A 68,886-nucleotide genomic window follows, 5' to 3' on the forward strand; every position below is an offset into this window, starting at 1 on the left:
CAAATCAAAACCACATTGAGATACCACCTTACACCAGTCAGAATGGCAAAAATTGACAAGGCAAGAAACAACAAATGTTGGAGAGGTTGTGGAGAAAGGGGAACCTTCTTACACTGTTGGTGGGAATGCAAGTTGGTACAGCCACTTTGGAAAACAATGTGGAGATGCCTCAAAAAATTAAAAATAGAGCTACCCTGTGACCCAGCAATTGCAGTCCTGGGTATTTACCCCAAAGACACAGATGTAGTGAAGAGAAGGGCCATATGCACCCCAATATTCATTGCAGCAATGTCCACAATAGCCAAACTGTGGAAAGAGCTGAGATGCCCTTCAACAGATGAATGGATAAAGAAGATGTGGTCCATATATACAATGGAATATTACTCAGCCATCAGAAAGGATGAATACCCAACTTTTACATCAACATGGATGGGACTGGAGGAGATTATGCTAAGTGAAATAAGTCAAGCAGAGAAAGCCAATTATCATGTGGTTTCACTTATTTGTGGAACATAAGGACTAGCATGGAGGACATTAGGAGAAGTAAGGGAAAAATGAAGGGGGAGGAAATCGGAGGGGAAATGAACCATGGGAGACTATGGACTCTGAGATACAAACTGAAGGTTTTAGGGAGGAGGGGGCTGGAGGGATGGGTTATCCCAGTGATGGGTATTAAGGAGGGCATGTACTGCGTGGAGCACTGGGTGTTATACAAAAACAATGAATCATGGATCACTACATCAAAAACTAATGTGTATGGTGACTAACATAACATAATAAAGTAAAATAAAATAAAATTTAATTCCAGTATAGTTAATATACAGTGTTATATCCATTTGAGGTATACAATATAGTGATTAAATGTGTCTATACATTACTCAGTACTTATCAAGTTAAGTGTACTCTAAATATAAGCAAGCCATTTTATGCCAGTCTGAATTGCCCTGCAGTTTTTTACATGCCTGAGATAGTCATTCCCAGGCACTCACTGACAGTTTCTGTGAGGTATGGAGAAGACATATTGTGTGTGTGTGTATGTGTGTGTCAGTGATTTCTGCATCTGCATCTGCAGTAGCTGGAATACCATGTGTTACACACACACACAAACACACACAAGTATATGTGAGAGACAGTCACAGAGAAAGAATAATCAAGGACAGGTGTTTTGAATAGTGGGGAAATATTCTCCAGGAAGTTATTTTTCTAAAAATTTGGATGGTTTATTAAACCATTTGTACAACTGCTGAGATAGCCAAAGGCATTGCATTCTAGGATGTGAAGTGGGTTGTATCCATGCAGTAACTGTGATATATATATGAAAGTTTTCTTTTAACAATTAGGGACAAAAGTAAGAACAGAAAAAATGATAGGAGGAATCCTAGAAAAGTGATGGATCACCCCGTGCAGTTAAGGGAAATGTTTTCCTGACTTAATTTTTTAATGGTTATGAGCAGAGAGATTATGAGATCTTAAGAGTGGTCATATCAGCAATGATTAGTATCAGCAGTAAAGGGTGGGCCATCACCATTTCTCATCCCATAGAAACAGTGATTGTGGTGACAGAGTGGTGTAGCACTAGGAAACTAGAAAAAAAAAAAAAAGACCCAGAAGCAAGCCAGGATGGAGACATTATAGCCATTCTGACCAGACTTCACCAATGTCATCTGTTCACATAGGGTCTAGAATAGGCCAGAAATTACAGGTGACTGCAGAAGATCAAGAGGGCTAGAATTTGGAATAAGCACCTACTCCCCTTTCTTACCTGTTCCCTTTATATGTAGTGATATTACAGACAGATGGATAGACTAGAGTGTATTCTGGAGGGGAAACTTCTGCAGGTGTCAGAGGGAGGTTCAGATTAAGTATTCAGAGATCATTCATTGATTCAACAAGGATTTGTTACCAGCTGACTACTCCCCAGGCACCACATTTGTCCCAGGCCTATCAGTGAAGTCATGCTCCCTGTCCTCAAGGAGTTCATAATCTAACGAAGAAAGTAGACATGTAAACAATGTGACATGTGTTATAATAAAGATATTTATAAATTACTATAGAAAGAGAGGTGAGGAAGCAACTCATTCTCTTCTATTTTTAAATTTTCGCCTCAACTTTATTGAGGAATAATTGACAAATATAGTTGATGGTTGTATATATTTAAGTTGTATACTGTGATGATTTGATAAAAATGGAGCGATTACCCACATCAAGATAATTAACACATTCATCACCTCACATATTTTCTTTTGTTTATATGTGGTGAGAATAATTACAATCTATTCTCAGCAACTTTTAAGTATATGATGCTATATTATTAACTATAGTCACCATGCTGTACAGTAGATACTCAGAACTTACTCTTCTTATAACTGAAAGTTTTTACCCTTTGACCTACATCTCCCCATTCCCTGCCACCCCCCCCCCAGCTCCTGGCAACTGCCATTCTGTACTGTGTTTCTATGAAATTGACTTTTTTTCGATTCCACATATAAGTGATACTATACAGTATTTGTCTTTGTCTTCCTTATGTCACTTAGCATAATGTTCTCCAGGTTCATCTATGTTGTTGCAAATGGCAGGAGTTTGGGGCACCTGGGTGGCTCAGTTCGTTGGGCATCTGCCTTCAGCTCAGGTCACGGTCCTGGGGTCCTGGGATCGGGCCCCACATAGGGCTTCCTGCTCGGTGGGGAGCCTGCTTCTCCCTTTCCCTCTCCTGCTCCCCCTGCTTGTGCTCTCTCTCTCTCTCTCTCTCCCTGTGTCAAATAAATAAATAAAATCTTTAAAAAAAATGGCAGGAATAAACCGTGATCCGCGGCACAGTTGGGCCACTGCTCCTCCAGCAGGGACCCAACAAGTGGCAGATCCGGGGAGACTCACCTTCCTCCCCCGGGAGGAGCCGCGTGGGAGTGCACCGCAGGGATCTGCTGGGTTTGGAGACTCCACGCGGGGTCCGGTGCCAGAGATAGAAACGTGCGGTCACAGGCCGGGTGAGCATGGAGTGCGGCCGGAGACCCGGGAGACGGGAGTGACTGACAGCTTTTCTCTGGGGGCTCACTGAGAAGCGGGGCCCCGAGTTCTCGGCTCCTCCGGGGCGGAGATTGGGAGGCCGCCAATTTCACTCTCGTCCTCCAAAGCTGTAGGGAAAGCTCGCAGGGAACAAAAGCCCTGGAGAGCAAACCCGATTAGATTACTTAGCCGGGAGGGGGCGAGGGCGGGGCAATTCCGCCTCCGGCAGAGACATTTGGAAACCACGGCAAAAGGCCCCTCCCCAGAAGATCAGCGAGAACAGCCAGCCAAGACCAAGTTTACTGATCAATGAGAGCGGCAGAACTCCAGCGCTAGGGGACTACTGCACATAGAATCCGTGGCTTTTTTACCATGATTCTTTAGTCTTTCAAAGTTAATTTTTTTTTAACTGTCTTTTTTTCTTTTTTTTCTTTTTGAATTTTTCTTTTTCCCCTTTTCAACCAACATCTTATCAATCCCTTTTTTTAAAAAAAACATTTTTATTTTTCATTTTTAGAGTCATATTCTATCCCTTCATAGTAGTTACCCGTATTTTTGGCTTATATATATAAGTTGTTCTCTCTTTAAAATTTTGAGATAGTTTCTTCTAACAGATTAAAATATACCCTAAATCTCTAGTATATGGTGTTTTCTATTCCCCTGCCTGATCACATCCTCTCCCTTTTTTTTCTTTTTTTAAATCCTCTTCTTTCTTTTTTCAAACAACTTCTTATCAATTCCTTTTATAAAATTTTTTATAATTTCCATCTTTACAGTCATATTCCATCCCTTCTTCATATCAACCCTTATTTTTGTACATATGTAAGTTTTTCTTTCTTTAAAATTTTGGGAAGCACTTTCTTCTAAAAGACCAAAATACACCCCAAATCTAGTGTGTGGCACTGATCTATATACCAGCCTGATCATATTTGATCACATTCTGTTTTTGTTGTTGTTGTTGTTGTTTTGTTTGTTTTTGTTTTTATCTTTATCTTTTTCTTTTTCTTTTTTCTCTTTCCCTTTCTTTTCCCACTGCTTCAGGTCTTTTCTGATTTGTTTAGAGTATATTTTCTGGGGACGTTGTTACTCTGCTAGCATTTGGTTCTCTCATTAATCTATTCTCCTCTGCACAAAATGACAAGACGGAAAAAATCACCACAACAAAAAGAACAAGAGGTAGTACCGACTGCCAGGGACCTACTCAATACGGACATTAGTACAATGTCAGATCTAGAGTTCAGAATCATCACTTTAAAGATACTAGCTGGGCTTGAAAAAAATATGGAAGTTATTAGAGAAACCCTTTCTGGAGAAGTAAAAGAACTAAAATCCAACCAAGTAGAAATCAAAAAGGCTATTAATGAAGTGCAATAAAAAATGGGGGCGCTAACTGCTAGAATAAATGAGGCAGAAGAGAGAATCAGTAATATAGAAGATGAAATGATGGAAAATAAAGAAGCTGAGAAAAAGAGAGATAAACAACTACTGGATCACGAGGGCAGAATTCGAGAGATAAGCGATACCATAAGATGAAACAACATTAGAATAATTGGGATCCCAGAAGAAAAAGAAAGAGAGAGAGGGGCAGAAGGTATAATGGAGCAAATTATAGCAGAGAACTTCCCTAATTTGGGGAAGGAAACAGGCATGAAAATCCAGGAAGCACAGAGAACCCCTCTCAAAATCAATAAAAATAGGTCAACACCCCAACATCGAATAGTAAAACTTACGAGTCTCAGGGACAAAGAGAAAATCCTGAAAGCAGCTCGGGAGAAGAGATCTGTAACCTACAATGGTAGAAACATTAGATTGGCAACAGACCTATCCACAGAGACCTGGCAGGCCAGAAAGGACTGGCAGGATATATTCAGAGCACTAAAGGAGAAAAATATGCAGCCAAGAATACTCTATCCAGCTAGGCTGTCATTGAAAATTGAAGGAGAGATAAAAAGCTTCCAGGACAAACAAAAACTAAAGGAATTTGCAAACACAAAACCAGCCCTACAGGAAATCTTGAAAGGGGTCTTCTAAGCAAAGAGAGAGCCTAAAAGCAACATACACCAGAAAGGAACACAGACAATATACGGTAACAGTCACCTTACACGCAATACAATCGCACTAAATTCCTATCTTTCAATAGTTATCCTGAATGTAAATGGGCTAAATGCCCCAATCAAAAGACACAGGCTATCAGACTGGATTAAAAAACAAGACCCATCGATATGCTGTCTGCAAGAGACTCATTTTAGACCCAAAGACACCCCCAGATTGAAAGTGAGGGTGTGGAAAACCATTTACCATGCTAATGGACACCAAAAGAAAGCTGGGGTGGCAATCCTTATATCAGACAAATGAGATTTTAAACCAAAGTCTGTAATAAGAGATGAGGAAGGACATTATATCCTACTTAAAGGATCTATCCAACAAGAAGATCTAACAATTGTAAATATCTATGCCCCTAACATGGGAGCAGCCAATTATATAAGGCAATTAATAACAAAAGCAAAGAAACACATTGACAACAATACAATAATAGTGGGGGATATTAACACCCCCTCACTGAAATGGACAGATCGTCTAAGCAAAAGATCAACAAGGAAATAAAGACTTTAAATGACACACTGGACCAAATGGACTTCACAGACATATTCAGAACATTCCACCCCAAAGCAACGGAATACACATTCTTCTCTAGTGCCCATGGAACATTCTCCAGAATAGATCACATCCTAGGTCATAAATCAGGTCTCAACCGGTACCAAAAGATTGGGATCATTCCCTGCCTATTTTCAGACCACAATGCTTTGAAACTAGAACTCAATCACGAGAGGAAAGTCGGAAAGAACTCAAATCCATGGAGGCTAAAGAGCATCCTACTGAAGAATGAATGGGTCAACCAGGAAATTAAAGAAGAATTAAAAAAATACATGGAAACCAATGAAAATGAAAACACAACTATTCAGAATCTTTGGGTTGCAGCAAAGGCAGTCCTGAGAGGAAAGTATATAGCAATACAAGCCTTTCTCAAGAATCAAGAAAGGTCTCAAGTATACAACCTAACCCTACACCTAAAGGAGCTGGAGAAAGAACAGCAAACAAAGCCTAAACCCATCAGGAGAAGAGAAATAATAAAGATCAGAGCAGAAATCAATGAAATAGAAACTAAAAGAAGAGTAGAACAGATCAACGAAACGAGGAGCTGGTTCTTTGAAAGAATTAACAAGATTGATAAACCCCTGGCCAGACTTATCAAAAAGAGAAGAGAAATGACCCAAATCAACAAAATTATGAATGAAAGAGGAGAGATCACAACCAACACCAAAGAAATACAAACAATTATAAGAACATATTATGAGCAACTCTATGCCAGCAAATTAGATAACCTGGAAGAAATGGAGGCATTCCTAGAGATGTATCAACTACCAAAACTGAACCAGGATGAAATAGAAAACCTGAACAGACCTATAACCACTAAGGAAATTGAAGCAGTCATCAAAAATCTCCCAAAAAACAAAAGCCCAGGGCCAGATGGCTTCCCAGGGGAATTCTACCAAACATTTCAAGAAGAATTAATACCTATTCTTCTGAAACTGTTCCAAAAGATAGAAATGGAAGGAAAACTTCCAAACTCATTTTATGAGGCCAGCATTACCTTGATCCCAAAACCAGACAAAGACCCCATCAAAAAGGAGAATTACAGACCAATATCCTTGATGAACATGGATGCAAAAATTCTCACCAAAATACTAGCCAATAGGATCCAACAGTACATTAAAAGGATTATTCACCACGACCAAGTGGGATTTATCCCTGGGCTGCAAGGTTGGTTCAACATCCGCAAATCAATCAATGTGATACAATACATTAACAAAAGAAAGAACAAGAATCATATGATCCTCTCAATAGATGCAGAAAAAGCTTTTGACAAAGTACAGCATCCTTTCTTGATTAAAACTCTTCAGAGTATACGGATCGAGGGTACATACCTCAATATCATAAAAGCCATCTATGAAAAACCTACAGCGAATATCATTCTCAATGGGGAAAAACTGAGAGCTTTCCCCCTAAGGTCAGGAACGCGGCAGGGATGTCCACTATCACCACTGCTATTCAACATAGTATTAGAAGTCCTAGCCACAGCAATCAGACAACAAAAAGAAATCAAAGGCATCCAAATTGGCAAAGAAGAAGTCAAACTCTCACTCTTTGCAGATGATATGATACTTTATGTGGAAAACCCAAAAGACTCCACCCCAAAACTTCTAGAACTCATACAGGAATTCAGTCAAGTGGCAGGATATAAAATGAATGCACAGAAGTCAGTGGCATTCCTATACACCAACAACAAGAGAGAAGAAAGAGAAATTAAGGAGTCAATCCCATTTACAATTGCACCCAAAACCATAAGATACCTAGGAATAAATCTAACCAAAGAGACAAAGGATCTGTATTCAGAAAACTCTAAAATACTCAGGAAAGAAATTGAGGAAGACACAAAGAAATGGAAAAATGTTCCATGCTCATGGATTGGAAGAACAAATATTGTGAAGATGTCAATGCTACCTAGAGCAATCTACACATTCAATGCAATCCCTATCAAAATACCATCCACTTTTTTCAAGGAAATGGAACAAATCATCCTAAAATTTGTATGGAACCAGAAAAGACCCCGCATAGCCAGAGGAATGTTGAAAAAGAAAAGCAAAGCCAGCGGCATCACAATTCCGGACTTCCAGCTCTATTACAATGCTGTCATCATCAAGACAACATGGTACTGGCACAAAAACAGACACATAGATCAATGGAACAGAATAGAGAGCCCATAAATGGACCCTCAACTCTATGGTCAACTCATCTTTGAGAAAGCAGGAAAGAATGTCCAATGGAACAAAGACAGTCTCTTCAACAAATGGTGTTGGGAAAATTGGATAGCCATATGCAGAAGAATGAAACTGGACCATTTCCTTACACCACACACAAAAATAGACTCCAAATGGTTGACAGACCTCAGTGTGAGACAGGAGTCCATCCAAATCCTAAAGGAGAACACAGGCAGCAACCTCTTTGACCTCAGCCGAAGCAACTTCTTCCTAGAAACATCGCCAAAGGCAAGGGAAGCAAGGGCAAAAATGAACTATTGGGACTTCATCAAGATAAAAAGCTTTTGCAAAGCAAAGGAAACAGTCAACAAAACCAAAAGACAACCGACAGAATGGGGAAGATATTTGCAAATGACATATCAGATAAAGGGCTAGTATCCAAAATCTATAAAGAACTTACCAAACTCAACACCCAAAGAACAAATAATCCAATCAAGAAAGGGGCAGAAGACATGAACAGACATTTTTCCAAAGAAGACGTCCAAATGGCCAACAGACACATGAAAAAGTGCTCAATATCGCTCGGCATCAGGGAAATCCAAATCAAAACCTCGATGAGATACCACCTCACACCAGTCAGAATGGCTAAAATTAACAAGTCAGGAAATGACAGATGTTGGCAGGGATGGGGAGAAAGGGGAACCCTCCTACACTGTTGGTGGGAATGCAAGCTGGTGCAGCCACTCTGGAAAACTGTATGGAGGTTCCTCAAAAAGTTGAAAATAGAGCTACCATATGATCCAGCAATTGCACTACTGAGTATTTACCCCAAAGATACAAAAGTAGGGATCCGAAAGGGTACGTGCACCCCGATGTTTATAGCAGCAATGTCCACAATAGTCAAACTGTGGAAAGAGCCAAGATGTCCATCGACAGATGAATGGATAAAGCAGAAGTGGTATATATATATACAATGGAATATTATGCAGCCATCAAAAGGAATGAGATCTTGCCATTTGCAACGACGTGGATGGAACTGGATGGTATTATGTTGAGTGAAATAAGTCAAACAGAGAAAGACATGTATCATATGACCTCACTGATATGAGGAATTCTTAATCGCAGGAAACAAACTGAGGGTTCTAGAGGGGAGGGGGGTGGGAGGATGGGTTAGCCTGGTGGTGGGTATTGAGGAGGGCACATTCTGCATGGAGCACTGGGTGTTATGCACAAACAATGAATCATGGAACACTTTATCTAAAACTAATGATGTAATGTATGGGGATTAACATAAGAATAAAAAAATGGCAAGAGTTCCTTCTTTTTTTAATGGCTGAATAATATTCCATCATATGTTTATATCACATTTTTGTATCCATTCATCTGCTGAAGGACTTTTAGGTTGTTTCCATATCTTGGATATTACAAATAATACTTCAGTGAACATGGGAGTGCAGATATTTCTTGGGGATACTGATTTCATTTCCAAGGAATTGGGTGGGATCCTTGATCATATTTAATTTTTTGAGGGCCTGCCATGTTGTTTTCCATAGTGGCTGTACCAATGTACATTTCATACCAACAGTATATGAAGGTTCACTTTTTTCCACATCCTCACTAACATTTGTTATCTCTTGCCTTTTGGTAATAACTATTCTAAAAGGTTCGTGAGGTGATAGCTTGTGGTTTTGATTTGCGTTTCTCTGATAGTGATACTGAACATCTTTTATGTACCTGTTGACCATTTGTATGTCTTTTTTTGGAAAAATGTCTCTTCAGACACTTTGCCCATTTTTAAATTGGATTATTAGCTTTTTTTTTTTTGCTTTTAACTTGTATGAACTCTTTATATAGTTTTGATATTAACCCCTTATTAGATAGAGGTTGCCATTCTATAGGTTGCCTTTCAGTCTATTTCAGTCTATTGCTTGTTTCTTTTTTTTTAATTTAATTTAATTTTATTATGTTATATTAGTCACCATACAGTACATCATTAGTTTTTGATGTAGTGTTCCATGATTCATTGTTTTCATATAACACCCAGTGCTCCATGCATTATGTGCCCTCCTTAATACCCATCACCGGGATAACCCATCCCCCCAGCCCCCTCCCCTCTAAAACCTGTTTCTTGGAGTCCATAGTCTCTCATGGTTCGTCTCCCCCTATGGTTTCCCCCCCTTCATTTTTCCCTTCCTTCTCCTAATGTCCTCCATGCTAGTCCTTATGTTCCACAAATAAGTGAAACCATATGATAATTGGCTTTCTCTGCTTGACTTATTTCACTTAGCATAATCTCCTCCAGTCCCATCTATGCTGATGTAAAAGTTGGGTATTCATCCTTTCTGATGGCTGAGTAATATTCCATGGACCACATCTTCTTTATCCATTCATCTGTTGAAGGGCATCTCGGCTCTTTCCACAGTTTGGCTATTGCAGACATTGCTGCAATGAACATTGGGGTGCATATGGCCCTTCTTTTCACTACATCTGTGTCTTTGGGGTAAATACCCAGGAGTGCAATTGCTGGTCATCAGGTAGCTCTATTTTTAATTTTTTGAGGCACCTCCACATTGTTTTCCAAAGTGGCTGTTGCATTCCCACCAACAGTGTAAGAGGGTTCCCCTTTCTCCACAACCTCTCCAACATTTGTTGTTTCTTGCCTTGTTAATTTTGGCCATTCTGACTGGTGTAAGGTGGTATCTCAATGTGGTTTTGATTTGAATTTCCCTGATGGCTAATGATGATGAACACTTTTTCATGTGTGTGTTAGCCATTTGTATGTCTTCTTTTGAAAAGTGTCTGTTCATGTCTTCTGTGCATTTGTTGACTTGATTTTTTTTTGGGGGGGGTGTTGAGTTTGAGAAGTTTTTTGTAGACCTTGGAAATCAGTGTTTTTCAATAAGTGGTGCTGGGAAAATTGGACAGCTATATACAGAAGAATGAAACTCGACCATTCTCCTATACCACACACAAAGTTAAACTCAAAATGGATGAAAGACCTCAATGTGAGACAGGAATCCATCAAAATCCTAGAGGAGAACATAGGCAGTAACATCTTTGACATCAGCCACAGCAACTTCTTTCAAGATACATCTCCAAAGGCTAATGAAGCAAAAGCAAAAATGAACTTTTGGGACTTCATCAAGATAAAAAGCTTCTGCACAGCAAGGGAAACAGTCAACAAAATAAAGAGGCAACCCACAGAATGGGAGAAGATATTTGCAAATGACACTACAGACAATGAGCTGATCTTTAAAGATTGAACTTTTGGATTGTATGGGAGAAAATAGAGGGAGGTGGAAGTGGAAGACTATATGGAACATCCTCAAAAGCCATGCTAAATGATGTGAATGTTATCTTATTTACATTGGATAGCAACCAAAGAGTTTTTAAGTAGAAAAGTGACAGGACCAGATTTTTATTTAGTAAAACCTCTACTAAGAATATGAATGGTGAATAGAGTTTGATACTGCCAAGGATTTGGCAACCTGAAAAAAGGAGGGGAGATAACGAGGTTTCAGACCAAGGTATTGGCGGTGGTATTGAAGGGAAGAGATATTCAGAAGTAGAGCTTGATGATGTGTTGGACATGGAGACTAAGGGAGGGCAAAGAAAAAGGAGCAATAGGCCAGAGTCTTGGGAAGCAGCTAGTGGAGACAGACAGGTTCAGAAGAGGTAATCTCAATAGAGTAGGGTTTGACAGGTGGACAGAACTCAATGATGAAGAAGCCAGGAATAGGAGATTTAGATGGGCAGGTGATGGGAAGTTGGTACCAACAATAGAACCCTATGATACAACTTTCAGGCCAGGATTTTAATTTTGGAAGTAGAGAAGACAGAAAAATAAAGAAGAGTTTCTAACATAAGACACTCAAGGACAAAGAACCAAGCAGAGACTTTGTTATCATAACTGAGAGGCATCAAAGACAAATTATCAGCTCAGGTGATCTGATGCTTATTCCTGAGCTCTGGGAAACTTCCATCCTTAAATTCCTTCTGCTGAAGGTCAGTACTTGAATGGATGATGGGGAATCTGAACTTCTAGTACCTGAAGACCCCTCCATCTGCTCTGCACCCAGTTTTTGTCAACTTGGACTTTAGTCCCCCCTCCCCCTTGCAAGTCTCTTGGTTATTCATCCATCATAATTTCCTACCTACACTCTGTAGATTATGCAGATGTTTGATTGATAATCCCCACAAATATTGGTGTAGCTAGCATATTATTTACAATTTCTGCTTATAGAAAAAGTTAAAAAGAACTCTAAAGTACCTTATGTCCCTAAGAGTCACTGAGACCCAAGCCTCCAGAGTCTTTAAAGTATGACTATGAGACTAATGATACTCTTCTTGTTAACTTCCTAGATTTTCACATCAATGGTGATCTTGTTGAAGTAGAGGTGGACTCTTGCCCCGCCAACATTTCTCCTTTTTTATTAGCATTGCCTGAATATGACCAGATTTTCTGTTTCTTAGATTATTAATTTCAGGGGATTTATCTTTTTTTTTAGGATATCCAAATAACTTGGGACAAAGTCCCCTGGGCTAGATCAGACAACTTTTTGTGGCATCCTATATTGTTTATTATTAAATCAGTGTGTCAGTCTGGAGCCCATATATTTTGTCTGCAGTTTTTTTCAGGATGACTTCCCTGCTCTTCTGCGGAAGTCCTTGAGAAATTGAGGAAGTTTTTGTCCTCGATTTTTGTTTAATAATTTAAATCCATATTTCCTTGATTTTACCTCTTATTTATTTATTTATTAAATTTTTATTTAAATTCTAGTTGGTTAACATATAGTGTCATATTGGTTTCAGGAGTAGAATTTAGTGATTCATCAGTTAAACATGACATCCAGTGCTCATCACAAGTGCCCTCCTTAATACTCATTATCCATCTAGCCCATTCCCCACCCACTTCCCTCTATCAACCTTCAGTTTGTTCTCTATCATTAAGAGTTTCTTTGGTTTATTTCCCCCAGATTCTACCTCTGTAACTCATTCTGTCATTTTTCTTTTTTTTTTTAAAAGATTTTATTTATTTATTTGAGAGAGGGAGAGAGAGAGAGAAGGACAAGCAGACTTCCTGTTGAGTGTGGAACCTGACATGGGGCTCAGTCTCAGAGCCTGAGATCATGACCTGAGCTGAAATCAAGAGTTAGATGCTCAACCAACTGAACTACCCAGGAGCCCCCGTTCTATCATTTTTCTAACCAGAACATTAGTTACTCTTGCAAAGTGTACTCTGGAAGTAGTTAATATATATTTATGTTTACAGCAATTCACAGGAAACTGTTTGCAGTTCCTTTTTACAGTACAGAATTAATAATTCAGCCAATTGTTTTATTTTCTCCATGAAATTCCAAATTATAAGAATTTTTTAGAGGAGCACCTGGGTGGCTCAGTCGTTAAGCATCTGCCTTTGGCTCAGGTCATGATCCCAGGGTCCTGGGATCGAGCCCCGCATCGGGCTCCCTGCTCCGTGGGAATCCTGCTTCTCCCTCTCCCACTCCCCCTGCTTGTGTTCCCTCTCTCGCTATATCTCGCTGTCAAATAAATAAAATCTTTTAAAAAAAAGAATTTTTTAGATGAGGTATATGAAATGATTGGATTCAAATAAGGCTGTGGTCACAGTATCAGAGCCCTAATTAATGTTAAGATCACAAAGTCCATGGGAGAGTGTGGAGAGCACAGTGTTGCAACTGCAGACTTGCCTCTAATTGCTGGCTCCTCCAGTTGCCGGGTCTGTGATTGAGCAAATTTCCTAACTTCCCTGAGCCTGTTTCCTCATTTTTTTTTTAAGATTTTATTTATTTGACAGAGAGAGACACAGTGAGAGAGGGAACACAAGCAGGGGGAGTGGGAGAGGGAGAAGCAGGCTTCCCGCTGAGCGGGGAGCCCAATGCGGGGCTTGATCCCAGGACCCTGAGATCGTGACCTGAGCCGAAGGCAGACGCTTAACGACTGAGCCACCCAGGTGCCCCTGTTTCCTCATCTTTAAAGTAAGGATTATAATGCATACTTTGCATGATCATCAAGGTTATTAAATGAATTATATACAATGGTCTGGCACTCTGCCTGACATTATAGCAGGTGTTCAATAAATGATAATTATTAATATTATGTAATTATGAAATCTTATGGATTTAGAACCTAATATAAGTGATTCTTTTTTAAGGCATTCTTATTTTGATTTTATTTTTATATGTGTATGGTTTCCATCAAGAGAGAAGAGCAGAAAGTATGTATATTTTTGTTTTCTTTTTCAAAGACTTTTTCTTCAAGAGTTGACCCCCTCTCCCTGAGATTATGGAAGTTATTGAAGGTCCTTTAGGGAGCAGTGTGATCTGTTGGATTCCTTTACTATCTCTAGGAGATCAAAGAGAAGGTTTTCTTCTATTTTAGGAAGAGTGTAGCTTTTGATGAATAGTGAATGATACATGTAAATACTAAAAATGTGCTGAAAATTCCTCCAGATACTTTTATTGTTTAACTCCCTTGTATACAAAAACTACCCTCTACAACAGTCCCTGATCTTCATGTGGGCATTTACGCACTGCCTACTCTTACTACTTATGGTTGTGGTGGGGTAGAGGGTCTGCTTTTGACTTGGAGGGTGAAGAATGCTACTTGGCTATTACTAGGCAATGGTGAGTGGGCATGCAACCTGGGTTAACTAAGACAGAGAAGATCCCAGGACACCTGTGTGAACCGCCATCAAAGAGACATCATTCCATGTTCCCCCTCCCCCTACACCTTGAGATTTGAGCCTGGGAGTGTGTAGGCTGAGATGCTGCAGCCGTCTTGTGACTGTATGCCAACAGTCTGCCTGAAAATGGAGTCAGCAAAGAGAAAAGCAAGCTGAGAGACTGAGAGATTCACTCAACTCTGATGATACCCTTTGAGCCTCTGATTGAATACTGCCTGCAAGTTCCATCTAGGACTTTTGAATTATGTGAACCAATACATTCTCCTTTTCACTTATCAAAGTTTGAGTTGAGTTTTTTTGTTACTTCAAATGGAAGTGGAACTAACTGATAGAATTGCTAATTGCTTTTTACTATGTTCTGTGTTTATAATAAATTTAAAAAACACCAAGATAACCAGGGCATGTTAAGGAAAGAGAAGTAATAGAGAGAGGAGAGAAGGAGGAATAAACAAACCCTCCCCCCAATTCTTTCATAGCTCCACTTTTCCTCCAAAGCAAAGACTGAATCAATATCAATCACATTATACTTTATTTTTTGATACATTCAATTGGGAGCAAGAGCAAAGACTTGTCTGGGGATGCTGGAGGCCTGCTTCTAAGAACTTCTGCAGAAATAGGACTGTGTCTATGGCCCCAGCCCTGTTCAACTATGGGAACTACCTGGCTGTCTAAGCATGGTACTTGCTTTAGAAAATGATTTAACTGCCTCCTTATCTAACATTCCTTTTATCTTCTCAAGTCAGAGATCTAGAACCCATTTGATTTTAGGTCTTCTATTCTCTTCCAGCACCCAGGACACCAAGGCCTATTTTTAAATTCCAATAGTAGAGATTTGAGTAGACCATATTCCTCACTTCATGGCATATTTCATTATTGGTCTATGCAGATTCTTTTTTGGAATGGTTGATTCTTCACTCTCATTCCTCCATACCTCCCCCACCAGACAATTGTTCTAATGAGTTTACTGTGTATCTCTTAATTTGTATGGGTTCCTTAGAATATGCATCATTAAGATACCTAGGAATAAACCTATCTAAAGAGGTAAAGGATCTGTACTGTGAAAACTATGGAACACTTATGAAAAAAATTGAAGAGGACACAAAGAAATGGAAAAGAATTCCATGCTCATGGTTTGGAAGAACAAATTGTTAAAATGTGTATACTACCCCAAAACAATCTACACATTTAATGTAATCCCTATCAAAATACCAGCAGCATTTTTCACAGAGCTAGAACAAACAGTCCTAAAATTTATATGGAGACACAAAGGATCCCGACTAGCCAAAGTAATTCTGAAAAAGAAAAACAAAACTGGAGGCATCACAATTCCAGATTTCAAGCTATATTACAAAGCTGTAGTCATTAAGACAGTATGGTACTGGCACAAAATCAGACACATAAATCAGTGGAACAGAACAGAGAACCCAGAAGTGGATCCACAACTGACGGTCAACTAATCTTCGTCAAAGCAGGGAAGATTATCCAATGGAGAAAAGTCAGTCTCTTCAAAAAATGGTGTTGAGAAAAATGGACAGCAACATGCAGGAAAATGAAACTTGACCACTTTCTTAAACCATACACAAAAATAAACTCAAAATGGATGAAAGATTTACTACATTGAGATGTTTTAAAATATATATATAATTTAAAAAAATTATTTTATTTTATTTTATTATGTTATGTTAGTGACCATACAATACAACATTAATTTTTGATGTAGTGATCCATGGTTCATTGTTTTCGAATAACACCCAGTGCTCCATGCAGTATGTGCCCTCCTTAATACCCGTCACCAGGCTAACCGATCCCCCCATCCCCTTACCCTCTAAAACCCTCACTTTGTTTCTCAGAGTCCATAGTCTCTCATGGTTCCTCTCCCCCTCCGATTCCCCCCTCTTCATTTTTCCCTTCCTTCTCCTAATGTCCTCCATGCTAGTCCTTATGTTCCACAAATAAGTGAAACCATATGATAATTGACTTTCTCTGCTTCACTTATTTCACTTAGCATAATCTCCTCCAGTCCCATCCATGTTGATGTAAAAGTTGGGTATTCATCCTTTCTGATGGCTGAGTAATACTCCATTGTATATATGGACCACATCTTCTTCATCCATTTGTCTGTTGAAGGGCATCTCGGCTCTTTCCACAGTTTGGCTATTGTGGACATTGCTGCTATGAACATTGGGGTGCATATGGCCCTTCTCTTCACTACATCTGTGTCTTTGGGGTAAATGCCCAGGAGTGCAATTGCTGGGTCACAGGGTAGCTCTATTTTTAATTTTTTGAGGTACCTCCACACTGTTCTCCAAAGTGGCTGTACCAACTTGCATTCCCACTAACAGTGTAAGAGGGTTCCCCTTTCTCCACAACCTCTCCAACATTTGTTGTTTCTTGCCCTGTCCATTTTTGCCATTCTAACTGGTGTAAGGTGGTATCTCAATGTAGTTTTAATTTGAATTTCCCTGATGTCTAATGATGATGAACATTTTTTCATGTGTGTTAGCCATTTTTATGTCTTCTTTTGAAAAGTGTCTGTTCATGCCTTCTGCCCATTTGTACCCACAGAATGGGGGAAGATATTTGCAAATGACAATACAGACAAAGCGTTGATTTCCAAGATTTATAAAGAACTTCTCAAACACCCCCCCCCCCCAAAATATATATATTTGAGAAACAAGACAGAGGATCATAGGGGATGGGAGGGAAAAATGAAACTAGATGAAACCAGAGAGGGAGACAAACCATAAAAGACTCAACCTCAGGAAACAAACTGAGTGTTGCTGGAGTGGAGGGGGGTGGGAGAGATGGGGTGGCTGGTGATGGACATTGGGGAAGGTATGTGCTATGGTGAGCACTGGGAAATGTGTAAGACTGATGAACCACAGACCTGTACCCCTGAAATAATACATTATATGTTAATAAAAATAAGAGATGGATCAAATATATATATAATATATAAATTTGTTTCTGGGTGCACCTGGGTGGCTCAGTCGGTTAAGTGTCTGCCTTCGGCTCAGGTCATGATCCCAGGGTCCTGGGATCAAGCCCCGCATTGGGCTCCCTGCTCCGCGGGAAGCCTGCTTCTCCCTCTCCCACTCCCCCTACTTGTGTTCCCTCTCTTGCTGTGTCTCTCTCTGTCAAATAAATAAATAAAATCTTAAAAAATAATAAAATAAATTTGTTTCTGATATGCAAAAGCATTTGGCAATACTTTTACAGCATTTGATTTATAGAATGAAAATTTCATACAGTACTCATTTTGATATTAAAAAAAATTCTCATAAAAATTTTTTATTACAAGCCTGACTGAATGATACTGTTCTCTTCAGTTTCTGGTTATGGTAATTGAAACCTTCATTAAGTCTGTTAACAAATCATTACCTGTACATTTATGAAGGCAACTGACATGATTTGCAAATAAAACCTTCAGGTTTTATGTTATTTACCAAAGAGTGCAGTTTGGCAAGAACAGAAAGCCCAGTATGCAAATTTACAAACTGTTTTACAAATTTAGTAGTTGCTGTGACACAAACTGGTTCAACCTTTCAAGGTACCATCCATAAAGTTCCATAAAGGTACCATCCTTTAAACTGTTGCATCCATAAAGTTCCACATCATTGTGACCTGCCCCCTTGACCCACAGAGTCTCCATGGGTCTTTGACAATGCTCAAACAATGGAGGGCCACATGAGAAGTCAGTGACTTCATCTTCAGTCCCATGAATTATTAATACAGGAGATGTTATCTTAGAGTTTTTGTCAGTGTTTGGGAATGCATCCAAACAGTACGTCTTCTTAGTGTCAGGAAAAGTGACTCCCGTTCCTGAGGTCAAAGGAGAATGAATAGTAGCAGCAGCACTCTCAGACTAAGCAGCAAGACCCACAGATGGTCCTGTCCCTCTGCTCTGTCCATATATACTCACATTTTCAGGGTGAATGCCATATCTTGTCATAAGAGCAAGCCAAGCAGCTTCTATATCTGCATAGAGGTTCTTCTCCAGGCTGGCTATGTGGTCGTTTTTCACTTGGGCTATTTTTAATAGGGCCTATTGGTTTAGATTCCTGTCTGAGAATTTCATGGATTCACTCCTGAATGCAGGAGATAAGAGAAACTGTGATTCATAACTTTTATATTTAACAATGTAATAAAAAACAAAGCTCACACACAAATATGAAGTTGCCTTTCCTTGAATGAATTTTGCCTGAATAAAGTAATGAAAGAAAAAGAAAAAAAATGGATGAAAGACCTCAATGTGAGGCAAAAATCTATCAAAACCCTAGAGGAGAACACAGGCAGAAACCCCTTTGACCTTGGCCACAGTGACTTAGATACATAGCCAGAGGCAAGGGAAACAAAAGCAAAAATGAATTATTGGGACCTCATGAAGATTAACAGCTTCTGCACAGTGAAGGAAACAATCAACAAAACTAAAATGAAGCCTACAGAATGGGAGAAGATATTTGCAAATGATGTATCAGATAAAGGTTTAGTATTCAAAATCTAGAAAAACTTATCAAACTCAACACCCAGAAAATAAATAATTCACTTAAGAAATGGGCAGAAGACATGAATAGACACTTTTCCAAAAGAAGACATCCAGATGTGTATAACCCAGTTACCCCAACCCCCACCCACCTCCCTATCTGCAACCTTCAGTTTGTTTCCCAGAGTCAAGAGTCTCTCATGGTTTGTTTCCCTCTTGATATCTTCCCATTCATGAATCATTGAAGATTATATCAAAAACTAATGATGTGCTATATGTTGGCTAATTGAATTAAAAAAAAAAAGACATCCAGATGACCTACAGACACATGAAAAGATGCTCAACATCACTCATCATCAGGGAAATACAAATGAAAACTATAATGAGATAGTACCTCACACCTGTCAGAATGGTGTAAATTAACAACACAAGCAACAACAGGTGTGGGTGAGGATGCAGAGAAAGGGGAACCCTCTTATACTGTTGGTGGGAATGAAACTGTTGCAGCCACTCTGGAGAACAGTTTGCAGGTTCTTCAAAAAGTTAAAAATAGAAGTACCCTATGACCCAGCAATGGCACAACTAGGTATTTACCCAAAGCATAGAAATATAAAGATTCAATAGAAAGACTTCCTAAAAGAAATGAGAAACGACCCAAATAAATAAAATCACAAATGAAAGAGGAGAGATCACAACCAACACTGAAGAAATACAAACAATTAGAATATTATGAGCAACTGCATGCCAACAAACTGGCAATCTGGAAGAAATGGATAAATTCCTAGAGACATAAACTACCAAAACTGAAACAGGAAAAAATAGAAAACCTGAACAGACCCATAACCAGTGCTCATGCTACTCAAAGCAATCTACACATTCAATGCAATACCATTCAAAATACCACCAGCATTTTTTCACAGAGCTAGAACAAACAATCAAAACTGTATGCAACCAGAAAAGACCTGAATAGCCAGAAGAATGTTGAAAAAGAAAGCCAATAAGAAATGCAGAGGGACACTATATCATACTTAAAAGGTCTATCCAACAAGAAGATCTAACAATGTAAATATCTTTGCCCCCAACATGGGAGCAGCCAACTACATAAGCCAACTGTTAACCAAAATAAAGAATCATATTGATAATAATACTTTAAAAATAGGAGACCTCAACAGGTCTATTACTCTCAGCAATAGACAGATCATCTAAGAAGATCAACAAAGAAACAAGAGCTTTGAATGACACATTGGACCAGATGGACTTCATAGATATATATAGAACATTCCACTCTAAAACAACAGAACACTCATTGTCTCGAATGCACATGGAACTTTCTCCAGAATAGACTACATACTGGGTCAAAAATCAGGTCTCAACCAATACCAAAAGATTGAGATTATTCCCTGTATATTTTCAGACCACAATGCTTTGAAATTGGATTTCAATCACAAGAAAAAAATTGGAAGGAATTCAAACACTTGGAAGTTAAAGACCATTCTCCTAAAGACTGGGTCAACCAGGAAATCAAAGAAGAACTTAACAATTCATGGAAATCAATGAGAATGAAAACAAACTGGTCCAAAACCTATGGGATACTGCAAACGTGGTCTTAAAGGGGAAATACATAGCCGTCCAAGCCTCACTCAAAAAAGTAGAAAAATCTTGAATGCACAAGCTAACCTTATACCTAAAAGAGCTAGAAAAAGAACAGCAAATAAAACCTAAACCAAGCAGGAGAAGAGAAACAATAAAGATTAGAGCAGAGATCAATGAACTAGAAACAAGAAAAAGAGTAGAGCAGATCAATGAAACTAGAAGCTGGTTCTTTGAAAGAATTAAGATCGATAAACCACTGGGCAGACTTATCCAATAGAAAAGAGAAAGGACCCAAATTAATAAAATCATGAATGAAAGGGGAGAGATCATGACTAACACCAAGGAAATAGAAATAATTATTAGAAATTACTATCAGCAACTATATGCCAACAAATTAAGCAACCTGGAAGACATGGATGCCTTCCTGGAAACTTATGAACTACCAAGACTGAAACATGAAGAAGTAGACAACCTGAATAGGCCAATAACCAGTAACGAAATTGAAGTAGTAATCAAAAACCTCCCAAAAAACAAGAGTCCAGGGCCAGATGGCTTCCCAGGGGAATTCTACCAAACATTTAAAAAAGAAATAATACCTATTCTTCTGAAGCTGTTTCAAAAAATAGAAACAGAAGGAAAACTTCTTAAAGTTGTTCTTTGAGGCCAGCATTACCTTGATCCCCAAGCCAGGCAAAGACCCCATCAAAAAGGAGAATTTCAGACCAATATCCCTGATGAACACGGATGCAAAATACTCACCAAGATCCTAGGCAATAGGATCCAACAGTATATTAAAAGGATTATTCACCACCACCACGTGGGATTTATTCCTGGGATGCAAGGGTGGTTCAACATTTGCAAATCAACCAATGTGATAGAGCACATTAATAAAAGAAAAGACAAGAACCATATGATCCTTTCAATTGATGCAGAAAAAGCAATTGACAAAATACAGTATCCTTTCCTAATCAAAAGTCTTCAGAGTGTAGGGATAGAGGGAACATTCTTCAATTTCATAAAAGCCATCTATGAGAAGCCCACAGCAAATATCACTCTCAACTTTTCCCTTAAGATCAGGAACACGACAGGGATGCCCACTCTCACCACTATTGTTCAACATAGTACTAGAAGTCCTAGCATCAGCAATCAGACAACAAAAAGAAACAAAAGGTATTCAAATTGGCAAAGAAGTCAAACTCCTCTGTTCCCAGATGACATGATACTCTATGTGGAAAACCCAAAAGATTCCACCCCCAAATTACTAGAACTCATTCAGCAATTCAGTAATGTGGCAGGATACAAAATCAATGCACAGAAATTGGTTGCATTTCTATACACCTATAATGTAACTGTAGAAAGAGAAATTAAGGAATCAATTCCATATAAAATAGCACCAAAAACCATAAGATACCTAGGAATAAACCTAACCAAAGAGGTAAAGGGTCTATACTCCAGAAACTACAGAACACTTATGAAAGAAATTGAGAAAGACAGAAAGAGATGGAACAACATCCCATGATCATGGATTGTAAAAATAAACATTGTGAAAACGTCTATGCAGTCTGCACTTTCAAAGCAATCCCTATCAAAATACCATTGACATTTTTCACAGAGTTGGAACAAACAATTCTAAAATTTGTATGGAACCAGAAAAGACCCAAATTGCCGGGGGAATGTCGAAAAAGGAAGCCAAAGCTGTGGGCATCACAATGCCTGACTTCAAGCTATATTACAAAGCTGTGATCCTCAAGACAGCATGGTACCAGTATAAAAAGAGACACGTGGATCAATGGAACAGAATGGAGACCCCAGAAATGGACCCTCAACTCTATGCTCAACCACTCTTCAACAAAGCAGGAAAGAATATCCAATGGTAAAAAGACAGTCTCTTCAATAAATGGTGCTGGGAAAATTGGACAGCCACATGTAGAAGAAGGAAAGTCAACCATTCTCCTATATCATACACAAAGATAAACTCAAAATGGATGAAAGACCTCAATGTGAGACAGGAATCCATCAAAATCCTAGAGGAGAACATAGGCAGTAACCTCTTTGACATTGGCCACGGTGACTTCTTTAAAGGCATGTCTCTAAAGGCAAGGGAAACAAAAGGAAAAGTGAACTTTTAGGATTTCATCAAGATAAAAAGCTGCACAGCAAAGGAAATAGTCAACAAAACCAAAAGACAACCGACAGAATGGGAGACGATATTTGCAAATGACGTTACAGATAAGGGCTGGTATCCAAGATCTATAAAGAACTTTTCAAACTCAACACCCAAAAAACAAATAATCCAGTCAAGAAATGGGCAGAAGACATGAAGAGACACTTCTCAAAAGAAGACATACAAAAGGCTAACAGACACATGAAAAAATGCTTCATATCACTAGCCATCAGGGAAATAGAAATCAAAAGCACAATGAGATATCACCTTACACTGGTTAGAATGGGAAAAATTAACAGGGCAGGAAACACCAAGTGTTGGTGAGGATGTGGAGAAAGGGGAACCTTCTTACACTGTTGGTCAGAATGCAAGCTGGTACAGCCACTTTGATTAATAGTATGGAGGCTCCTCAAAAAATTAAAAATAGAGCTACCCTATGGCCCAGCAATTGCACTACTAGGTATTTACCTCAACAATACAGATGTAGTGAGATGAAGATGCACATGCACCCCAATGTTCATAGCAGCAATGTCCACAGTCACCAAAATGTGGAAGGAGCTGATATGCCCTTCAACATACGAATGAATAAGGAAGATATGGTTCATATATACAATGGAATATTACTCAGCCATCAGAAAGGATGAATACCCACCATTTGCATTGACATGATGGAACCGGAGGAGATTATCCTAAGTGAAGTAAGTCAAGCAGAGAAAGACAATTATCATATAGTTTCATTCGTATGTGTAACATAAGGAATAGCATGGAGGACCACAGGGGAAGGGAGGGAAAGCTCAATGGGAAGAAATCAGAGAGGGATACAAACTATGAAAGACTCTGGAATCCAGGAAACCAACTGAGGGATACAGAAGGGAGGGGGGTGGGGGAAGATGGGGCAAGAGGGTGATGGGTATTAAGCGGGGCATGTGTGGTGATGGGCACTGGGTGTTATACACAACTAATGAATTGTTGAACACTACATCAAAAACTAATGATGTATTAGTTTTGATTGAACATAATAATTGAACATAATAAAAAAGAAAATAAAAAATAAAAAAGGGGGAAGTATAGGGGGCTTTAATCTCTCAATGTGGATAAAGCAGGGTTTTCAGTAGTTCATGGGTGTATTTTGTTCTGTGTATTTGAGCACACTACATCCCCAAATCACTAAGAAAGTAAAACTTGTATATATAAAAAGGTAGACATCTAGGCTCTTTCCATAGTTTCACTATTGTGGACATTGCTGCTATAAACATTGGGGTGCAGGTGCCCCTTCAGATCACTACGTTTGTGGAATTTGAGAAACAAGACAGAGGATCATAGGGGACGGGAGGGGAAAATGTAACAAGATGAAACCAGAGAGGGAGACAAACCATAAGAGACTCTTAATCTCAGGAAAACTGAGGGTTGCTGGAGTGGAGGGGGTTGGGAGGGATGGGGTGGCTGGGTGATGAACACTGGGGAGGGTATGTGCTATGGTGTGTGCTGTGAATTGTGTAAGACTGATGAATCACAGACCTGTATCTCTGAAACAAATAATACGTAATATTTTAATTTAAAAAAGGAATAAAATAAAATCTTCCACATCTTTAAAAATAGGTAAAACTGAGTAGAGTGTAAAACAGTCTAAAATAAAGCATATATCTATAAAAATATAGGTGTGTAGAAATACAAGTTAAAAATCACCTATGAAAAAATGAGTTGGTAGTAGACATCTTGCCAAACACAATCACTTTTCTGCTTGTAGAGATCCAGATATATGTTCTGACATCTCAGGTTGATTTTGTGTGTTCAAAATAGTTTGATAGATATCCAGCTAAATTCAGGGGACCAGTTTAAATGGGGTCCCCTACTCCTCTGCCATCTTGCCTTCCTTCTTCTGTCAACTGCTTTTCTGCTTTGTTTGAGAGAAATATATTCTTTTTCTCTTCTAGAATATTAATGTGAAAAACTGCAAACCCAGGTTATCTGATTTTGAATAATTTTTGGATTCTTGGTATAATCCTGCTTTGATAATGACATATTTTTAAACACACTGTTGGATATGGTTAATTAATACTTTAGGATTTTTGAATATACTTTCATAAATTAAATGGGACTATGATTTTATTGTATTGTTCATATCTAGCTTTAGAATCAAGGTTATGCTATTTTATAAAATTTGTTGGAGAGGTATCACTTTATTCTTTTGTTCCTTCTTGCCATTTTCCTAAGCCTTCATTTGAAGGTTTAGCACATTTGTTTTACCTTTTTATTTCCTAATTAATGTATTTGATGCTATATATTTCCCTGTAAGAACTCTTTGATGTCTGTTTCACAAATTTTGACATGGAGTATTTTCATCATAATTTGGTTCTAAGTGCCTTTCAGTTCTCCTTATTATTTATCTTTAACCCAAAGACTGTTAGTTTCCAAAAATATGAGGGAGTTCTTTTGTATCCATTTGCTATTAGTTATTTGCTGTATTATGGTAGAGACTCTAGGCCATATGATATTGATCTTCAAGAATTTATTGCTTTATGGTCTGAATAGTCATTTTTTTTGACTTTGTCCTAGAAGAGTGCATAGTCCCATTTTGATGGATAGAATTCTTATGTTTGTAATAGGTTGAGCTTGACAATCTATTTTTAGTTTTTTAAAAACAGCTTTATTGGGATATAATTGATATACAAAGAACTGCACATATTTGGTGAATACACTTTGATAAGTTTGCCCACATGCAAACACCAGTGATGTCATCGCTACAGTCAAGGTAATAGGCATATTCAATACCTCCCAAGTTTCCTTATGTCTCTTTTTTCCCCTCATGGTAAGAACTCTTAACTTGAGGTCTATTCTCTTTTTTTTTTTTTTTAAAGATTTTATTTATTTGACAGAGACACAGCGAGAGAGGGAACACAAGCAGGGGGAGTGGGAGAGGGAGAACCAGGCTTCCCGCCGAGCAGGGAGCCTGATGCGGGGGCTCGATCCCAGGACCCTGGGAACATGACCTGAGCCGAAGGCAGATGCTTAACAACTGAGCCACCCAGGCACCCCTATTCTCTCTTTTTTTAAATTTGAGTATAGTTGACACAAAATGTTATATTAGTTTCAGGTGTGCAACATGTGAATCTACAAGTTTATGAATTATGCTCTCATAACAAATTTTGAAATGCACAGTACTGTATTGCTAACTATAGGCCCTATATTGTATATCAGATCTTTAGAATCTATTTACCTAGCATAACTGAAATTTTTTACCCATTGAACAACAACTTCCCATTTCCCCCTTCCTCCAACCCCTGACAACTATATTGTATTCTCTGTTTCCATGAGTTTTACTATTGTAGATACCCTCTATAAATGGAATCATGCAGTATTTGTCCTTCTGTGCCTGGCTCATTGCACTTAGCATAAGGTCCGTCCAGGTTCATCCATGTTGTTGCAAATGGCAGGATTTCCTTTTTTTTTTTTTTTTTTTAAGGCTAAATAATATTCCCTTGTATGTACATACCACATTTTCTTTTTTTAAAATTTTATTATGTTATGTTAGTCACCATACAATACATCATTAGTTTTTGATGTAGTGATCCACAATCCATGCAATACGTGCCCTCCTTAATACCCATCACCAGGCTAACCCATCCCCCCACCGCCCTGCCCTCTAAAACCCTGTTTGTTTCTCAGAGTCCATAATCTCTCATGGTTCATCTCTCTCTTTGATTTCCCTCCCTTCATTTTTCCCTTCCTTCTCCTAATGTCCTCCATGCTAGTCCTTATGTTCCACAAATAAGTGAAACCATACGGTAATTGACTTTCTCTGCTTCACTTATTTCACTTAGCATAATTTCCTCCAGTCCCATCCATGTTGATGTAGAAGTTGGGTATTCATCCTTTCTGATGGCTGAGTAATATTCCATTGTATACATGGACCACATCTTCTTCATCCATTCACCTGTTGAAGGGCATCTCGGCTCTTTCCACAGTTTGGCTATTGCGGACATTGCTGCTATGAACATTGGCATGCATATGGCCCTTCTTTTCACTACATCTGTGTCTTTGGGGTAAATACTCAGGAGTGCAATTGCTGGGTCATTGGGTAGCTCTATTTTTAATTTTTTGAGGTACCTCCACACTGTTTTCCAAAGTGGCTGTACCAACTTGCATTCCCACTAACAGTGTCAGAGGGTTCCCCTTTCTCCACAACCTCTCCAACATTTGTTGTTTCTATCCCTGTCCATTTTTGCCATTCTAACTGGTGTAAGGTGGTATCTCAAGGTGGTTTTGATTTGAATTTCCCTGATGGCTAATGATGATGAACATTTTTTCATGTGTCTGTTAGCCATTTGTATGTCTTCTTTGGAGAAGTGTCTGTTCATGTCTTCTGCCCACTTTTTGACTTGATTATTTTTGTTTGGGTGTTGAGTTTGAGAAGTTCTTTATAGATCTTGGATACCAGCCCTTTATCTGCAGTGTCATTTGCAAATATCTTCTCCCATTCTGTGGGTTGCCTCTTTGTTTTGTTGACTGTTTCCTTTGCTGTGCAGAAGCTTTTTATCTTGATGAAGTCCCAAAAGTTCATTTTTGCTTTTGTTTCACTAGCCCTTGGAGATGTATCTTGAAAGATGTTTCTGTGGGCGATATCAAAGAGGTTATTGCCTCTGTTCTCCTCTAGGATTTTGATGGATTCCTGTCTCACATTGAGGTCTTTCATCCATTTTGAGTTTATCTTTGTGTAGGGTGTTAGAGAATGGTCGAGTTTCCTTCTTCTGCATGTGGCTGTCCAATTTTCCCAGCACCATTTATTGAAGAGACTGTCTTTTTTCCATTGCATGTTTTTTCCTGCTTTGTCAGAGATTATTTGACCATAGAGTTGAGGGTCCATATCTGGGTTCTCTATTCTGTTCCAATGGTCTATATGTCTGTTTTTGTGCCAGTACCATGTTGTCTTGGTGATCACAGCTTTGTAATACAGCTTGAAATCGGGCAACATGATGCCCCCAACTTTGTTTTTCTTTTCCAACATTTCCTTGGCGATTCGGGGTCTTTTCTGATTCCATACAAATTTTAGGATTGTTTGTTCCAGCGCTTTGAAAAATGTCATTGGAATTTTGATCGGGATGGCATTGAAGGTGTAGATTGCTCTGAGTAGCATAGACATTTTAACAATGTTTATTCTTCTGATCCATGAGCATAGAATATTTTTCCATCTTTTTGTGTCTTTTTCAATTTCTTTCATGAGTGTTTTGTAGTTCCTAGAGTATAGATCCTTTACCTCTTTGGTTAGGTTTATTCCAAGGTATCTTATGATTTTTGGTGCTATTGTAAATGGAATCATTTCTCTAATTTCTCTTTCTACAGTTGCATTGTTGGTGTATAAGAAAGCAACTAATTTCTGTGCATTGATTTTGTATCCTGCCACATTACTGAATTGCTGTATGAGTTCTAGTAATTTGGGGGTGGAGTCTTTTGGGTTTTCCACATGAAGTATCATATCTTCTGCAAAAAGAGAGAGTTTGACTTCTTCTTTGCCAATTTGAATACATTTTATTTCTTTTGTTGTCTGATTGCTGTTGCTAGGACTTCTAGTACTATGTTGAACAATAGTGGTGAGAGTGGGCATCCTTGACATGTTCCTGATCTTAAGGGAAAGGCTTTCAGCTTTTCCCCATTGAGGATGATATTCGCTGTGGGTTTTTCATAGAGGGATTTTATGAACTTGAGGAATGTTCCCTCTATCCCTATACTCTGAAGAGTTTTAATCAGGAAAGGATGTTGTATTTTGTCAAATGCTTTTTCTGCATCAATTGAGAGGACCATATGGTTCTTCTCTGTCCTCTTATTAATGCGTTCTATCACATTGATTGATTTGCGAATGTTGAACCACGCTTGCATTCCGGGATAAATCCCACTCGGTCGTGGTGGATGATCCTTTTAATGTATTGTTGGATCCTATTAGCTAGGATTTTGTTGAGGATTTTGGAATCCATATTCATCAGGGATATCGGTCTGAAATTCTCCTTTTGATGGCGTCTTTGCCTAGTTTGGGGATTAAGGTAATGCTGGCCTCATAGAATGAGTTTGGAAGTTTTCCTTCTGTTTCTATTTTTTGAAACAGCTTCAGTAGGATAGGTCTTATTTCTTCTTTGAATGTTTGGTAGAATTCCCCAGGGAATCCATCAGGCCCTGGACTCTTGTTTTTTGGGAGGTTTTTGATCACTGCTTCAATCTCGTTACTGGTTATTGGCCTCTTCAGGTTGTCAGTCTTCCTGTTTCAGAGTCTTGGCAGCTTATAGGTTTCCAGGAAGGCCTCCATTTCATCCAGATTGCTCAGTTTATTGGCATATAGTTGGTGATAATAATTTCTAATAATTGTTTCTATTTCCTTGGTGTTAGTCAGGATCTCTCCCCTTTCATTCATAATTTTATTAATTTGGGTCCTTTCTCTTTCTTTTGGATAGGTCTGGCCATTGGTTTATTGATCTTATTAATTCTTTCAAAGAACCAGCTTCTAGTTTTGTTGATCTGATCTGCTGTGTTTCTGGCTTCTAATTCATTGATGTCTGCTCTAATTTTAATTATTTCTCTTTTAATGCATGGCTTAGGCATAGTTTGTTGCTTTTTCTCTAGTTCTTTAAGGTGTAGAGTTAGTTGGTGAATTCGGGATTTTTCTATTTTTTTGAGTGAGGCTTGGATGGCTGTGTATTTCCCCCTTAGGACCGCCTTCTCAGTATCTCATAGGATTTGGACCGATGTGTTTTCATTCTCATTGGTTTCCATGAATTGTTTAAGTTCTTCTTTGATTTCCTGGTTGACCCAAACATTCTTGAGCAGAGTGGTTTTTAGCTTCCAAGTGTTTGAATTTCTGCCATATTTTTTCTTGTGATTGAGTTCCAGTTTTAGAGCATTGTGGTCTGAGAATATGCAGGGAATAATCTCAGTCTTTTGGTATCAGTTGAGACCTGATTTGTGACTGAGTATGTGGTCTATTCTGGAGAACGTTCCATGTGCGCTCGAGAAGAATGAGTATTCTGTTGTTTTAGGGTGGAATGTTCTGTGTATATCCTGAGGTCCATCTGGTCCAGTGTGTCATTCTAAGCTTTGTTTCCTTGTTGATTTTCTGCTTAGATGATCTGTCTATTGCTGAGAGTGGAGGATTGAGGTCTCCTACAATTAGCATATTGTTATCAATATGACTCTTTATTTTGGTTAACAGTTGGCTTATGTAGATGGCTGCTCCCATATTGGGGACATAGATATTAACATTTGTTAGATCTTGTTGGATAGACCCTTTAAAAATGATATAGTGGCCTTCTGTGTCTTAATTACAGACTTTAGTTTAAAATCTAATTTGTCTTATATAAGAATTGCTACCCCAGCTTTCTTTTGAGGTCTGCTGGCATGGAAGATGCATCTCCATCCCTTCACTTTCAGTCTGGATGTATCTTTAGGTTTGAAATGAGTCTCTTGTAGACAGCATATGGATGGGTCCTGTCTTTTTATCCAATCTGCAACCCTGTGCCGTTTTATGGGAGCATTTAGGCCATTCATGTTGAGAGTGATTATTGAAAGATATGAATTAATTGTCATCATGTTGCCTGTGAAGATGTTGTTTTTATAGATTGTCCTTGTAAATTTCTGTTCTATATCACTCTTGGGGTCTGTCTCCTTTTATAGAATCCCCCTCAATATTTCTTGCAGGGCTGGCTTAGTGGTCACATATTCCTTCAGTTTCTGCTGGTTGTGGAAGCTCTGCATCCCTCCATTCTAAATTACAGTCTTGCCAGTTAAAGTATTCTTGGCTGCATGTTCTTCTCATTTAGTAACCTGAATAGGTCTTGCCAGGCCTTTCGGGCTTGCCAGGTCTCTGTGCATAGGTCTGATGTTATTCTGATGTTCTTACCTCTGTACGTAAGGATTCTCTTCCCCCTAACTGCCCTTAAGATGGTTTCCTTGGTTCTAAGATTTGCGAGTTTTACTATTACATGCCAGAGTGTTGGCCTGTTTTCCTTGATCTTGGGAGGGGTCTTCTCTGCCTCTAGGACTTGAATGTTTGTTTCATTCCCCAGATTAAGGAAGTTCTCAGCTACGATTTTCTCAAATACATCTTCTATTCCTCTCTCTCTCCACTCCCTCCAGGTTTCCAATTTTTCTGACATTGGAATGCTTCATGGTGTCACTTATTTCTCTGATTTTGTTTTCATGGATTCTGAGTTGTTTTTCCCTGGCCTCCTCTTTTCCCTTTTTATCTATTATATTGTCTTCCAAGTCGCTTATTCGTTCTTCTGCCTCATTTACCCTAGCTGTTAGATTATCTAGATTGGATTGGATTTCATTGATAGCATTTTTAAGTTCTGCCAATTCACCTTTCATTTCTGCCCTTAGAGACTCTATGTTGCCATTAATTGATTTCTCCATTCTAGCCATTGTCTTCACAATTGCTAGCCTGAATTCCATCTCCAACATCTTGGTTGTATCTGCATCCATTTGTAAATCTGTGGCATAAGTCATAATCTCTGAGTCTTTCCTATTTTGGGGGTTCCTCCTCCTAGTCATTCTTCTGAGGGGTGGTTGAGGGAATGTATAGAGTCCAAATTATTGACCACGACCCAAGCAAGATGCACCTGTTTTCTAGGGACTTTAGGGTTCCTGGCCTCTTATTTTCCCAGCCTGTCTTCTGGGGGAGGGCATGCCGTGCTGTTACTAAGGCAACCCTGTTTGGGCAGAGTTTTCCTGCCCCCCTGTGGCGGGGGATGGGCACAGTGGGAATCAGTTTTGGGGGCTTTTGTTCTCTGGCAATTTTCCCTGGCGGATTTCCACGTCTCTTCTGCGAGTCAGAATAGAAGAGACTGTTTCCAACCCTCTGCCTCAGAGCAGAGAGATCGGAGTCTGTTCTTCCATGAGCTCTCTAGGCCACACTGTCTCTGTTTCTGTCCATGCTGCTATAAACTGCAGTGTCTTGGGTTTTGTGCCCCTCTGCAGCACTCCCAGTCCTGCCTCCAGGTTGGGGCACGTCTCTGCCCTTTGTGCTTCTAAAACTGCTAGCCACTCCCAGTTTGCACACGCGACCCTGCCGCTCTGGGTTTCCACCCCTGGGGCTGCCCTAAAGTCCTTTCCCCACTGCTACCTGTCTGTGAGTCTGTGCCCCGTCCCCTGCGAGCGACACTGTCGCTCACCGGCGGTGTAGGATCCCCATGGCCAGGCACCCGCACACTGCTGTTTATCCTCCAATATCTGTCCATGGAATCACGGCTCCCCAATTCGTACCTCGAAACCAACTGCCTGCGATATTCTGTTTGTAGAGATCCAGATCTTCTTACATCTCAGGCTGATTTCATGGGTGCTCAGAGTGGTCTGGTAGATATCCAGCTCAATTCCAGGGACCAGTTGGAATAGGGTCCCCTACACCTCCACCATCTTTTCTCTCCCATACCACATTTTCTTTATCCATTCATCTGTTGATAGACACTTGGGTGGTTATAAGGTTTTTCGATTTTGATATCTCTGCTTACTTTTTGCGTTTTTAAAAAAATTTTTTATTGTTATGTTAATCACCATACATTACATCATTAGTTTTTGATGTAGTGTTCCATGATTCATTGTTTGCGTATAACACCCAGTGCTCCATGCAATACATGCCCTCTTTAATACCCATCACCAGGCTAACCCATCCTCCCACCCCACTCCCCTCTAGAAGACTCAGTTTGTTTTTCAGAGTCCGTCGCCTCTCATGGTTTGTCTCCCCCTCTGATTTCTCCCCCTTCATTCTACCCTCCTGCTATCTTCTTCTTCTTTTTTTTTTTTTTAACATATAATGTATTATTTGTTTCAGAGGTACAGATCTGTGATTCAACAGTCTTGTACATTTCATAGCACTCACCATGGCAGATACCCTCCACAATGTCTATCACCCAGCCACCCCATCCCTCCCACCTCCCACCACTCCAGCAATCCTCAGTTTGTTTCCTGAGATTAAGAATTCCTCATATCAGTGAGGTCATATGATACATGTCTTTCTCTGATTGACTTATTTCACTCAGCCTAACACCCTCTAGTTCCATCCATGTCATTGCAAATGGCAAGATTTCATTCCTTTTCATGGCTGCATAATATTCCATTGTATATATATACCACTTCTTCTTTATCCATTCATCTACCAATGGACATCTTGGCTCTTTCCACAGTTTGGCTATTGTGGACATTGCTGCTATAAACATCGGGGTGCTTGTACCCCTTTGGATCCCTACATTTGTATCTTTGGGGTAAATACCCAGTAGTGCAATTGCTGGGTCATATGGTAGCTCTATCTTGAACTTTTTGAGGAACCTCCATACTGTTTTCTAGAGTGGCTGCACCAGCTTGCATTCCCACCAACAGTGTAGGAGGGATTCCCTTTCTCCGCATCCCCGTCAACATCTGTCATTTCTTGACTTGATAATTTTAGCCATTGTGAGGTGATACCTCGTTCAGGTCTTGATTTGGATTTCCCTGATGCCGAGTGATGTTGAGCACATTTTCATGTGTCTGTTGGCCATTAGGATGTCTTCTTTGGAAAAATGTCTGTTCATGTCTTCCGCCCACTTCTTGATTGGATCATTTGTTCTTTGGGTGTTGAGTTTAAGATGTTCTTTATAGATTTTGGATACTAGCCCTTTATCTGATATGTCATTTGCAAATATCTTCTCCATTCTGTCGGTTCTCTTTTGGTTTTTTTGACTGTTTCCTTTGCTGTGCAAAAGCTTTTTATCTTGATGAAGTCACAATAGTTCATTTTTGCCCTTGCTTCCGTTGCCTTTGGCGATGTTTCTGGGAAGAAGTTGCTGCGGCTGACATCAAAGAGGTTGCTGCCTGTGTTCTTCTTGAAGATTTTGATGGACTCCTGTCTCACATTTAGGTCTTTCATCCATTTTGAGTCTATTTTTGTGTGTGGTGTAAGGAAATGGTCCAGTTTCATTCTTCTGCATGTGGCTCTCCAATTTTCCCAACACCATTTGTTGAAGAGACTGTCTTTTTTCCATTGGACATTCTTTCCTGCTTTGTCAAAGATTAGTTGACCATAGAGTTGAGGGTCCATTTCTGGGCTCTCTATCCTGTTCCATTGATCTATGTGTCTGTTTTTGTGCCAGTACCATACTGTCTTGATGATGACAGCTTTGTAATAGAGCTGGAAGTCCGGATTTGTGATGCCGCCACCTTTGCTTTTCTTTTTCAACATTCGTCTGGCTATGCAGGGTCTTTTCTGGTTCCATACAAATTTTAGGATTATTTGTTTCATTTCTTGGAAAAAAGTGGATCGTATTTGATAGGGATTGCATTGAATGTGTAGATTGCTCTAGGTAGCATTGAGATCTTCACAATATTTGTTCTTTAATCCATGAGCATGGAACATTTTTCCAATCCTTTGTGTCTTCCTCAATTTCTTTCATGAGTATTTTGAAGTTTTCTGAGTATAGATCCTTTGCCTCTTTGTTTAAATTTATTCCTACATATTTTATGGTTTTGGGTGCAATTATAAATGGGATTGACTCCTTAGTTTCTCTTTCTTCTGTCTTGTTATTGGTGTATAGGAATGCCACTGATTTCTGTGCATTGATTTTATATCCTGCCACTTTACTGAATTCCTGTATGAGTTCTGGCAGTTTTGGGGTGGAGTCTTTTGGGTTTTCCATATAAAATATCATATCATCTGCAAAGAGTGAGAGTTTGACTTCTTCTTAGCTGATTTGTATGCCTTTTATCTTTTTGTTGTCTGATTGCTGTGGCTAGGGCTTCTAGTACAATGTTGAATAGCAGGGGTGATAGTGGACATCCCTGTCGTGTTCCTGACCTTAGGGGGAAAGCTCTCAGTTTTTCCCCATTGAGAATGATATTCACTTTGGGTTTTTTATAGATGGCTTTTATGATATTGAGGTATGTACCCTCTATGCCTATACTCTGAAGAGTTTTGATCAAGAAAGGATGCTGTACTTTGTCAAATCCTTTTTCTGCATCTATTGAGAGGATCATATGGGTCTAGTTCATTCTTAATGTATTGTATCACATTGATTGATTTGCAGATGTTCAACAAACCTTGCAGCCCAGGAATAAATCCCACTTGGTCATGGTGAATAATCTTTTTAATGTACTGTTGGATCCTATTGGCTAGTATTTTGGTGAGAATTTTTGCATCCATGTTCATCAGGGATATTGGTCTGTAATTCTCCTTTTTGATGGGGTCTTTGGTTTTGGGATCAAGGTAATGCTGGGTTCATAAAAGGATTTTGGAAGTTTTCCTTCCATTTCTATTTTTTGGAACAGTTTCAGAAGAATAGGTATTAATTCTTCTTGAAATGTTTGGTAGAATTCCCCTGGGAAGCCATCTGGCCCTGGGCTCTTGTTTGTTGGGAGATTTTTTTAAAAAATATTTTATTTATTCATTTGAGACACAGAGATACAGAGAGTGAGAGAGAGAGAGAGTATGAGGAGGGGGAGAAGCAACGGGAGGGTAGAAGCAGGCTTCCTGCTAATCCAGGAGCCTGATGTGGGGCTTGACTGGGATCATGACCTGAACCAAAGGCAGACGCTTAAACATCTGGGCCACTCAGGCGCCCTTATTGGGAGATTTTTGATTACTGCTTCAATTTCTTTAGTTGTTATGGGTCTGTTCAGGTTTTCTATTTCTTCCTGGTTCAGTTTTGGTAGTTGATACATCTCTAGGAATGCATCCATTTCATTCAGATTGTCTAATTTGCTGGCATACATTTGCTTGTAATATGTTCTTATAATTGTTTGTATTTCTTTTGTGTTGGTTGTGATCTCTCCTCTTTCATTTATGATTTTATTTATTTGGGGCATTTCTCTGTTCTTTTTGATAAGTCTGTCCAGGGGTTTATCATCTTATTAATTCTTTCAAGAATAAGCTCCTAGTTTCGTTGATCTGTTCTGTTCTTTTGGTTTCTATTTCATTGATTTCTGCTCTGATCTTTATTATTTCTCTTCTACTGCTGGGTTTAGGCCTTATTTGTTGTTCTTTCTCCAGCTCCTTTAGGTGTAGGGTTAGGTTGTGTATTTGAGACCTTTCTTGTTTCTTGAGAAATGCTTTTATTGTTATATACTTTCTTTTTAGGACCGCATTTGCTGCATCCCAAAGATTTTGAACAGTTGTGTTTTCATTATCATTTGTTTCCATGAGTTTTTTTAATTCTTTAATTTCCTGGTTGACCCATTCATTCTTTAGTAGGATGCTCTTTAGCCTCCAGGTATTTGAGTTCTTTCTGACTTTCCTCTTGTGATTGAGTTCTAGTTTCAAAGCATTGTGGTCCGAAAATATGCAGGGAATGATCCCATTCTTTTGGTACCAGTTGAGACCTGATTTGTGACCTAGGATGTGATCTATTCTGGAGTTGTTCCAGGGGCACTAGAGAATAATGTATATTATGTAGCTTTGGGATGGAATATTCTGAATATATCTGTGAAGTCCATTTGGTCCAGTGTGTCATTTAAAGTCTTTATTTCCTTGTTGATCTTTTGCTTAGATGATCTGTCCATTTCAGTGAGGGGGGTGTTAATATCCCCCACTATTATTTTATTGTTGTCAATGTGTTTCTTTGCTTTTATTATTTATTGGCTTATATAAGTGCTGCTCTCATGTTAGGGGCACAGATATTTACAATTGTTAAATCTTCTTGTTGGATAGACCCTTTAAGTAGGATATAGTGTCCTTCCTCATCTCTTATTACAGTCTTTGGTTTAAAATCTAATTTGTCTGATATAAGGATTGCCACCCAGCTGTCTTTTGGTGTCCATTAGCATGGTAAATGGTTTTCCACCCCCTCATTTTCAATATGGTGGTGTCTTTGGGTCTAAAATGAGTCTCTTGCAGACAGCATATCAATGGGTCTTGTTCTTTTATCCAATTTGATAGCCTGTGTCTTTTGATTGGGGCATTTAGCCCATTTACATTCAGGGTAACTATTGAAAGATAGGAATTTAGTGCGATTGTTTTGCCTGTAAGGTGACTGTTAGTGTATATTGTCTGTGTTCCTTTCTGGTCTATGTTACGTTTAGACTCTGTCTTTGCTTAGAGGCACCCTTTCAATATTTCTTGTAGGGCTGGCTTCGTGTTTGCAAATTCCTTTAGTTTTTGTTTGTCCTGGAAGCTTTTTATCTCTCCTTCTATTTTCAATGACAGCCTAGCTGGATATAGTATTCTTGGCTGCATATTTTTCTCCTTTAGTGCTCTGTATATATCCTGCCAGTCCTTTCTGGCCTGCCAGGTCTCTGTGGATAGGTCTGTTGCCAATCTAATGTGTCTACCATTGTAGGTTACATATGTCTTCTCCTGAGCTGCTTTCAGGATTTTCCCTTTGTCTCTGAGACTCGTAGGTTTTACTATTCGATGTTGGGGTGTTGACCTATTTTTATTGATTTTGAGAGGGGTTCTCTGTGCCTCCTGGATTTTGATGCCTGTTTCCTTCCCCAAATTAGGGAAGTTCTCTGCTATAACTTGCTCCAATATACCTTCTGCCCCTCTCTCTTCTTCTGGGATCCCAGTTATTTTAATGTTGTTTCATATTATGGTGTCACTTATCTCTCGAATTCTGTCCTCGTGATCCAGTAGTTGTTTATCTCTCTTTTTCTCAGCTCCTTTATTTTCCATCATTTCATCTTCTATATCACTAGTTCTCTCTTCTGCCTCATTTATCCTAGCAGTTAGAGCCTCCATTTTTTATTGCACCTCATTAATAACCTTTTTGATTTCAACTTGGTTAGATTTTTGTTCTTTTATTTCTTCAGAAAGGGTTTCTCTAATATCTTCCATGTTTTATTCAAGCCCAGCTAGTATCTTTAAAATCATCATTCTGAACTCTAGTTCCAACATCTTACTAATGTCTGTATTGATTAGGTCCCTGGCAGTCGGTACTGCCTGTTGTTCTTTTTTTGAGGTGATTTTTTCCATCTTGTCATTTTGTCCAGAGGAGAATAGATGAATGAGAGAACAAAATGCTAAGAGGGTAACAATTGCCCCAGAAAAATATACACTAAACAAACGTGAAGAGAACCGAAACTGGGGGGAAAAAAAGGGAAAGAAATAAAAAAGAAAAGAAAAGAAAGAATATGGTCAAATATGATCAGACTGGTGTATAGATCAGTGCTACACAGATTTGGGGCATATGTTGGTCTCTTAGAAGAAAGTGCCTCCAAAATTTTAATGAATGAAAAACTTATATGTACAAAATAAGGGTAAATATGATGAATAGATGGAATATGACTATAAATATGAAAATTATAAAAGATTTTATAAAAGGAATTGATAAGACTGTTGAAAAAAGGAAGAAGAGAAATTTTAAAAAAATGGGGTGATGGGATCAGGCAGGAGACTAGAACAAAACCATGCACTAGAGATTTAGGGTATATTTTGGTCTGTTAGAAGAAACTGTATCCCAAAATTTTAAAGAGAGAACCACTTATATATATATATATACCAAACATAACATTAACTACAATGAAGGGAGAGAATATAATTCTAAAAATGAAAAATAAAAAAGATTTTAAAAAAGGGATTGATGGGGTGCCTGGGTGGCTCAGTTGTTAGGCATCTGCCTTCAGCTCAGGTCATGATCCCAGGGCCCTGGGATCGTGCCCCGCATTGGGCTCCCTGCTCAGCAGGAAGCCTGCTTCTCCCTTTCCCACTCCCCCTGCTTGTGTTCCCTCTTTTGCTGTCTCTCTCTCTGTGTCAAAAAATAAATGAAATCTTTAAAAAAAAGAGGGATTGATAAGATGTTGGTTGTAAAAGGAAAGAAGAAAAATTCAAGAAATTAAGAAATAGAAAAAAATAAAGTTTTAAAAATTAACTTTGAACGACTAAAGAATCATGGGAAAAAGCCATGAATTCTATGTTCTGTATTCCCCTAGCGCTGGAGTTTTGCAGTTCTCATTGATCAGTAACTTGGTCTTGGCTGGATGTTCTTGCTGATCTTCTTGGGGGGAGCCTGTTGCATTGATTCTGAAATGTCTTTGCTGGAGTGGAATTGCCCTGCCCTTCCCAGGGGCCTGCTAAGTAATCTGTTCAGGTTTGCTCTTGGGAGCTTTTGTTCCCTGCAAGCTTTCCGTACAGCTTTGGAGGATGAGAGTGAAAATGACGGCCTCCCAATCTCCGCCCTGGAGGAACCGAGAACTCAGGGCCCCACTCCTCAGTGAGCCCCCAGAGAAAAACAGTCAATCAGTCCTGTCTCCCTGATCTTCGGCCGCACTCTGTGCTCACCCAACCTGTGACTGAGTGTTTCTATCTCTGACACACAACCCCATTTGGAGTCTCTAAACCCAGCAGATTCCTGTGGTGCACTCCTGCACCACTCCTCCCAAGGGAGGAAGGGGAGTCTACCCGGATCTGTCACTTGTTGGGTCCCTGCTGTAAGAGTAGTGTCCCTACTGTGCTGTGGATCACGATTTAGGGCAACCCCGAGCTGAGAGCCCACCCCTTGGCTCTGTCTTTGTAGCCAGCTTCCCCGCTGTGGTACATGGGAGCTCTGCCGCACTCAGGCACCCCTGGTCTTTCTGTGACCCCAAAGGTCTTGAGACCACCCTGTCCCAGTGAGGGTTCCACCCCCACGCTTAGCCCTAGAGCAACGTCCCTCAGCAAAACAGACCTGTAAAAGTTCCGATTTTGTGCTCTGCTGCTCTATCGCTTGCTGGTAGCTGGCTGACAGAGGCTCCCTCCCCCTCGGTCTATCTTCCCATATATTGCCTTGGATTCACTTCTCCACATGTTCTACCTTCAAGAAAGTGGTCACTTTTCTGTTCAGAGTTGCTGCTATTCTTTCCTTTGATCTTCTGTTGAGTTTGTAGGTGTTCAGAATGGTTTGATGCCTATCTAGCTGAATTCCTGGGACCAGACAAAATTTATGTCTCCTACTTCTCCACCAGCTTGTTCTCAGAACCTCTTCTGCCCATTTCTTGACTGAATTTGTTGTTTTTTGCATGCTGAGTTGGTAAGTTCCTTATAGATTTTGGATACTAGCCCTTTATCTGATAAGATATTTGCAAATATTTTGTGCCATTCAGTAGTTTGCCTTTTAGTGTTGTTGAGTGTTTCCTTTGCTGTGCAAAACTTTTTACTTTGAGGTCCCAATAGTTCATTTTGCTTTTGTTTCTTTTGCCTTTGGAAACCTGTCTAATAATATGTAGCTGGGGCTGATGTCAAAGAGATTGGCTTCCTATATTTAGGATTTTGGATGATTCCTGTCTCACATTGAGGTCTTTCATTCATTTTGAATTTATTTATTTATTTGTTATTTTTATTTTATTTTATTATGTTATGTTAGTCATCATACAATATATCATTAGTTTTTGATGTAGTGATCCATGATTCATTGTTTTCATATAGCATCCAGTGCTCCATGCAGTATGTGCCCTCCTTAATACCCATCACTGGGCTAACCCATCCCCCTAGCCCCCTCCCCTCTAAAACTCTGTTTGTTTCTCGGAGTCCATAGTCTCTCATGGTTAATCTCTCCCTCCGATTTCCTCCCCTTCATTTTTCCCTTACTACTCCTAATGTCCTCCACGGTATTCCTTATGTTCTGCAAATAAGTGAAACCATATAATAATTGGCTTTCTCTGTTTGACTTATTTCACTTAGCATAATCTCCTCCAGTCCCATCCATGCTGATGGAAAAGTTGGGTATTCATCCTTTCTGATGGCTGAGTAATATTCCATTGTATATATGGACCACATCTTCTTTATCCATTCACCTGTTGAAGGGCATCTCGGCTCTTTCCACAGTTTGGCTATTGCGGACATTGCTGCTATGAACATTGGGGTGCATATGGCCCTTCTCTTCACTACATCTGTGTCTTTGGGGTAAATACCCAGGAGTGCAATTGCTGGGTCATTGGGTAGCTCTATTTTTAATTTTTTGAGGCACCTCCACACTGTTTTCCAAAGTGGCTGTGCCAACTTGCATTCCCACCAACAGTGTAAGAGGGTTCCCCTTTCTCCACAACCTCTCCAACATTTGTTGTTTCTATCCCTGTCCATTTTTGCCATTCTAACTGGTGTAAGGTGGTATCTCAGTGTGGTTTTGATTTGAATTTCCCTGATGGCTAATGATGATGAACATTTTTTCATGTGTCTGTTAGCCATTTGTATGTCTTCTTTGGAGAAGTGTCTGTTCATGTCTTCTGCCCACTTTTTTACTTGTTTATTTGTTTTTTGGGTGTTGAGTTTGAGAAGTTCTTTATAGACCTTGGAAATCAGCCCTTTATCTGCAGTGTCATTTGCAAATATCTTCTCCCATTCTTTGGGTTGTCTCTTTGTTTTGTTGACTGTTTCCTTTGCTGTGCAGAAGCTTTTTATCTTGATGAAGTCCCAAAAGTTCATTTTTGCTTTTGTTTCACTAGCCTTGGAAATGTATCTTGAAAGAAGCTGCTGTGGCCAATGTTAAAGAGGTTATTGCCTATATTCTCCTCTAGGATTTTGATGGATTCCTGTCTCACATTGAGGTCTTTCATCCATTTGGAGTTTATCTTTGTGTATGGTGTTGGAGAATGGTCGACTTCCCTTCTTCTGCATGTGGCTGTCCAATTTTCCCAGCACCATTTATTGAAGAGACTGTCTTCTTTCCATTGCATATTTTTTCCTGCTTTGTTGATGATTATTTGTCCACAGAGTTGGGGGTCCATATCTGGGCTCTCTCTTCTGTTCCACTGGTTTATATGTATGTTTTTGTCCCAGTACCATGCTGTCTTGCTGATCACTGCTTTCTAATATAGCTTGAAATCAGGCAACGTGATGCCCCCAGTGTTGTTTTTCTTTTTTTCAACATTTCCTTGACAACTTGGCGTCTTTTCTGATTCCATACAAATTTTAGGATTGCTTATTCCAGCCCTTTGAAAAATGTCATTGGAATTTTGATCGGGATGGCATTGAAGGAATAGATTGCTCTGAGTAGCATAGACATTTTAACAATGTTAATTCTTCCGATCCATGGGCATGGAATATTTTTCCATTTTTTTGTGTTTTCTTCAAGTTCTTTCACAATGGACATTGGGGAGGGTAGTTGCTATGGTGAGTGCTGTGAGGTGTGTAAGACTGAGGAACCACAGACCTGTACCCCTGAAACAAATAATATATTATGTTAATAAAAAAAATAGAGTCTCTTGTAGACAGCTCTTTTTTTTTAAATCCAATCTGATACACTATATCTTTTGATTGGAGCACTTAGTCCATTTCGATTGAGAATAATTAATAAAAGATATGAATTTAGTGTTATTGCATTACCTTAAAGTTGCTTTTCCTTTCTGTTTTTTGTTTTCTTTTGTTGTCTCTCTTTGATCAAAAATCCCCTTTACTATTTCTTCTATGGCTGGTTTAGTGTTCACAAATTCCTTTTGTTATTGTTTGTCCTGGAAACTATCTCTCTTTCTATTCTGAATGATGGCTTTGCTGGATAAAGTACTCTTAGCTGCATATTTTTCCCATTAGCACATTCACTATATCATGCCAGTCCTTTCTGGCCTGCCAGTTCTCTGTGGACATTTTTACTGCTGGCCTTATGTGTCTGCCCTTGTAGGTTAAGGACCTCTTGTCCTGAGCTACTTTCAGGATTTTCTATCTCTGAAATTTCCAAGCCTCACTATTATATGTCGAGGTGTTGTCTTATTTTTGATTTTGATGGGGGTTCGTGGTGCCTCCTGGACTTGAATGCCTGTTTTCTTCCCCAGATTCGGGAAGTTCTCGACTATAATTTGTTCAAATAAACTTTCTGCCCCCCCCCTTCACCTTCTGGGACCTTTATTATCTGAATATAAGTTTGCTATGGTATCACTGATTTCTCAAAGTCTCCATTCATGATGTAGTAGTTTTCTTTCTCTCTTCATTACAGTTTCCTTATTTTCTATCATTTTATCTTCTATATCACTGACTCTCTTCTGCCTCATTTTCCCTCACTGTTAAGCCTCCATTTTTTACTGCATCTCAGTAGTAGCATTTTTAGTTTAGACCTTATTAGATTTTAATTCTTTTATTTCTATAATAAGGGATTCTCTAGTGTCTCTATGCTTTTTTCAAGCCCAGCTACTATCCTTATAATCATTGTTTTAAATTTTAGTTCAGACATCCTACTTATATGTACTTATATTGATTAAATCCCTGGCGGTGAGTGCTATCTCCTGTTTTTTCTCTTGGTGGGTATTTCTCTGTCTGGTCATTATGTCCAGAATAGAATAAAAGAAAGAGAGAGAAAAGACAAAATACCACCACCAACAATAGAAAAAAAAATAACAAAACAAACTGGAAGAAAAGAAATAGACAAAAGAAGAAAAAAATGGAAGTAGAAACAAACAGAACAAAACAAAATATTAGATCCTGGGTGTATTATGGTCTGCTTGTTCAAAGAAACCAGATCTCAAAATAGGAAAGGATGAAAAACTTATATGAAAATAAAGTAAAATAAAATAAAATACAGCTAAAGGAAACCAAAGATAATATATATGTATATATATAATGTATATATAAAAATAAAAAATAAGAAAATAGTGAAAAAATAAAAATGAAAGGCAAAGAATAAAAACAAAACCATGAGTGCTGTATACTCTTTTCCCTAAGTGTTGAAGTTTTGCAGTTCTCTGTGATGGGTAAACTAGGTGCTAACCAGGTGTTTCTGCTGTGTTCTGGGTGAGGGTCCTGTGTGTACTGATTCTCAGGTGTCTTCCCCTGGTGGAATTGTGTCTCCCTGACAGGGTTATGAGATCAGTGTTAGCGGTTCTGATCCCACTATGTGGCACTGTTTTACTTCCTGAAGACTTTTAACACCAATGGGGGTGGGAGATGAAAAAGGTGGTGCCCCACTCTCTAACCCCAGAGCTGAAAGTTCTTGCCCCCCACTCTTCAGTGGGCTCTCAGAGAAAAGCAGTCAGTCACTTTTGTTCCCTGGTTTCCATCTGAACTCCATGTTCACCCAACCTGTGACTGAGCGTTTTTATCTCAGGCATGCAACTAGGTTTCAATTGGCCAAATTTTGTGGATGCCTGTGGCACTGACCCACACTGTTCCTCCCAGGGGAGGGAGGGGTTCTCCCCATACTTCTGCCTTTTGCTGGGTCCTGCCTGCAGAGTGGCTGACGGGCCATGTAGTGGTTTGCAGTTTATGGCATCACCAAGCAGAAAGCCGTTGCCTAGACTCACTATTTTTATCCGGCTTCCCTGCTCCGATGCCTGGGAACTCTGCTGCACTCAGGCACCCCCATTCTTCTTGTGACCCTGGGGATCCTTAGACCATGCTGTCCCACCTGGGATTTCACCCCACTCTGCCACCTGACACCTTTAATCCAGGGACATCCCCCATTGTAGTAGACTTCTAAAAGTTCCAATTTTGTGCTCTGCTGCTTATAATACTTAGTGGTAGCCTCCTTAAGCCGGGTCCCTCCCCTCACAGTATCCTCCAATATGTTGTCCCTGATTCAAGTCTCTGCACCTCCTATGTTCCAAAAAGTGGTTACTCTTCTATTTGTAGAATTGCAGCATTTCTTTTCTCATATCTCCAATGATTTTGTAGGTGTTCAGCATAATTTAATGATTATCTAGCTGAATTCCAGGGACCAAACTTAGGGTCCCTTTCTCCTCTGCCATCTTAACTTCTGCACTGTGTTTTCACTTTCATTTGCTTCCATATATTTTTAAAATTCTTCTTTAATTTCCTGGTTGACCCATTCATGTTCTTTAACCTCCATGTATTTGTGGTCCTTCCAAATTTCTTCTTTGGTTGACTTCGAGTTTCATAGCATTGTGGTCTGAAAATATGCATGGTATGATTTCAATCTTTTTGTACTGGTTGAGACCTGATTTGTGACTCAGTATGTCTATTCTAGAGAATGTTCCATGTGCACTTGAAAAGAATGTGTATTCTGTTTCTTTAGGATGAAATTTTCTGAATATATCTGTGAAGTACATCTGGTCCAGTGTGTCATTCCAAGCCATTTTTTCCTTTTTGATCTTCTCCTTAGATGATCCGTGGGAAAGGACACTCTATTAAATAAATGGTGCTGGAAAAATTGGACACCCATATGCAAAAGAATAAAACTGGATCACTTGTACCATACACAAAAATTAAATCCAAATGGATGAAAGACTTGAACATAAGACCTGAAACCATAAAACTTGTAGAAGGAAACCTAGTCAGTAAGCTCTTTGACATAGGTCTTGGTGATGATGTTTTGAAACAACTTACAGTGAAAGCAAAAGCAACAAAAGTGAAAATAAACAAGTGGGACTATGTCAAGCTAAAACCTGCAAAGCAAAGGAAACCATCAACAGAATGAAAAGATAACCAACTGAATGGAAGAGAATATTTGCAAATCATATATTTGATAAGGGGTTAATAGCCAAAATATATAAATAACTCATACAACTCAATAGCAAAATAACAACGGATTAAAAAATGGGCAGAAGGGCGCCTGGGTGGCTCAGACGTTAAGCGTCTGCCTTTGGCTCAGGTCATGATCCCAGGGTCCTGGGATCGAGTCCCACACCGGGCTCCTTGCTCAGCGGGAAGCCTGCTTCTCCCTCTCCCATTCCCCCTGCTTGTGTTCCCTCTCTCACTGTCTCTCTCTCTCTGTTGAAAAATAAATAAAATCTTAAAAAAACATAAAATAAAATAAAAAATGGGCAGAAGATCTGAATAGCCATTTTCCCCAAAAAGACATACAGATAGGCAACGGACACATGAAAAGATGCTCTACATCAGTAATCATTAGACAATGAGATATTACCTCACACCTGTTAGAATGGCTATTATAAAAAAACAACAACAAGAAATAAGTATTGGCGAGGATGTGGAGAAAAGGGAACCATTGTGCACTGTTGATGGAAATGTAAATTGGTGCAGCGTCTATGGAAAATAGTATGGAGGCTTCTCAGAAACTTAAAAGTAGAACTACTGTATGATCTAGCAATTTCACTTCTGGATATTTACTCAAGCTTAAAAAGATATATGCACCCCCATGTTCATTGCAGTGTATTCATAATAGTCAAGATAAGGAAACAACCCAAGTGTTCATGGAGTAATGAATAAAGAAAATGCAGTAGATATATATAGTGGGATATCATTCAGCCATAAAAAGGAAAGAGGGGAGCTTAGGTGGCAGTGTAGTAGGAGGATGCTAGCTTGCCTTGTCTCTTAAACACAGCTGTAACTATGAAATCATTCTAAATACCTAAGAAATTGACCTGAGGACTGACAGAACAAACTGCACAACCAGATGGAGAGAAGAGGCCACACCGAGGAAGGTAGGAAATGTGGAGACGTGGTTTGGGGGAGAAATGGATCATGAGTGCTACAGCGGGAAGGAAGCCCTGGTCATGGAGAAAAGCAAGAAAGAGAGAGAGAGGGAGAGAGAGAGAGAGAGAGAGAGGAACACACAGGGGAATGCACAAGGAGAACACTTTGCTAAAGCCATTGGCTGGGAAAATGAGAGGGGCTGATTTTCATGAGTTTTTGCAACCAGCAGGGCTCAACGACTGGTGTTTTATAGGTTTACAGGCATGAGGGTCATGCCCTATTCCTGGAGAGAAGGCAGGCAAGCAACCCAGGGGTAGACGGCATGATCCAAGGAATGCCTAAGGTGCACAGAGAGAGACTGTTCAGTCTTCTTGGAGCACATCTGTGATTTTCTCAGAGTTGCCTGTCAGGGGACAAAAGAGCAGGCGGGCACCATTTTCCTCCCCTGGCTCCCACCATGGGCTCAGAGACACCTGCTGAGGGTGGGTAAATTGGACACTGGCTGTTTAGCCTACTTTGCTCCAAATCCCATGCACTTTGGCACAATTGCCCTTCTTGGTCAAACCTGTATCAGTCTCAGTACAGCGAGATCCTCCCCCAGAAGGAGGTCCAGCGCAAGTCCCTGCTTGTCACACCAGGTAACTAAAGTTTGGACTTCTAAAAGTCAGCAGGCTTGGCTGGGATGGAGCCTGAAGTGCACTGTGCAGTTCCAGGCAGGCAGGGAGGCAACCTGAGAGAGACAGCATGAAAACAGTGATCTAAAAAATGCATGGGACACATGAGGGGAAATTACTCACTCTTCTGGAAGTGCTTCCCTGAGAGCAACAAACACTGAATTCCCTCTTGGGGAACAAATGAGCTGGCTGGTGTCATTATCCTCCCCGATGCCTCAAGACTAACCAAGTCAGTACAGCGCCAACACTGGCTGCCTAACCTGCTTACACTGAGTCCTGCCTCCCTCCACTCTGCTGGTACTGCTTTTCTTGTTTTTGATTGATTGATTGATTGATTGATTGATTGATTTATTAATTATGTGAAGTTAGCCACCATACAGTACATCATTAGTTTTTGATGTAGTGTTCAATGATTCATTAGTTGCCTATAACACCCAGTGCTCATTACAACACATGCCCTTCTTAATACCCATCATCCGGCTACCCCAACCCCCTAAAAACCTCCCACTGAAACCCTCAGTTTGTTTCCTGGAGTCCATAGTCTCTAATGGTTTGTCTCCCTCTCTGATTCCCCCCCCTTCAGTTTTCCCTTCCTTCCCCTAATGTGCTCCATGCTATTCCTTATGTTCCACATATAAGTGAAACTACATTAACTGTCTTTTTCTACTTGACTTATTTCACTTAGCATAATCTCCTCCAGTTCCATCCATGTTGATTCAAATGGTGGGTATTCATCCTTTCTGATGGCTGAGTAATATTCCATTGTATATATGAACCACATCTTTATCCATTCATCTGTTGAAGGGCATCTCGGCTCCTTCCACAGTTTGGCGATTGTGAATATTGCTGCTATGAACACTGGGGTGCATGTGCCCCTTCATTCCACTACATCTCTGTCTTTGGGGTATATATCCAGTAGTGCAATTGCTAGATCATAGGGTAGCTCTATTTTTAACTTTTTGAGGAACCTCCATACTGTTTTCCAGAGTGGCTGCACCAGCTTGCATTCCCATCAACAGCGTAAGAGGGTTCCCCTTTCTCCACAACCTCTCCAACATTTGTTGTTTCTTGCCTTGTTAATTTTGGCCATTCTAACTGGTGTAAGGTGGTATCTCAATGTGGTTTTGATTTGAATTTCCCGGATGGCTAATGATGTTGAACATTTTTTCATGTGTCTGTTAGCCATTTGTATATCTTCTTTAGAGAAATGTCTGTTCATGTCTTCTGCCCGTTTTTTGACTTGATTATTTGTGTTTTGGGTGTTGAGTTTGATAAGTTTTTTTGATCTTGGATACCATTATCTGTAATGTCATTTGCAAATATCTTCTCCCATCCCGTGGGTTGCCTCTTTGTTTTGTTGACTGTTTCCTTTGCTGTGCAGAAGCTTTTTATCTTGATGAAGTCCCAAAAGTTCATTTTTGCTTTTGTTTCCCTTGCATTTGGAGACATGTCTTGAAAGAAGTTGCTGTGGCTGATGTTGAAGAGGTTACTGCCTATGTTCTCCTCTAGGATTTTGATGGATTCCTGTCTCACATTGAGGTCCTTCATCCATTTTGAGTTTATTTTTGTGTAAGGTGTAAGAGAATGGTCGACTTTCCTTCTTCTGCATGTGGCTGTCCAATTTTCCCAGCACCATTTATTGGAGATACTCTCTTTTTTCCATTGGATATTTTGTCCTGCTTTGTCAAAGATTAGTTAATCAGAGTTGAGGGTCCACTTCTGGAGACTCTGTTCTGTTCCACTGATTTATGTGTCTGTTTTTGTGCCAATACCATGCTGTCTTGGTGATCACAGCTTTGTAATAGAACATGAAGTCAGGCAACATGATGCTCCCAGCTTTGTTTTTCTTTTTCAACATTCCCTTGGCAATTTGGGGTCTTTTTTGGTTCCATACAAATTTTAGGATTGTTTGTTCCAGCTGTGTGAAAAATGCCAATGGTATTTTAATAAGGATGGTGTTGAAAGTTTGGATTGCTCTGGACAGCATAGATATTTTAATAATGTTTATTATTCCAACCCATGAACATGGAATGTTTTTCCATCTTTTTGTCTTCCTCAATTTCTTTCATAAGTGTTCTGTAGTTTCTGGAGTATAGATGCTTTACCTCTTTTGTTAGGTTTATTCCTAGGTATCTTATGATTTTTGGAGCTATTGTAAATGGAATTGATCCCCTAATTTCTCTTTCTACAGTTATATTGTTAGTGTATAGAAAAGCAACTGATTTCTGTGCATTGATTTTGTATCCTGCCACATTACCAAATTGCTGTATGAGTTCTAGTAATTTGGGGGTGGAGTCTTTTGGGTTTTCCACATAAAGTATAATGTCATCTGGGAAGAGAGAGAGTTTGACTTCTGCTTTGCCAATTTGAATGCCTTTTATTTCTTTTTGTTGTCTGATTGCTGATGCTAGGACTTCTAGTACTATGTTGAAAAATAGTGGGAAGAGTGGGCATCCCTGTCGTGTTCCTGATCTTAAGGGAAAAGCTCTCAGCTTTTCCCCATTGAGGATGATATTCACTGTAGGCTTTTCATAGATTTTTTTTATGAACTTGAGGAATGTTCCCTCTATCCCTATACTCTGAAGAGTTTTAATCAGGAAAGGATGCTGTATTTCATCAGATGCTTTTTCTGCATCAGTGGAGAGGATCATATGGTTCTTGTCTTTTCTTTTATTAATGTGCTCTATCACACTGGTTGATTTGTGAAAATTGAACGATCCTTGCATCCCAGGAATAAATCCCACCTGGTTGTGGTGAATAATCCTTTTAATATAGTGCTGGATCCTATTGGCTAGGATCTTCATGAGTATTTTGGCATCCATGTTCATCAGGAATATTGATCTGTAATTCTCCTTTTTGATGGGGTCTTTGGTTTTGGGATCAGGGTAATGCTGGCCTCATGGAATTATTTTGGAAGTTTTCCCTCTGTTTCTATTTTTTGAAACAACTTCAAAAGAAAAGGTATTATTTCTTCCTTAAATATTTGGTAGAATTCCTCTGGGAAGCTATCTGGCCCTGGACTCTTGTTTTGGGGGAGGTTTTTGATTACTGCTTCAGTTTTGTTACTGGTTATTGGCCTACTTCTTCCTGTTTCAGTCTTGGTAGTTTATAAGTTTCCAGGAAGGCATCCATGTCTTCCAGGTTGCTTAATTTGTTGGCATATAGTTGCTGATAGTAATTTCTAATAATTGTTTCTATTTCCTTGGTGTTAGTCGTGATCTCTCCCCTTTCATTCATGATTTTATTAATTTAGGTCCTTTCTCTTTTCTACCAGATAAGTCTGCCCAGTGGTTTATCAATCTTATTAATTCTCTCAAGGAACCAGTTTCTAGTTTCATTGATCTGCTCTACTCTTTTTCTCGTTTCTAGTTCATTGATCTCTGCTCTAATCTTTATTATTTCTCTTCTCCTGCCTGGTTTAGGATATATTTGCTGTTCCTTTTCTAGCTCTTTTAGGTATAAGGTTAGCTTGTGCATTCAGGATTTTTCTACTTTTTTGAGTGAGGCTTGGATGGCTATGTATTTCCCCTTTAGGACTGCGTTTGCAGTATCCCATAGGTTTTGGACTGGTTTGTTTTTATTCTCATTGGTTTCCATGAATTGTTAAGTTATTCTTTGATTTCCTGGTTGACCCAAACATTCTTTAGCAGGATGCATTTTAACCTCCAAGTGTTTGCATCCCGTCCAAATTTTTCCTTGTGGTAGAGCTCCAGTTTCAATGTGTTGTGGTCTGAAAATATGCAGGGAATAATCTCAATCTTTTGATATTGGTTGAGACCTGATTTGTGACCCAGTATGTGGTCTATTCTGGAGAAAGTTCCATGTGCACTTGAGAAGAATGAGTATTCTGTTGTTTTAGGGTGGAATGTTCTGTATATATCTATGAAGTCCATCTGGTCCAATATGTCATTCAAAGCTCTTGTTTCTTTGTTGATCTGCTTAGATGATCTGTCCATTGCTGAGAGTGGATGTTGAGGTCTCCTACTATTAAAGTATTATTATCAATATGATTCTTTACTTTGGTTAACAATTGTTTTATGTAGCAGCTCCTCCCATATTGGGGGCGTAGATATTTACAATTGTTAGATCTTCTTGTTGGATAGACCCTTTAAGTATGATACAATGTCACTCTACATTTCTTACTACAGTCTTTAGTTTAAAATCTAATTTGTCTGATATGAGAATTTCTACCCCAGCTTTCTTTTGAAGTCTGTTGGCATGATAAATGATTCTCTATCCCCTCATTTTCAATCTGGAGGTATCTTTAGGTTCAACATTAGTCTTTTGTAAAAAGCACATGAATGGGTCCTGTCTTTTTATCCAATCTGCAACCCTGTGCTGTTTTATGGGAGCATTTAGGCTGTTACCATTGAGAGTGACTATTGAAAGATATGATTTTAGTGCCATCATATTGCCCATGAAGTCCTTTTTTCTATAGATTGTCTCTGTAAATTTCTGGTCTATACTACTCTTGGGGTCTTTCTCCTTTTATAGAATCCCCCTTAATATTTCCTGCAGGGCCGGTTTGGTGGTCACATATTCTTTCAGTTTCTGCCAGTCCTGGAAGCTCCTTGTCTCTCCATCCTTTCTGAATGAGAGCTTTGCTCAATAAAGTATTCTTGGCTGCAACTTCTTCTCATTTAGTACCCTGATTATGTCTTGCCAGCCCTTCCTGGCTTGCCAGATCTCTGTGGACAGGTCTGATGTTATTCTGATATTCCTCCCTCCATACATAAGAAATTTCTTCCCCCTAGCTGCTCCCAGGATAGTTTTCTTGGCTTTAAGGTTTGCAAGTTTCACTGTTATATGCCGGGGTGTTCATCTGTTCTTATTGATCTTGGGAGGGGTCCTCTCTGCCTCTTGGACAGGAATGCTTGTTTCCTCCCCCAAACTAGGGGAGTTCTCAGGTACGATTTGCTCAAATATATGTTCTAGTCCTCTCTCTCTCTCTCCACCCCTTCAGGGATCCCAATAATTCTGTCATTGGAATGTTTCATGGCATCACTGATCTCTCTAAGTCTGTTCTCATGGGCTTCTAGCTATTTATCCCAGTCCTCCTTGGCTTCCTTCCTTTCTATTATCTTATCTTCTAGCTCACTAATTCATTCTTCTGCCTCCTTTACCCTGGCTGTTATGGTATCCAGTTTAGACTGCATCTCATTCATAGCATTTTTAAGTTCAGCCTGATTAAATCTCATTTCTGCCCTTAGAGATTTGATATTATTGCTAATATTTTTCTCAAGCCAAGATATCGATTTCATGATTACTGCTCTGAAGTCTATCTCTGACATCTTGCTTATATCCATATCCATTAGGTCTGTGGCAGAGGCCATTATCTTTGGTTCTTTTCTTTGTTGGGAGTTCCGCCTCCTAGTTATTCTGTATAGGGGTGGTTGAGGGAATGTACAGAGTTCAAAGTATTAACCACGACCCAAGTAAGATTCACCCATTTTATGGGGACCCTAGGGTTTTTGTCCTCTTGTTCTTTTTGCCTGTCTTCTGGGGGAAAGGCCTGCTGAACTATTTCTCAGGCAACCCTGCTTGGGCAGAGTTGCCCTGCCCCCTGTTGGGGGGCTGGGTACCTTGGAAACTGGTTTTTTGAGTTTCGTTCTCTGGCAGCTTTCTGCGTGTCTTCTGAGAGTCAGAGAAAAATGGCCGCACCCAAACCTCTGTCCCAGAGCAGAGAAATTTTAGTCTGCTCTTCACTGAGCCCTCTAGGACACACAGTCTCTGTTTGTGTATGCGCTGCTGAAAAACACAGCCTCCCACCATGGTGTGCACCCACAGCAACTCTCCAGAGGTCGACCCCAGGGCCTGGGCAAGTGTCTGCCCTTTGTTCTTCTAAAACCATGAGCCACCCCGGCTTCACACGTATGCACCTGGATCCTGTCGGGGTACTGCTCTAAAGCCCTTCTCAGCCGCTACTGCTCTGCAAGTTTGTGTCAGTCCCCAGCACAGGACGCCTTTGTGCTCTGCTGTTATATCACTTCCCAGGAGCCAGCTTATAGCGGCTCCCTCCCTTGTCTGCCTATCCTCCAATATCTGCCTGCATATTCATGACTCTGGCCTTCGTACCTCGTGCCTGGCAGAGTTTTTCTGCTTGTAGAGATCCAGATATATATTCTTATATCTCAGGCTGATTTCGTGTGTGTTCAGAATGGTTTGCTAGATATCCAGCTAAATTCAGGGGACCAGTTGAAACAGGGTCTCTTACTCCTCCACCGTCTTGACTCTGCTGGTACTGCTTTTCTTGGGCAAGTGTGTTTGAGGACCAGCGAAGGACCATTCCCTAGAAAATCAACAGAAAGCTCTGCATGCACCATGTCTACTGGCCATAGAGTCCTACAAGCCTTCAGTTCTAGCAGAAGTAGCATCAGGTCTCACTTAAGAAGCAGACCAGCCCACACCTGGTCAAAACTCATCACACCCTGGCCAAGACCCAAACTGTACCCACTGCAGGGAAGAACCTCTGCAGATGACTCACCTGAGGGACAGAGCAGTCAAAACACAGCAGCAGAGTACCTGCAGCACCCACCACAGACACTTCCTGAAGTGCTAGGATCTGGACACTATATGACCTCTTCTTCATAAAGCCAGTACTTTCAGGAATAGGAAACATAACAGGCTTTTCTAACACACAGAAAAAGACAAAGACCTAGCCAAAAAGCCAAGATGGAGGACTTCATCCTAAGAGAAAGAACAAGAAAAAGTCACGATGAGAGAACCAATCAAAACAGATATAAGTAATATGCTTGATGGAGAATTTAAAGCAATAATCATAAGGATACACTCTGGTCTTTAGAAGAGCTTGGAAGATATCAGGGAGACCCTTACTGTAGAGATCAAAGAGCCAAAAAGCAATCAGATAGAAATGAAAAATGCAATAACTGAAATTTGAAACCGACAGTAATGACAAGAAGAATGGAAAGAGCAGAGGAATGAATAAGTGATATAGAAGACACAATTATGGAAAATGATGAAGCTGAACAAAGAGAGAAAATTATGGGTCAGCAGAGTACACTTAGGGAACTCAGTGACTCCATCAAAGGCAATAACATTCTTAATCATAGGAGTCCCAGAAGAAACAGTGAGAAAAGAGGGCAGAAGGTTTATTTGAGGAATAATACCTGAAAGCTTCCCTAATCTGTTGAAGAAAATAGATATCCAAATCAAGGGAGCACAGAGAACTCCCATCAAAATCAACAAAAACAGACCAACCAAGACATATTGTGGTAAAATTTGCAAAATATAGTGATAAAGAAAAAAATCCTAAAAGCAGGAAGACAAAAAAAAAAAAGGCCCTAACTTACAAGGGAAAACCATAAGGCTAGATGCAGTTCTCTCTGCAGAAACTTAACAAGCCAGAAGAGAGTGGCATGACATATTCAATGTGCTAAGTGGGAAAAATCTGCAACCAAGAATACTTTATCCAGCAAGGCTATCATTCAAAATAGAAGGAGAGATGAGTTTCTCAGACAAACAAAAACTAAAGGAGTTAATTATCACTAAACCAGCACTGCAAGAAATAGTAAAGGGGTCTCTTTGAGTGGGAAGGAAAGACCAAAAGTGACAAAGACTAGAAAAGAACAGAGAAATGTCTGCAGAAACAATGACAAAACAAGTAACAAAATGGCACTAAATTCATATCTAACAATAATTACTCTGAATGTAATTGGACTAAATGCTCCAATCAAAAGACAGAGTGTCAGAATGGATAGAAAAAAAAAGACCCATCTATATGTTGCTTACAAGAGACTCATTTTAGATCTAAAGACACCTACAGATTGAATGTGAGGGAATGGAAAAGTATTTATCATGCTAATGGACATCAAAATGAATCCAGAGTAACCATACTTGTATCAGACAAAGTAGATTTTAAACCAAGGACTGTAACAAGAGATGAAGAAGGGCACTATATCATAATAAAGGGGCCTAACCAACAAGAAGATCTAACAATTGTAAATATTTATGCCCCCAACTAAGGAGCACTCAGAAATATAAAACAATAACAAACATAAAGGAATTCATTGATGGTAATACAATAATAGTAGGGGACTTTAACACCCCACATACAGCAATGGACAGATCATGTAAGCATAAAATCAACAAGGAAACAATGGCTTTGAATGACACACTGGAGCAGATGGATTTAACAGATATATTTAGAACATTTCATCCTAAAGCAGCAGAATACACATTCTTTTCAAGTGCACATGGGACATTCTCCAGACTAGATCACATACTGGGTAACAAATGAGGCCTCAACAAGTACAAAATGATTTAGATCATACCATGCTTATTTTCTGACTGCAACACTATGAAATGTGAAGCCAACCACAAAAAAAAAATTGGAAAGATCACAAATAAATGGAGGTTAAACAACATGCTACTAAAGAATCCATGGGTCAGCCAAGAAATTAAAGCAGAAATGTAAAAATACATGGAAACAAATGAAAATGAAAACACAATGGTCTAAAATTTGGGGATGCAGGAAAAGTGGTCACAAGAGGGAACTATATAGTAATATAGGCCTACCTCAGGAAGCAAGAAAAATCTCAAATACACAACCTAACCTTACACCTAAAGGAGCTAGAAAAAGAACAATAAATGAAGCCTAAAGGCAGCAGAAGGGAAATAATAAAGACTAGAGCAGAAATAGATTATAGAAAAAGGAAAACAAACAAACAAACAAAAAACCCCAACAACCCAGTACAATAGATCAATGAACCAGGAGCTGGTTCCTTGAAAGAATTAATAAAATTGATCAACCCCTAGCCAGACTTATCACAAAGAAAAGAGAATAAAATAAATAAAATAAATAAAATCACAAATGAGAGAGGAGAAGTCACAAGCAACACTACAGAAATACAAACAATTGTAAGAGAATATTATAAAATATATACCAACAAATTGAGCAATATGGAAGAAGTGGATAAATGCCTAGAAACATACAAACTCCAAAACTGAAAGAGGAAGAAATAGAAAATTTGAACAGACTGATAACCAGCGAAAAAATTGAATCGGTACTCAAAACTCTCCCAATGCACAAAAGTCCAGGGCCAGATGGCTTCCCAGGGGAATTCTACCAAACATTTAAAGAAGAGTTAATACCTATTCTTGTCAAACAGTTAAAAAAAAAATAGAAATGGAAGGAAAATTTCCAAACTCATTGTACGAAGCCAGCATTACCATGATTCCAAAACCAGACTAAAACTCCACTCAAAAGGAGAATTAGAGGTCAATATCCCTGATGAACATGAATGCAAAAATTCTCAACAAGACACTAGCAATATGGAAAGAGCCCAGATGTCCATTGACAGATGAATGGATAAATAAGATGTCACACACGCACACACACACACACACACAAAGGAATATTATTCAGTCATCAAAAAGAATGAAATCTTGCCATTTGCAATGGCAGGGATAGAACTAGAGGGTATTATGCTAAGTGAAATAAGTCAGTCAAAGACAAATACCATATGATTTCACTCATATGTGGAATTTAAGAAACAAAACAAATGAATATAGGGGAAGGGAAGGAAAAATGAAATAAGTTGAAAATTGAGAGGTAGGCAAACCATAAGAGATGCTGAACTCTAGTAAATAAACAGGATTGCTGGAAGGGAGGTGGGTGGGAGGAAGGGATAATTGGGTAATGGGTATTTAAGGAGGGCACTTGATATAATGAGCACTGGGTGTAATATGCAACTGAAGAATCACTAAACTCTACCTCTGAGATGAATAAAAAAGAAAGAATCTCTTGGAGCAGTGAAATATTTCCAAGTACAGTTTTATCAACTGTAGACTGGTAGTTTCAGGGGAAAAAATGATAAACAGTTTTGTATCCTATCTTTCTCAAATTTGAAACATGGCATTAATTATGGTTGTCACAGACATCTCATTATGTTAATAATTATTACATTTGTAAAGATTTCAGGACTGCTTTAATTAAAGTGGCCAGTTTATGCATGTTTTGCTTATGTTTTAAAATGTACTTTATGTGTTCATACAGTTGTGCTTTGTTATATCTCCAAATTAGAAAAAGTCATTAATAGTTCAAAAGTGAAAAAAAAAGATACTAGCAAATTGAATCCAACAGTATATTAGAAGAATCATTCACCATGATCAAGTAGGTTTTATTCCCTGGTTCAGGGGTGGTTCAATATTTGCAAATCAATCAGTGTGATACACCACATTAATAAAAGAAAGGATAAGAACAATATGATCTTCTTAATAGATGCAGATAATGCATTTGACAAAATACAGCATCCATTCTTGATAAAAACCCTCCACCATGTAGGGCTAGAACATACCTGAACATCATAAAGGTCATATACAAGAGACCCATAGCTAATATCATCCTCAATGGGGAAAAAATTGAGAGCTTTTCCTCTACAGTCAGGAATAAGACAGGGATGTCCACTCTCACCAGTGTTATTTAACATAGTACTGGTAGTCCTAGCCTCAGCAATCAGATAACACAAAGAAATAAAAGATACCCAAATCTGCAAGGAAGAATTCAAACATTCACTATTTGCAGAAGACATGATACTCTATATAGAGAACCCAAAGACTCCACCAAAAAAAAAAAAAAAACTGTTAGAACTGATACACAAGTTCGATTAAGTTCTGATAAGGAAGACATTGTATATATTGTATAGATATATATATGTATCTACATATTCCAATATATATGGGTATTCCATATATATATATGTATCTGTATATATATATTTTTGTATATATGGAATATCACTCAGCCATGAAAAAGAACAAAATCTTTCCATTTGCAATGATGTTTATGGAGCTAGAGTGTATTATGCTAAGTGAAAGAAATCAGAGAAAGACAAATACCATATGATTTCACACATATGTGGAATTTAAGAAACAAAACAGATGATCATAGGGGAAGGAAGAAAACAAAAAAGAGGAAAGCAAACCATAAGAAACTATTAACTATAGAGAGCAAACTGAGGGTTATTGGACAGGAGATGGGCAGGTGATAGACTAAGTGTGTGTTGGGTATTAAGGAGAGCACTTGTGATGAGCACTGGGTATTATATATATAAGTGATGAATCACTAAATTCTATTCCTGAAACCAATATTACACTATATGTTAACTAACTAGTATTTAAATAAAAACTTGAAACAACAACAACAAAAGAACTGATACATGAGTTCAGTAAAGTCACAGGATATAAAATCAACATACAGAAATCTCTTAACATTTTTTTTTTATTATGTTCAGTTAACCAGCATATAGTACATCGTAAGTTTTTGTTGTAGTGTTCAGTGATTCATTAATTGTGTATAACACCCAGTGCTCATCCCAACATGTGACCTCCTTAATACCCATCACCCGGTCACCCCATCCCCCCACCCCCTCCCTTCTGTAACCCTCAGTGTGTTTCCCAGAGTCCAGAGTCTCTCATGGTTTGTCTCCCTGTCTGACTTCCTCCCATTCAGGTTTCCCTCCCTTCCCCTCTGGTCCCCTGCTCTATTCCTTATGAGTGAAACCATATGATAATTGTCTTTCTCTACTTATTTCACTTAGCATAATTCCCTCCAGTTCCATCCATGTTGATGCAAAAGGTGGGTATTCATCCTTTCTGATGGCTGAGTAATATTCCATTGTATATATTTTTATACACCAATAATGAAGCAGCAGAATGAGAAATCAAGGAATCAGTCCCATTTATAACTGCACCCAAAACCATAAAATACTTAGGAATAAACCTAACCAAAGAGGTAAAAGATCTGTACTCTGAAAACTATAGAACACTTCAAAACAAACTGAAGATGACACAAAGAAATGGAAGAATATTCCATGCTCATGGATTGGCATAACACATATTGTTAAAATATCTATACTACCCAAAGCAATCTACACATTTAATGCAATCCCTTTCAAAATACCACCACCATTTTTCACAGGTTTAGAAGAAACAATTCCAAAATTTGTATGGAACCAGAAAAGACCCCTATAGCCAAAGCAGTCTTGAAAATGAAAGGCAAAGGGGCACCTGGGTGGCTCAGTCATGAAGCATCTGCCTTTGGCTCAGGTCATGATCCCAAAGTCCTGAGATTGAGCCCTGCATCAGGCTCTCTGCTCAGTGGGGAGCCTGCTTTTCCTCTCCCACTCCCCCTGCTGTGTTCCCTCTCTCTGTCAAATAAATAAATAAAATCTTAAAAAAAAAAAGAAAAAGGCAAAGTTGGAGGCATCACAATTCTAGATTTCAAGCTATATTACAAAGCTGTAGTGATCAAGACAATATGGTACTAGAACAAAAGCAGACTTGATCAATGGACAAAAATAGACAACCCAGAAGTGAACTCACTATATGATCAACTAATGTTTGTCAAAGCAGGAAAGAATATCCAATGAAAAAAGGATAGTCTCTTCAACAAATGGTGTTAGAAAAATTGGACAGCCACGTGCAGAAGAATGAAACTGGACCACTTTCTTACATCATATACAAAAATAAATTCAAAATGGATGAAAGATTTCAATGTGAGACAGGAAACCATCAAAATCCAACAAGAGAACACAGGCTGTAACCTTTTTGACATTGGCTGTAGTAACTTCTTCTTCCTTTTTTTTCTTTTGTAGTAACTTCTTACTAGATATGTCTCCTGAGGCAAGGGAAGCAAAAGCAAAAATAAACTATTGGGACCTCATTAAGATAAAAAGTTTCTGTACAGCAAAAGAAATAATCAACAAAACTAAAAGGCAGCATACAGAATGGGAGAAGATATTTACAAATGACATATCTGATAAACGTTAGTGTCCAAAATATTTAAAGAACTTGTAAAACTGAACACCCAAATAAATAAATGGGCAGAAGACATGAATAGGCATTTCTCAAAAGAAGACATACAAATGGCTAACAGACATATGAAAAGATGGTCAACATCACTCATCATCAGGGAAATATGAATCAAAAGTACAATGAGATATCACCTCACATCAGTCAGAATGGCTAAAATTAACCACACAGGAAACAATAGGTTTTGGCGAGGATGTAGAGAAAGGGGAACCCTCTTATATTGCTAGTGGGAATGCAAACTGGGTGCAGCCACTCTGGAGAACAGTATGGAAATTCCTCAAAAAGTTAAAAATAGAACTACCCTATAACCCAGCAATTGCACTACTATATATTTATCCAAAGGATACAAAAATACTGATTTAAAGTGATATATGCATACTGATTTAAAAAAATTGTTTTAATTGTTATGTTAATCACCATATATTACATCATTAGTTTTTGATGTAGTGTTCCTTGATTCATTGTTTGTGTATAACACCCAGTGCTCCATGCAGAACGTGCCCTCTTTAATACCCATCACCAGGCTAACCCATCCTCCCACCCCCTCCCCTCTAGAACCCTCAGTTTGTTTTTCAGAGTCCATCGTCTCTCATGGTTCGTCTCCTCCTCCAATTTCCCCCCTTCATTCTTCCCCTCCTGTTATCTTCTTCTTCTTCTTCTTTTCAAACATATATTGCATTATTTGTTTCAGAGGTACAGATCTGTGATTCAACAGTCTTACACAATTCACAGCACTCACCATAGCACATACCCTCCCCAATGTCTATCACCCAGCCACCCCATCCTTCCCACCCCCCACCACTCCAGCACCCCTCAGTTTGTTTCCTGAGATTAAGAATTCCTCATATCAGTGAGGTCATATGATACATGTCTTTCTCTGATTGACTTATTTCATTCAGCATAACACCCTCCAGTTCCATCCATGTCATTATGCATACGTTTATAACATCATTATCGACAATAGCCAAATTATGGAAAGTGCCCAATGTCCATTGACTGATAAATAAGTAAAGAAGAGATGTTGTATGTATACAATGAAATATTACACGGCCATAAAAAATAATGAAATCTTGCCATTTACAACATGGATGGAACTAGAGAGTATTATGCTAAAAGAAAGAAGTCAGAGAAAGACAAATACCATGATTTCACTCATATGTGGAACTTAAGTAACAAAACAGATGAACATGGGCCAAAAAAAGGGAGGCAAACCATGAATCAGACTCTTAACTGTAAGAAGAAACTGAGAGTTGATGGAGGACGGTAGGTGGAGGATGGGTTAAATGGGTGATGGGTATTAAGGAGGGCACTTGTTATCATGAGCACTGGGTGTTGTATGTAAGTGATGAATCAACTACCTGAAACTAATATTACACTGTATGTTGACTAACTGGAATTTAAGTTAAAATTTGAGAAAGAAGAAAAAAGAATGAAATCTTGCCATTTTGACAACATGGATGGAACCAGAGGACATTATGCTAAGTGAAATACGGCATATAGAGAAAGACAAATACTGTGTTATCTCTTTTATATTGGAATCTAAAAAAACAAAACAAAAAAAACCCAAGATCATAGACACAGAGAACAGATTCATGGTTGCCAGAAGTGGGAGCTGGGAGTGGGTGGTGGAAAAAATTGGTGAAGGAAAAAATGTTCATCTATGGTCAAGCTTTGTGAATGGTAACTGTTCAGTACTTCTCTATGTTTGGGATGACTTACTGCCCTTATTTATACCTAGGAATTTATGGTAATGGCAATGAAAAAAAAAAGAAAAGAAAACCTAACAAGGCAATAAAATTTAGAAAAGACACTCACTGGTATTTAGTTAAATGCAAATTAAAATAACAATGATAGATTCAGTCATTTACCTATAAGATTGATAAAACTTCCAAAGTTGATAATATGAACTTTTGACCCAGTGCTGGGAAAAGGGAACTTTTGTACATCTCTAATAGGAGTGTAAATTGATGGTTACTTTAAAGGTCAATTTGGCAATACCTATTAAATTTAAAATTGAATTGCACACACCCTATGTGCCAGTAATTCCACTTCTAGAACTCCACCCTAAGGAAACACATGCATGGACAAGGAGACAAGGGCAAGATATTTATTGCAGCATTGTTTGTAATATTGGAAAACTCAAAACAACTTAAATGCCTACCAATAGATGAATGGCTAAATAAAATTTGGTATATCCATATCATGGAATTCTATATTGTAACTAAAAAGAATGAACTAGATTTATTTATTTAAATTTTATTTTATTATGTTATTTAAATCAACATTTCTAAACATTATTCAGTGAAAAATGTATAATGCAAAACAAGTACAGTATGACATATTTTATATAAAAATACATGCTAAATGTTAAATATTTTATCTGTGTCCCTGTTTATGTGTGTACTGCATGGAGCACTGGGTGTTGTACTAAAACAGTGAATCATGGATCACTGCATCAAAAACTGGTGATGTATGGTGACTAACATAACATAATAAAATAAAATTTAAAAAAACAAAAAAACAACAAAAATAAAGCTTTTATTTATTTATTTGACAGAAAGAGAGACAGCGAGAGAGAGAACACAAACAGGGGGAGTGGGAGAGGGAGAAGCAGGATTCCCGCGGAGCAGGGAGCCCAATGCAAGGCTCGATCCCAGGACCCTGGGATTATGACCTGAGCCAAAGGCAGACTCTTAATGACTGAGCCACCCAGTCGCCCCTTTAAAAATACTTTTAAGGTATCTGGGAGGAATCAAGCTCAACTGCCCAGTGATTATCCCTGGAGAGGGGAGGAAAGGGTTTGATTTGAGATGAAGGTCAGGAGAGACTAGCTTTATGTATAAATATTCTAATTTTAAAAAGGAAAAATGTGTTTATATATTATTTCATAATTAAAATTAATTTTAAAAACAGTTTTTATTACTTTGATATATTTGTTGAAAGAATGCATCAGTATGTACTGATGATTTGCACAGTAATTTTTATGCTTATGTCTAATAGAGGGTAGGATGATTTTGATGTGAGTTTTATTTATAGTAGTAAGGTGACTCGTACTAGCAGGCTTGCATGTTTATGTAATATGCTAATATATGAAAAATAAGAAAAAAATCCATTGAGACTACTTAAAAAGCTGGGCTCTCATGTTGAATTTGCTTTTAACCTCAGTCTATACCTACGTAAATCCATTTCTCTTTGGCTCTATTTCCAAAAGGAAATATGTATGTATGACATTGGGATTTACTTTCCCCAAATGAAAAATAAAGGGATTATCATGGGGTCCCTAACCTGGCAATATTTATGAGTAGACCTTAACAGGGTCTGTGAAGTCCCTGAAATTATAGGAAAAAATTGTGTGTAGGTAGGCATATGCATTTTTTTGATGCAGAGGCCATTTGGGAGAGAGTGGCTTAAATGGCTATGGAGCGACAAAAACAACAGAAGGTTTAGAGCCGTTGATCCTGATACTCTTCATTGTCCTTTTCAGCTGTGAAATTCTGTTAAAGGTAATCATTGAGACTCTTTCATATTGTCCTTTCCTCTTTCCACTTGTCAAACTCCTAAAACAAACAGAGACAAAAACAGTTAACAACTTTCATCAACTATAACGTAAAGACTAATAATACTTAATTCTCAAAGTTAATATGATTATTAAATGGAATAATCCATGTAAAGCCCTTTGCCACCATCTGTACATTGTAAGCCAACAACAGAAAATTTTTTTAAAAAGAACTGTAATGCTGAGCGCCTGGGTGGCTCAGATGGTTAAGTGTCTGCCTTCGGCTCAGGTCATGATCCCAGGGTCCTGGGATCGAGTCCCGCATCGGGCTCTCTGCTCCTTGGGAGCCTGCTTCTCCCTCTGCCTCTCTCTCTCTCTCTCTCATGAATAAATAAATAAAATCTTAAAAAAAAACTGTAATGGAATTTGTTAGTGTTAAAACAGCAACCTCAATTTCCTTGACAAATAAATAAGCTAGGCCTGTGGATTTTTAGCTTCTTGGAAAACTATGATTAATTGTACAATTGTTAATGTTCAGGGCTGGAAAAGCTCTGAAAGGTGAGCTCTGAGAGTAAGAAAACCAGTTGAAACCCCGTGAAATGAGAATTTTAGCTTTTTCTAGAACCTGCAAAATGATGGGCATTCAGTCAATGTTAGTTTAGCCCAAAGCTTGGCTTCATATTCCAAAATTTTCTCATTTTTTTTTTTTACCTAGAGGATCCAAGGCTTAGAAATCTTATTCAAAACCTAACAAGAATAGAGTTATGCTTTTTCAAGTGCTTGCTAAAATTTTCTATGGCAGCGGTTCACAAAATGTGGTCTTGGGGTACCTGTGAAGTCAAAATATATTATTTTCATTCTAATGCCAAAACATTATTTGTCTTTTTTTCATTGCCATTATTTCTTAAGTGTATAGTAGAGTTTTCCAGAAGCAGAGTATAACAAACAAAAATTATTAAAAAGTAATTCTAATCCCTGTTGGGTCTCCTAAAGTACATTAAAGGGGTTAAATTATGAGTCCACCATAACACTTCTTAAAAATTCCTTCTTCTGCTTCCCAGTTCTCTTTTATTCCTAGTTGTCTCCAAAGTCTTTTTCTGTGTATACTTTGTGCTTTTGTGAGTGTAAACATGAATTGTTTTATATTTTATTTATTTATTTTATTTTTTTATTCTTATGTTAATCCCCATACATTACATCATTAGTTTTAGATGAAGTGTTCCATGATTCATTGTTTGTGCATAACACCCAGTGCTCCATGCAGAATGTGCCCTCCTCTAGAACCCTCAGTTTGTTTTTCAGAGTCCATCGTCTCTCATGGTTCATCTACCCCTCCGATTTCCCCCGCTTCATTCTTCCCCTCCCGCTACCTTCTTCTTCTTTTTTTTTTCTTAACATATATTGCATTATTTGTTTCAGAGGTACAGATCTGAGATTCAACAGTCTTGCACAATTCACAGCGCTTACCAGAGCACATACCCTCCCCAGTGTCTATCACCCAGTCACCCCATCCCTCCCACCCCACCCCCCACTCCAGCAACCCTCAGTTTGTTTCCTACAATTAAGAATTCCTCATATCAGTGAGATCATATGATACATGTCTTTCTCTGTTTTTTAATGGATTTTTTATTTAAACGGATGCATACATATCATTTATAAGATAATCAAGCAATACAGAAAATTATAAAAGAAAACAGCAACAAAATCACCACCAATTCTATCATATGAAAATAATCAGTGTTAACTTAAAAAAAAATTTTTTTATTCTTATGTTAATCCCCATACATTACATCATTAGTTTTAGATGTAGTGTTCCATGATTCATTGTTTGTGCATAACACCCAGTGCTCCATGCAGAATGTGCCCTCCTCAATACCCATCACCAGGCTAACCCATCCTCCCACCCCCCTCCCCTCTAGAACCCTCAGTTTGTTTCTCAGAGTCCATCGTCTCTCATGGTTCGTCTACCCCTCCAATTTCCCCCCTTCATTCTTCCCCTCCTGCTACCTTCTTCGTCTTCTTCTTCTTTTTTTTTTTTTAACATATATTGCATTATTTGTTTCAGAGGTACAGATCTGAGATTCAACAGTCTTGCACAATTCACAGCGCTTACCAGAGCACATACCCTCCCCAGTGTCTATTACCCAGTCACCCCCTCCCTCCCACTCCACCCCCCACTCCAGCAACCCTCAGTTTGTTTCCTGCGATTAAGAATTCCTCATATCAAAAAAAAAAAAGAATTCCTCATATCAGTGAGGTCATATGATACAATTCAGTTGTTAACTTTTGTGATGTATTTCATACGTCTGTCTTTGTAGGTATATAGCAGGATGGAGAGTTAGACAAAATTCATTCTATATCATGATATCATTTATGTAATTTTAAATAAAAATTTAACAACTTTACATATTATCTTAAGTTTTATTCATATTTGACTTGTATAAATTTTTTCTGAAGTGAAGATAAAGGAAGATAAGTTTACTTGACATACTGTCTATAAGATTCTCTAAGGATAAGAGGAAAAGAGCATGAACAATATTGGGATGATAATAAATGTTTTTTAAATTCAATCTTCCAAAAATAAATTTTTTTAGTTGGGGGAGGAGCAGAGGGAGAGAGAGAGAGAGAATCTTAAGCATGCTCCATGTGGGGCTCTGATTTCACAACCCTGAAATCATTACCTGAGCAGAAATCAAGATGGTTCGCTACTGTGAGAAATGAAGATATTAGTACACTTATACTTTTTCTCTCTCTCCCTCCTCTTCTTCATTTTTGATGGATATTATTTTTACTTTGTTAGGAGTTTTAAAAAGAAGTATTTCTATTATTTTCTGCATTCAAAATTCTCTCAGTTTTTTTGACCACGTTTTCTCTATCTTTGAGTTCTTTATTGTAATGCATGTCTGAGTTGCCCATATTTCATCATTAAGATGTATTTTCATGGATGCTACTTCTGGGAAAATTTTGGTAGTCCTAACATACAGTCTAGTTAAATTTAAAAGCTTCATCAGTAATTTTTACTGCTGTTGCTGTTCCAAAGGTACTTTTACTTTGAGCTAATAACACATTCCAAGAATGATTAATAAGAATCATTAACAAGAATTGCATATATTTAAATACTTGAAAAAAATGTTTTCAGCATGCAGAATGTCATACTGATGATTTTTTGCTTTGTCCTCTGAGGACTCTACCTCCAGATCATTGTGAGGAAATTAAATACAAATTTTTACCATATTTTCTATCCTATTCTAAATTATGTATAAATTCAGAGTATTTCAACAGAGGCCCAAATACCTCCATTTTAATGTCATGCTTTATTCTTTTTTTTTTAAAGATTTTATTTATTTATTTGACAGAGAGAGAGATAGCGAGAGCAGGAACACAAACAGGGGGAATGCGAGAGGGAGAAGCAGGCTTCTTGCGGAGCAGGGAGCCCGATGTGGGACTTGATCCCAGGACTCTGGGATCATGACCTGAGCCGAAGGCAGACGCTTAATGACTGAGCCACCCAGGTGCCCGTCATGCTTTATTCTTAACAGAAATGTGTACAACACAGAGAAGTACTTCGATCAGTCATTAAAGGAGGCGTCTGTATGATCAATATTTCAAATGATTTCTTTGTTTGGAGAGGGCTGTATAGCCTTGGGCAATGCACCATGTTAAGGTTTGTGTAATGGGTAATTTCTTTTGTTTAAGTGGAAGAAGGTCTTACTTTAAGTACAGCATGTGTTCTTAGAAAACTTTTAGGAAAGAATACATGTAGAAGTTGAGGATTTTGGAAATTGATTTCCTTAAGAAGATCCATGTCTGTATACTGGTCTAAGTGAATGAAACCACCTTCAGGGCAGGGAGACACTCAACAATGATGGGAACCCTCATGAACTGGCTTGCACATGTCCTGTCCAAAATGAGATTACAACTATTAAGATTTGGCTGACTGTTGAGAGGGGATGTTGGCCCAGGGTTGCTGGACATTTGGCTTGAGAGAAAACAGAAATCCAGGGCTTTTTTGGGGGGTTACCATCTCCCAATTTCTAAACATTGTTAACTAATTCATATTTTAAATAGTGTGAACCAGTGGTTGGTGTGCTGCCAAATGCAGCACAGCAGTAGACCTTCTAGTCAATTTTGAACTTCTGGTTTCTGTATATGACCAGTGACCTGACCTAAATTAAATGCCTTCTAAAGAAAATACCAATGAAGTTTACACTTTCATCAGAGTCTTGTTTTTTTTTTTTTTTTTTTTTTACTTCCTATAAACTTGTTCTATTTGGTAACTCAAGCCAGAAATGTAGCATGTCACCTTAGACAACTTTGTCTGATTCAGTCACGGTATAACATCTAAACCCAAATCTTTTCAGAAATATGTTCTGCATCCAGCCCCTCCTATGCACCCCAGGTAACCTCTGTCATCTTTTACCTGGATTATTATAGTAATTTCCAAATTGGTCCTCACACTTCCAGTCTTGCTCCTCTGCCACAAAAAAATCTTTCCAAAATGAATATATGATCATGTGATTTTGATATGCTTCATTGCTTATAGATGAAGACAAAAGTTCTTAGCAAGGCTTATAAGGTTCATTGTGATCCAGCCTCTGCCTATCCTTCTGGCATCATTTCTTGCCATGCTGCCATGTACAACCTGTGTCTTAGCTATGTGGAATTATTTTCAGATTGCCTGAGATGATCATGGTCTTTCTTACTTTAAGACCTTACACATACTTCATATTTATGTATGCCTGGAGTAATCTTTCCAAGCAATCCTAGATAACTCCTGGCCATTTCTGGAGACCCACAGCAAAATTCTCCTCTTAAGATTCTTTGAATCCTGTTTCTTCACTTTTAATCAGTCAGCTAATCACTTCACTGCAAACACAGTTCCCTTGGTCATGTATATTATAGCACTTGCCACACATTCATATCTGTTGCTTTCTCATATGTTAGTCTCCCTGATGAACATGTAAACTCCTAAAGGACAGGGGCAGTGTCTTCTCCTATTTGTAACTTTAGTACCAAGTATAGTGTCTGTCAATTAAGTAGTTATTAACTTCCTTCCAATGAATGAATGAATGAACAAGTGACCCTGGTGTTGCATTGATAACACCCACATTATCTGGATCATCTGGATTCTGTCACCAAACCAATCAGAGAGGGATTGCTGATCAGCCCATCCCACATTCTCAGATTACTTGTTGAAGGAGAACTGTAGAAATGTGAGTATTTTGTCACACATAGGTGGAGCTCAACCATTTATTACCACAGGCTTGGCTGGCTGAGCCTGACAAAACTCCTCAGGAAAAGTATTAGGTGAAGTGAGGCAAGGATTTGGAAGAAAAGAGCAATAGGAACTAGATAGTAATGTTGCTGGAAAATAAAGGCTCTCAGGTATTCTCCTACTATTCCAAATATTCACATCTGGAGTTTATGTGGTGTGTTTTGAGAGGCAACATAACTCTCCTCCAGCCTCTGGAATTGCACCAATTGTAAACAATTACAGGCTCTAATGCATTTTTTAGTACTACTTGGAATAAATTAATTTAGTACTACGAGATGTGTTTTGTTTATTGGTTGATTGATTTTTAAGACACCCAGCCAGACAAAAAAAAAAAAAGACACCCAGCCAGAGGAGCAATTCAATAACATCAGAGCTGATAAAATTCATCTCGAGAATTTGAGGAAGGGGAAGGGTTGAATGGTCTTATTAAAGTCCTCTTGACAAAAGGGAAAGATACTGCTAAGTGAGGTATTGAAATGTTAATATTTTAAAAATCCAAAAATCTATTATGTATCTATCATCTATCTGTCTGCCTATCTATTATCTATCATCTATCTATCCTCTATCTATCTATCTATCTATCTATCTATCTATCTATCTATCTATCT

General features: G+C 38.8%; 1 pseudogene; it reads right to left on the minus strand.

Annotated features, from left to right (window-relative positions):
• Positions 1–18,028: 18,028 nt before the first annotated feature.
• On the minus strand, positions 18,029–53,295 carry LOC110578461 (annotated as a pseudogene).
• Positions 53,296–68,886: the final 15,591 nt, after the last annotated feature.

This window comes from Neomonachus schauinslandi, chromosome 4 (assembly GCF_002201575.2).
Source record: "Neomonachus schauinslandi chromosome 4, ASM220157v2, whole genome shotgun sequence".
Taxonomy (NCBI): Eukaryota; Metazoa; Chordata; class Mammalia; order Carnivora; family Phocidae; genus Neomonachus; species Neomonachus schauinslandi.